Below are 72,089 nucleotides of genomic sequence, written 5' to 3' on the forward strand. Positions count from 1 at the left end.
AAGCATCATATTTTGGATCTTTAGACTGCGGGTAGACATATGGACCTGCATTATATAAAATAAGTGGAAACAGACTGTCTTTACTCCCAGGGTCCATTTCAGAGCAGGAAAATGTTTGTAACTTGTCTAATTCCTTGGTCAGGTTGGCCTCTTATGTCATCTATCAAATTTAAACAAGAATATCCAATGGTCACAGACATTTCCTACTCAATATCTCTTCTGAAGAGCTTAGTTATCTTATCTCATTTCATTTTTTTAGTTTCAATAAGTATACTGGAAAAAACGATAATGGATACACTTACAGAACCAAAGCTGGCAACTGCCAACTCTGCATGCATAGAGCTGTGGCCTTGAGCAAGATCATTCACCATTATTTCATTGTTGATATATATATATATATATATATTATAAATATATCATTTCCTCCTCTTCCCTATTCTCCTTATAAACCCTCCCATGTCCCCCTGCTTTGTTCTCTTTCAAATTCATGGTCTCCTTTTTTTTCATTAATTGCTGGTATATGTATATTCGTGTATACATATATATTCTTAAACAGAACCAGTTAAATATATGATTTCAGGGCTGACCATTTGAATAACAAATTGGTGTGCTCTTTCCTGGGGAAGGTTATTTCTCCAATTCTTAGCACTTTCCAGTTGCCTGTAATTCTTTATGTGGGGTTGAGGAGAACCTATAACCACCTATAACTTTAGTAAACTTTCACCATTCTTATGTCCTCTTCCTTAAAGTGAGTAAAAATACATTCAACATATGGATAGATAGCTATTAGTTAAAAGAGCCTTCCTTCGGGTATGTCATTACCCATGTTTTGACAGATGAAGGAGCTGGAGTTGAAGGGGGTTACAGAACTCAAGCCCCTTTACTCTCTGTTGAGAAAAAGACAGCTGAGAGAATGGATGGAGAAAATCTGGCAAGGACACAAAGTGCCAGAATGCACAACAGAATGATAACAATATTATAACAAATTTCAGACCAATTGCTTTTGCCTAGCAGCATGGGTCAAAGCAGCCTTATCAAGGATAGGTTGTGAAATTAACAACTAAAAGAGAAAATGATTGAGATAGAAAGATACCATTGTGAGAGAGAAGCAAGGACCACTTAATTGGAGAAATCAAGGGATAGCCTTTACTCCCAATTGAGAATGTAAATGATGTCATCACCATCATCATCATCATCTATTTTTTTTTTTTTGGCAATATTTCTTAGTATTCAGAGTGCAGTTGTGTGGTCTGAAAACAATTTAAACTGAACAAAAACTACTGCTTCTTTGACTGATTCTGATATTGGATTCTTCCCTTCCCCTACTTACAAGCACAGTCTCCGCTATGAGTACACAGTGAGTCAATCTGATATATCTTGATGGTTGAATAAGCTCTTTGATTTTTGAATTATTTTGAGATTAACTGAATTTGAAATGTGGGCTGCCTGCAACGTCTTGCTGAAAAAAAAAAAAAGATGAGCTTTGTTATTGACAGAGAAGACTTGCAAACGATGTTTTTTATCATTATTCTACTGAGCAAACTCTTGTTTGCTTCAGCCTGGCCCAGCTGCCTGGATGGGTGATTCGAGGCCAGGTTCAAAAGTGCAATTTATAATCTTCTCTCTCCCGACGCCTGTGAACTGCTGCACAGTACGGAGTGACTCTTCTGCCTGGGAGGACAGATTTCTTGCTGCAATCAAGGAACATTGTCCATTATATTAGGGGTTTTGTTAACTTGCAAATGCTCCAAATGAATAAAGGCTGCCATCCAAGAATCATATTATTGGTAAGTTGTAGCAGAATGTCACTGGAGCTGCTTCAAATGTTTGTGTGAGCCCAACATTCCTGTCATTGGTCTCGAAGGAAACGTAGTAATTTTATATCAGCCTCAGGGCCTCAGCCTATGGATACCAAGATAATCAAACATTCCTTATCTTTTCTTTATTCTTTGTGCATTTGATACTCTTTCTCTTCTCTTTTCTCCCCCAAACTTATTTTATTGAATCCAGATTGTGCTATATACTGAAATGACTGCTTATATATCAACAAGACCACCATCACCCTACAATCTCTTTTCCTTTGACATTCCCTCTTCTGGTCAATACCCTTGTTTTCTGATTCCTTCAGGGATAGCTTGCCCTGTAGTACTCTTCAACTTAATTTTTTCTAGCTTATCACATCCTACTTACCCCTTAAGGAAAAAAGAAAAAGACTCACTTGATTATTTCCTACATAGTGACTTCTTCATATGCATATAGCAAACTATCCATGGTGTTGACATGACAACTAATTTGTCTATTCAGTGACCTGTTTGAAGATCTGTTTTACACATTGATAAAAACTGCTTTTACATGACAGTGTAGCAATTTGCATAGGTCAATACTTCTGGAGTCCTTTCAATCTTTGCATTGCATTACACCCAACACACCCTAGGCCTTAAGCATTTATAGAATGAAGGACCTGTGGACACAGCTTTGCTAAAGAAGGGGAAATAAAGAAACCCAACACGTTACACAAAGACCTCTTGGGAAACAATATCCCAATCAGTCAACCAACCCTTTATCTTGTTCACAAGAGAGAGGGAGATTCAATAACAAGCACAACAATCCCAAGACCTACTACCTCACATATATGATCATAGAAAGTTGTGTAGTGATGCCACTGACAAATGATAAACAGCAACCATTCTGTATATTCCCATGGGACCTCTGTACCAAAACTATTGCACAGTCAATGTGTTTACCACTGTGAAATGCTTCCTCCTTATTGTTTTTCCTACTGGTCCCAGTAAGCTCCAAGCTGTGGTAAGAAATACCTCTTCTTCCTAAATTACACCCTGTTTTTAGTCCATGGAGTAGCAATAACTTGTATTCCTAGGGTCATACATAAACTCTACAGATATGACTGTTTTGCTGTTATCCCTACCATTAGTAACATTGCAAGCAGATTCAAGCAAGAGCTGTATCATTTCTATATCCCCTGGTGCCTCTAACACAATGCCTATCACACAGTTGATGCCCAATAAATATGTATTGTATTGAATTGTAGCAGCCAGCATCATTATAAGTATTAAATTATATTTGTTTCCCACTTTGTTTGCTACAGACATCTGCAGCTGCTTCCTTCCATGCAATTTTTGCTTTATTACTAAAGACAAAGAATGAAACTGTCACTTTAAATCCAATGGCCTTCCTTTTATTGAAACCTAATCATCCACAAGGTTTTCTCTCTCACTGCTAAAATACAAGGAAACAATTAGCAATATTTTTTCTGATGTCAGTAAACGACTTCAATATTAATCTTATCAGGCTTGTCTCTTTGGGGAGTTTATTCAGAAATCAATTCTGGCTTCATTATAAATCAAAAAGAAGAGAAAAGCAATTCTTAGACTTCTTTCCTATTAATGTGAACACATCACTTAGGTAATATCCTGATTAAAATCTCAGGATTCTGTCACCAATGATCTATTATTTTTTTTAGGGATATACTTAATTTGCTAATCTTTTGAAATCATGTTTTTTTTTTTTTTTTTTGCAATAATTGCTTCCAGATTTTCTGTCTGCTAACTCATTTTCCACATCTTTTGGATTATTTTAACCCCTTCATGTTGGACACATGGGCCATTATCTTCACTCTACCTATGTGCTTAACATCCAATTATGGGAATGTCCTATAAATCCAAGTCCAGTCCTCAAATTAGGCACGTCATTAAATACCTCCTTTGGGAACTCTTATTTGTTGTGTAAACCTTTCAGCATCACCAAATATTGATGTGTACAATGATGATCTACATAATTTATTTCTTACCTGGTACTTCTGTGAATCTAGTGACCCAAACTGGCTTTTGTGAATGTGCTAAGTTTAGCAGATTTTAGCCAGTTTCCTTCTAATCATCAGGGTGTTCTTGACTTCTATGATCCTTTTCACAACAATATATTCAATTTCAAGGTTAAGATGGACCCCAAGTATGCAAAGATATAGCATTGCAGTCTCAAAATTGTCTCATTAGTTGGTAATGATCGTGTTTATACAGTTCTTTCAGCCTCTTTTTCTGCCAACATCCTGTTCTCTGCAACCTCGAATCCTCCATTGAAACACATCTCACTTTCACAAATCATAGCAGAAGAGTGTGTTTTTCTAATTATTTGTGTATTCTCCCCTTTCTTTGACCAATAACATGCTGACAAAATATTTATTGTGGAGCCAGGTCCATAGCTGAAGGACTTTTGTTAATTTAGTACACAAAAGAATTGTCAAATAGTGATTGTGTCATATAAAAGCATGGCAGAGACTTCCCAGTTAATGTTGCACAAGATATTTGGGTCAAATAGCTCAGTCACTATGGTATTTTTGACCTCAAAACTACAGTGATTTTTACTTAGGCTCTACTGAAATCACATTGATTGCTATATGGGTGTAAGCCAGAGAGTCAGAAAACAGGGAGATGACTAAACAGGTCATTTGAATCATCTAGGTGAAGTTACTAGTCATAGGATCTGACAAAGGGTACCTAACTTATCTGAGCCTCACTGTCTTTTGTCTGCAAATCAAATGGAGAGAATAAATAAAATTCAGACAATAAAGTATAGTAAACACTGAAAAAAATTACACATTCATGTGTGGATCTTTTTATTATCTCTGTGTATACTCTGTTTAACAGTTAAAAGCTAATCTAGATAAAAATGGATGTTGCTAGGATCAAAAGAGTAGCAATAGAGATGCTGAAAAGTGGTAAATTTTGCATATACATTTTTTCCATTTATATTTAAATTAGAAACAAGCTTGTTGTACATGGCAAACCCAGCTTCCTCTTCCTCCCCTCTGTCTCAGCAACCCCCTATCCCATGGCCTTTCTGCTCCCCAGGCAGGATGAGGTCTTCCAAGTGGGATCTTCAAAGTCTGTCATATCATTTGGAGCAGGGCCTAGGCCCTCCCCCATGTGTCTAGGCTAAGAGAGCATCCCTCTATGTGGAATGGGCGCCAAAGACCATTTGTATATAAGGGATAAATAGTGATCCACTACCAGAGGCCCCATAGATTGTGCAGGCCTCCTAACTGACACCACAGTCAGGGAGTCTGAGTCAATCCTATGCTAGTTTCCCAGTTTTCAGTCTGGGGTTTACAAGCTCCCCCTTGTTCAGGTCAGCTGTTTCTGTAGGTTTCCCCATCATGGTCTTGACCCCTTTTCTCATCACTCTTACCTCTCTGCAACTGAATTCCACGAGTTTGGCTCAGTGTTTAGCTGTGGGTGTCTGATTCTGCTTCTATCAGCTACTGGATGAAGGCTCTAGGATGGCATACAAGGTAGTCATCAATATCATTATCAAGGAAGGGCATTTAAGTTGGCCTCTCCACTATTGCTTAGATTGTTAGTTGGGATTACTCTAGTAGATCTCTGGGCATTCCCCTAGTGTCAGATTTCCCTTTAAACCTAAAATGGCTCCATCTATAATGGTATATTTTTCTTGCTCTCCTCTATTCTTCCCCAGACTCAATCTTCCTGCTCCCTCATGCTCTCCTTTCTGCTCTTCTTCTTCCCTTCTCTTTCTCCTAGCTCCCTCTCTTTTCCCCCTGCTCCCAATCTGATCAGGACATCTTGTCCCTTTCCTCTTCTGTGAGGGACTATGTATGCCTCTCTTAGGTTCTTCTTTGTTTCCTAGCTTTTCAGGCACTGTGGATTGTAGGCTGGTATCCTTTGCTCTATGTCTAAAATCTACATATGAGTGAGTACATACCATGTTTGTCTTTTTGTGACTGGGTTACCTCACTCAGGATGATTTCTTCTAGTTCCATTCATATGTCTGCGAATTTCAAGATTCCATTGTTTTTTTTCCTTGCTGAGTAGTATTCCATAGTGTAAATATACCACATTTTCTTTATCCATTCTTCAGTTGTGGGTCATCTAGGTTGCTTCCAGGTTCTAGCCATTACAAACAATGCTACTATGAATTTAGTTGAACAGATGTCCTTGTTGTATGAATGTGCATCTTTTGGGCAAATGCCCAAGGGTGGAAATACTTGATCTTGAGGTAGACTGATTCCCATTTTCCTGAGGAACCACTATACTGACTTCCAAAGTGGCTGTACTAGCTTCCACTCCCACCCCTTTCTCCACATCCTCTTTAGCATAAATTGTCTTTTGTGTTTTTTATTTTTGACATTCTGACAGGATTAATATGGTATCTCAGAGTTGTTTTGATTTGCATTTCCCTGATGGCTAAGGATGTTGAGCACTGGACAATTAATAAATGCAACCTCCTGAAAATGAGAAGTTTCTATATGGCAAATGACACAGTCAACAAGACACAACAGCAGCCCACAGAATGGAAAAAGATATTCACCAACCACACATCTGGCAGAGAGCTGATTTCCAAAATATATAAAGAACTCAAGAAACTAGTCATCAAAACACCAAGTAATCCAATTAAAAAGTGGATTAGAGAACAAAGTAGAGAATTCTCAATAGAGGAATCTAAAATGGCTGGAAGATACTTAAGAAAGTGCACGTACATTTTAATGTAAGCACAGAAGCTCATGATTAGATAATCTGCAGTATGAGAAAAAGGAGTTAGAGATAGAGGGTAGTATGCATTTCAGATATGAACAACCAGAATTATAAACTCCTGAAATGGGGGAGAAGAAGAATTTGTTTGGAGATAGATTGATAAGATGTAGATATTAAATATATCTGAGATTCATTGTTATAAATTTAATTTAAATGAATATTAGGTCACTATGCATTCAACTCTGAGTCATAGGAAGAATCTCAGCTAAAGGAGAAAACATCATTAGAAGAAAAATGCAGGTGATAGTTAAAGACATGTTAATATATGAGATTGCCAAATGGGTCCATGTTGAACATCCTCAAACAAACACAGCAACCAACTCCCAGACCTTTCCTCATCCTGTCTTTTGTCCTCAAGCCAAAATAAATAGTTTTGATCCATCATGAGCCCCCATCACAGTTTTTGGCCTCACCCTTAATCCAATAGATCAATAGGATAAAGCCAGTCATAAAAAATTAATTAAAATTGAAAACAATTATGAGGTAAAATATAAGATACTTCAAACCCAAATAAACATTTTCCTTTATCAGTTGATCATCACAGCTACTTCTTAGTGATAGAAACAGAAAATAGGATAGAATTGGATCTTTTTGGGAGGGGGAAGTAACAAATGATATTTTTTATTTTACATATAGATCCCAGGACGCTCTCCCTCCCTCTTTCCCTCTCTCCCAACCTCCCATACCACCCAACAACCCTCCCCTCCATGGCTCCTGACTCCACATGTAGCATAATGCCCTGCAGGTGGGTCATCTAAATCTGTCAAGTCATTTGAAGTACGGACTAGGCCTTATCTCCTGTCTCTAGGTAAAGGGAGTATCCCTCCATGGGGAATGTGCTTCCAAAGTCTTTTGTGCACCAGGGATACATCCTGGTTTCACTGTCAGAGGTCCCTTAGACTCCTCAGTCCTTCTAGCTGAGACCCATGTTCAGGGGATCTGAGCCAGTCCCATGCTGGATTCCCAGCTATCAGTCTGGGGACCCATTAGCTCCTCCTTGTTCAGGTCAGCTGTCTCTGTGGGTTTCTGTAGCCTGGTCTTGTCCTCCCTCTCTTCATCTGGATTCTACTTCTGCTTAGTGTTTAACTGTGGGTGTCTGCTTCTGTTTCCATCAGCTACTAGATGAGGGCTCTATGATGGTGGATAAGTTAGTCATCAATCTCATTATCAGGGAAAGGCATTTATGGTAGACTTTCTACTGTTGCTCAAATTGTTAGTTGTGGTCAGCCTTGTAGGGCTCTGAACATTTCTCTAGATTCAGTTTTCTATTTAAACTTATAATGGCTCTCTCTCTCTCTCTCTCTCTCTCTCTCTCTCTCTCTCTCTCTCTCTCTGTCCTCCTCCTCTTCCTCCTCTATTCCTCACTTGACTCAATCTTCTTAGTCCCATATGCTTTCCTGTCTTCCCCTTCTCTTTCTCCTAGTTCTCTCTCTACTCAATGCCCCCAGCCACTCCCAATAATCTCAGGAGAACTTGTCCCTTTCCCCTTCTGTGAGGGACCTTGTATGAATCTTTTAGAATCCTCTTTGTATCCTAGTTTCTCTGGTGGTATGAATTATAGGCTGGTAATCCTATGTTCTATGTCTAAAATCCATATATGGGTTGGTACATACCATGTTCTTCTTTTTGTGACTGGGTTACCTCATTCAAGATGGTTTCTTCAAGTGCCATCCACTTGCCTGTGAATTTCAAGATTCCATTTTCCCCCCACAGAGTAGTATTCTATTGTATAAATACTTCTTTATCCATTCTTCAGTCCAGGGGCATCTAGGTTGCTTACAGGTTCTTGCTATTACAAATAATGCTGCTATGAACATAGTTGAACACACATGTCTTTGTTGCATGGATATGGATCATTTGGGTATATGCCTAAGATATGTATTGCCAGGTCCTGTGGTCACTGATTCCCATTTTCCTGAGGAACCGCTATCCTGATCTCCAAAATGGCTGTACAAGTTTGCACTCCCAGCAGCAGTGGAGGAGTGTTCCCCTTGCTCCACATCCTCTTCAGCATAAGCTGTCACTGGTGTTTCTAATTTTAGCCTTTCTGGCAGGAGTAAGATGGTATCTCAAGTTGCTTTGATTTGCATTTCCCTGGTATCTAAGGATGTTGAGCACTTTCTTAAATGTCTTTCAGCCATTTTTGATTTCCTCTATTGAGAGTTCTCTATTCAGTTCTGTACCTCATTTTTAATAGGGTTATTTGGTGTTTTGGTGACCAGTTCTCGAGTTCTTTGTATATTTTGGAAAGCAGTCCTCTGTAAGATGTATGATTGATGAAGATCTTTTCCCAGTCTGTGCGCTGCCGTTTGGTCTTGTCAACTGTGTCCTTTGCCTAGAATTGGATCTTTACAGGCAAGTGAGTAACATGCTCCATGGAAAGCAGAACAATCCTCCATAACAAGTACTGCTAAATACACAAATACAATGAAAGCTAAGAATTAACCCCTGGAGTTTGGCAATTTTTTGACTACTCTTGACTTTTATAAACAATACCAGTGGAAGAGTAAGTATAAGAGCTTGATGATATCTGGGTTCAAGAAAGAATGTATCTAAAACATCTCCCTCCTTCTGGGTAGGTTTACTGTGACATCAGTCCTTAGCTTCACCACTTATCCTTACAGCAAATATTCAAAATGGCCGATCCTTCTTCTACCACCCCCAACTTAAAGCCAGGAAACAGTGAAATATAGGTGCAACCATATGTTTCATCAATAGTTTGCACTTTTAATAAGAGAAGAAGGGAAAGAGAAATCAATATCCAGACAAGCTCTCTGAATTCTCACAAACAAGATACCAATCCTAAGTGGTTAAACCTAAGCACATGAAAAGAAGGGCAACCTCATTTGACAAAGGTAGAGTTGTGTGTGTGTGTGTGTGTGTGTGTGTGTGTGTGTGTGTGTGTGTGTATGTTTAAGAGAGGGGGCAGAGAGAAGGATGGAGGGAGGGATTGGAGAGGGAGAGTGTGTATGTTTTTGCATAAAAGAGGTAATGAATTAAGAGAGAGTTGTTACAGGGACATGTGGGAGACATGAAGAGGGAAGGATAAAAAATTACTGTAATCATATATAAAGTCATTCAATTAAAAATAAAATCTAGCCTACACACATACACACACACACACACACACACACACACACACATACACAGATGTGCACAACCTATTGTAAGATATTCCTTGAGTAAGGTGGAAACCAGAGGAGAAAGTTCACTGACTTTTGGAAGACCTATATTCAAGTAGTTGGGTTCTGCCAGCCCCCTTGAAATTATTTCCCTTCTTTCTTCTATTGGTCTCCAATGGGTAATATGCCATTTCTTGTGTGAGGCTTAGTTTTTTCCATTACTGTCGATGTACATCCATTTATCTGCTGATGAGTGTCCCTAATCTCTGGGCATGATCACAGGAACTACTGTAGTTACCCCCCCTCTCTCTCTCTCTCTCTCTCTCTATATATATATATATATATATATATATATATGCATAGATATGGATATAATATAAATGTTGGTTGGTTGGGATTTGTGTACAATCTAGGTGAGCCATAATGCCTCCCCCCATTTATTTGGTGCAGTAACAGGAAAAGAGAAATTTAAAATAGAAAAAGGAAATGGAAAATTATCTCCATTGACCCTCTTTCCATTCTTCAGGGCCTATGATTTCAATACATATGAGCCTATGTGTGATATTACAAATGCAAAATGTAACAATTAATGTACAGTCATCTCATAATACAAAAAAAATGTACCAGGACTTCAAAAGATCTCATTCTCTTAACAGTTTAATGTTGTTCAAAAGTCCCAAGTTATTAAATAAGCATCACCACTCCAAAAGAAACAAAGGGGGCATATATGAAAAATAATTCAAGCAAAGAAAACTCAGCAGGATAAACAACAAATCCTGCCAAGACTGTGTCTGGTTTCTGGGAATTTTGATGACATCATCTTGCTCCAGTTTTGGTAGACTGTACTTGTAGTTATGTTATATACAACACATGTTCTCTCTTCTCTCTTTCTCTCTCTCTCTCTCTCTCTCTCTCTCTATCTATCTATCTATCTCTATCTCTATCTCTATCTCTATCTCTATCTCCTATACATCCACCTTTCTTTTGCAGATGCCCCACAGCACTGCAATCTAGGTTTCATCTTCACAGCTCACCCAGGAGCTCCATGCTGAGAATCTGAAGATGCTAAATATTGTCTGGTCTCAGCAGTTTTCTGGAACCTTAGTTCAAACCCCCATAATTCCATAACTCTTGTACTCTGTAAGCTTGCAAAATCAGCACTACATAGACAAAAGCATTAAGTTCTGCTGCTAGCAGAAGTGTAGCCTGGACCCTTTAGACTACAGATGCAGCTGCCTCTGAATACCTGCCTGGTTAAACCTGGATGCTCTAGATGCTCTCTTTTACAAATAACTTTCTAAATGAAACTTTTACAGATAAGTTTGTAATGCTACACCCTGAAGCATGGGTGGGATCTTTCCATTAAAGGATACTCTCCTATAGATAAAATGTGAGATTTTTCTTTAATTGAATCAATATCCTTAAAAATTACAATCACTTTGCCATTATCTACCCTGTCTTTAATTTTCACTTCCCTCAAACTCCCTTCCTTGGCAAATTGCACATTTTTTTTTGTTGTTGTAGCTTTTCTTCTTCCTCCTCTTCTTCCATCTCTCCCTCTTCATAGCGAGTTTTTATTCTCATTTAGGAAAAGAAAGAAGTTTTACATTTAATTTTGGGTATAGTTATTTCTGAATTCTTTGAGAAAAGGATTCTATGTCACTATTTACCATGGACTCAAAATAAGTCAAACTTGTACTTCTCTGGTATGAATAGGACAATTGATTATTTTGTCACAGCATTAGTCAAAGGAAAAAAATATTTTTAAATTCCAGCCTGTAGGGTCTTTTGCTCCATGCACAAACCAAAAGAATAGAAACGATAAATATGCATGTTTACACATATTTGATGTGAGATGGCACAGTAGGGAAAGGCACTGGTCATGCAATCCTTGCCACCTCGGTTCAACCCCTAGAGCTCACATAAGGTAAAAGAAGAAAACTGACTCCACAAAGTTGTCCTCTAATCTCTGCACACAATATGTGGCAACACACACACACACAAATAAATAAACACTTTTAAAATTACTGTTCCCTCTTTTCATATCAGGAGGAGAACAATTCTTTAAGAAGCCAAAGCTAGCCTGGCGGTGGTGGCGCACGCCTTTGATCCCAGCACTCAGGAGGCAGAGGAAGATGGATCTTTGTGTGTTTGAGGCCAGCCTGAACTACAGAATGAGTGCCAGGATGGGCTCCAAAGCTACACAGAGAAAGAAACAAATAAACAAACAATAACCAAAGCCAAAGCTAGACCTGTATAACTCAAAAACTTAAACTTTCACCTACTCAACCATACTGTTTCCCTTTAGAATAGCTTTCATTTTGTCCATATCTAATTCTAGCGATTCAATAGGTTGGAAATATTCAATAATACATACTATACTATATGTGAATAAAATAAATGGAAAAATACATGTAAACATAATATAATGCTATTGCAATATCAACAGATATTGCCATCACTAGCATATGTACTAAGCACTTAGTAAGTCCTTGGTATACACTAGACATGGTACTGGAAAATAAGGAAAATTATGAACATGTAGGCATTGTTTTTATCTGTAAGGCTTCTACAGTTCATGGAGTGTGTGAGAAATAGAAATATAAACAAAGAGTTATATTAAGATGGATATGACAGAGAAATATTTTCACAGCTGTTATGATATTTAGATGCTTTTAAAAAGAAGTTTTAACTTACCATAGGAGTGGGAAGATCAGGTATAAACTATTTTCTTAGGAGCATAGATCTATGCTGAACCATCAACACATGCCAAATTCTATGGACCAGGAAGGCATACAGAAATAAAGGCATTCTTAGACAAAATGGATAGCATATGCAAAGTATAAAAAGCAAGAGTTGTCTAAATGGGAGAATGAAAATTTTTCAAAGACTGGAAGAGTCAGAAAGATAAGGTCATATGCCATATTAGGTAGCTATGTTTTATTTAAGTTTTGCAACTTAAACCTGAGGAGTGACAAGGTCACATGTCATTATTTAGAGACTTCACTGGTGGCAGCAAGGAGGGGAGATTGGAGGGAAAATACCAGAGGTCAATTACAAAACTATTATAATAATGGAAAAGTTATGTGGGAGACTGTTAGTAATGATAAATTTGGAAGGACAGACACAAAGAATATATCTGAGAGAAAGTCAACCTGCCTGAGAGATTTCCTAGATATGGGAGGTAAATCAAAGACAGGGATCATATATGTCTGTTTAATTGGGTAACAAAGCAGAAATCAAATGGAATGGGTTTGAGAGAGAGGAAGGTGAGTTTCATTTTAGACATACAGAGTTGAATTGCCTGTGAGACATTCAGCTGGAGATGCCTCCAGGACACTGAATATATAAGCCTGCCATTTTAGGATATGTTTGAGCTAAAAATATAGTTTTGGGAATTAGCAGCACATAGGTGATGAGAGGGTGACATTGGACAGTGAGAGTATTGACCTTGGCAAGTACAGTTTCCATCGATAATGGCATGTTTGCAGTGGCATGAAGAGGGAATACAGGTGTGAAAACAGAGACAGTGAGTACACCCTACTTGAGAAAGTTGAAATGAGAAGCGAAAGGAGTAACGTGATTGTAGGGATCAAGGAAGACATTTTGTTCTTAGACTATGAGAGATCTGTAGTAAATGTTGGCTGCAATCTCTTTCAAGGTCACCTTAAGCTAGCAGCCCTACTGGCAAAGGGAAAGTCGGATCTCTAGTCATGTATCACACAAAAGAAATTTAGCTCCTCGATGTTTTGAGAAATGCAGTAATGACACTTCGGAAAGGTGAAGTTGATAGCAAGTAAGAAGGATTATTTAAGAATAAGACAAATAAACCAGTGATCTACTTATTGGTATTTTTGGATTGTTAATAAATGTTTAACAAAAGGGGGTTCAATAATTCAACATCACATTAAGCCAAAAGAATATTTTAAAGCTGTCTGTAGCTGCCCATAAATTGAATTGTGCAGCATGTGATCGACTTCCTGCCAAGAACATTTGCTTGTTCCAACTTAGTCTGCTTTATCTAGATACAGTAATTATTTCATTTTGGCAAAAATGCTTGTTTAAAATTATCACTTACTGACCCTTACATTTTCCCCCTCCTGAGTTCTCCTCATATCCCATTGTCTGCCTAATAAGCCTGTTTATGGCAAGGTCGCCATAGCACCGACCTTCCAGAAAACATTTGTCTCCAGATAAAGGCTTGCTTAGAGGGGAATCATACCACTGGTCACAGTGGGACTGGTATGCATAGGGTATGTCAGCTGAGTATTTTATTAACTACAAGCAGTCTCTGAGAATGGATGACTGCTGCTCTGCCCAGTCCAACTCAGGCTTCTTGGGCTTCCACAAATCAGGTTGTATAGATGTGGCAAAAAAAAAAAAAAAAAAAAAAGTGTGGGATGGAGCATGCTTGATTAAGTCCTGATGCCTTCTTCCCACAAGTTCCATTTAGTCTGTCTCTGTCTTCTGACATCATGAGACAGTTCTAGAGAAATACAGCTTGTCTTGTCAGAGACATCCACTTCACTGCGTCTGTAAACCTACAGGCTATCAGATGGCAACTACATGAACCAAACTACATTCCATGCAGAAAAGGAGGATCCTTTCAGACAAATGAGAAGTACCCAACATCACCCTAGAGGGTAAGTTCTATAATATTAACAATGGTAATATTAGTGATAGATCTTCATTATAAGCATCTTATAATGTTTTCTTTGCTTTAAAATAAGCTGAAGTTTTGGGTGCAGACCAACTTGATACTTAGATTGAGAGCTGCCAGGCCTTTCTCTTATGCTTACCTGCCTTAAATGGAGAATGATCAATCAACAGAGCAGTTCCTCTTTCAGAAAATGACAGGAGTTAGTCATCATGGCATCCCAGCTGTTTTGAATACTTCATAGTCACCTCTGGGAAGCTAGTCTATCTGCAGGGAACATTGTAAACATGACTGTTGCTGAAAGCATGACCAGAAACTTGGAGAAGCTATGAAAGACTCTACTCTAGGCAAGAGGAGCATGGATGAAATCTAGGTGGCCCTGCTCTATGGTAATATAGTATTTATGGTTTATGAAAGCTTGCCTCAGGAGTCAAAAAGCAAAGTCAGCCACAATCTATAGAAGTCAGTCACACACCTTTAATCCAAGCAGCCAGAAGCTAGGAGGTGGTGGTACACACCTTTAATCCTAGTATTCAGGATTAAGAGGTAGACAGATCTCTGAGTTTACGGCCACTTATATCTATCTACATGATATGGAATCAATCTAAAGTAAGAGATCACACACTCTTAATCCCAGTACTAGGTAGAAGCAGGGTCTTCAATATACAGTAGGAGGCATCCGTTTTTCAGTCAAGCTGAGGACATGTTTCAGTTTGAGGCTTCGTGAGAGCTCATGGAGACAGGATCAGCTCATTCAGCCTGAGGTAGAAGATCTTTGCTTTTCTGATAGTCAGTCTCTGGGTCATTTATTATTCTGTGTTACACTGCTCTATCTGTAGCTATCTCGCTCAGAACAGGAAAAGGAGTACCTCTTGAGTGAGTCAGCCAAAAATCTGTAGTTGTTGCAATAAGGCTTGTGATTGGTTGAGTGAGGTAGAATCCATATGCTGTGCACATGTGAAGTTGTGGTGGTTGGTACTGCAATCTGTATAAAAGCATACCATGTAGATAGCTGTCTATATAAGCAGGATATTTTCCATTGCTTTCAGGTTACACTGGAGGAATTCCCATATGTGTGCTATCCCAAGTGTACTCCAGTAAAGACTTCTCCCCAGTAACTGCTTCCCACTTGTGGACTTTAGAATGGGGAGAGAGGCAAAATGGAAACAAATGCCCAGAATTTTGGGCCTCAGTGGTAGTAGAAGCTGTAATAAGGAGGCAAATGGTAAGTTCTAGGGAGTCACCAAGAGCTAAGAGCTGCTACTACACTAAGCTTAGAAGTCTAACATGAAAAAAAAAAAAAAAAAAAAAAAAAAAAACAGTGCGGCAATCTGGAGAGCCACCAAGAGCATAGGGTTTGAGACTCAAGGGCAGAACTGAAATAGCAAGGAGCTAAAACTACAATGGATAGTGAAAGTATTGGGAAGATACTAGATGGAGAAGCTGAGGAGGTGTCGTTATGGAAGAGGGAAGTCTATGCAAAGCTGAGAACTGGAGCCAAGACTATGAGGGTTGCAAGGCCCAGCCACTAAATAGTTAAAGAGAAACAGCAAATATGAAAGAGCTAAGGCTCTCATTCCTAACAGGCAGCAACAAGTGCACTGCAAGTGTCCAGCTATACAAATAGTTTCTACCTTGAACATCTACAGCAGTAAGCTCTGGTTTTGAATTTTGGAGGTACGATCTTGCAGTTTTAAGGGAATCAAAAAAGGAGGGGGGAGAATAAGATAAGGTACTAGGCGTAGCAATATAACAAAACACAGTGTGCACAAATAAGAAGCTCTTATTAAAAACTAATTTGTAAAAGGTAACCCTCCACACCATTACCCCTTTATAGAATTAAAATAATTAAACCTCAAATGTATTCATCATTCACAACATAGCACTGGCTCCCTTCTAAAAAGGAAGAATAACCTAACATTGGCTTTCCTGAGAAAGAGAAAGGGGATCTAACAACTTTGAATTTGGAAGAGGAGGAACCACATAGAATCTTCCCAGATCTGTCTTGTATTTGTTAAAACTATGGTTCCTGTCATAGGTAGGACTGACTACACTAGGCATAGTTATGGGAGCCCACAAAACTGATTTTCTTTGTTATTTCTTTTTCCTTTGATTAAAATAATTTTTCTCACATATCCTGATTACACTTCACCTTCCTCCACTCCTCCCAGCTTCTCCAAACCTCCCTTCCCATCCTTTCTGTCTCTCACTGGGAAAAAAAATTCAGTCTTCTAAGAAATAATAAGAAAATAAAATACAGTAACATAAAACAAAAACTAACACATCAGAATAGCAAAAAAAAAAAAAAAAAAAAAAAAAAAAAAAAAAAGGAAAAAAATCCCAAGAAAAAGCACAAGAAACAAATATAGAAAGAGACCCACTTGTTCACATACTCAGGAATTCCATAAATACAAAATAAAAACAATAAATGGGAAATCATAAGATATACACAAAGGACCTATGGGATCAAAAAAGAGAAAAATATATGTAAACAAAACAAAATTAAAAGATAAAATGAAAAATGAAAAGCCCTGACATGACATTACGAGACAAGGAACTTCTAAAACTTCATTACATTAAGTTTATGTTGGCCATCTAATGCTAGGCATTTAGCCTGCCCTTAAGAATAATCAGGCTCCTCAGTGATACATCCTTGAAGAAAATTAAATTTTCATTTGCAAGCAGTTATCAGTTGGACATGGCTTCTGAGTTAGGGATGGGATCATGTGTCCACTTCTTTAGCTTTAGGACCCCATCCAGTGTGACCTATGTAGGCCCAGTTTATGCTACTTCGGTCTCTGAGAGTTCATATGAGCATTGATCATGCTGATTTAGAGGACCTTGTTTTATTAGTGTACTGCATCCCCTCAGACTCAATCTTTTGGCCTCTTATTTTTTTTTCCTCTAGGGTTTGCTGAGCCCTGATGGCAGAGAGATGATGGAGATATCCTGTTTATAGCTGAGTTTTCCAAGAGCTCTCTTTCTCTGTGCAATGTCTGTCCTTGGACCTCTGTATTTATTTCCTTCTACTGTAAGAGGAAGCTTCTATGATGAAGGCTGAGCAAGGCACTGATCTATGAGTATAGCAGAATATTATTGGGAATCATTTTATTGCTACGTATTTTGATTTGTTTTGTTTTTAAAACGGTAGTATTTGGTTTTACTCTGCATTCCTAGGCTCTCTGGTCTCAGGTTCTTGGTAACCAAAGCAGAATTGGTTATGGGTTTCATCTCAAACAGTGGTCCCTAAGTCAAATCAGATATAGGTTGGTTACTCCCACAAGCTTTGTACCATAATTTTATTAGCATATCTTGCAGGAAGAACTCTACTGCATATCAAAGATTTTTGTGGCTGAGTGGTTTTTTATTTGTTTTAATAACAGAAAAGAAAGGAAGATAGATAATTAAGAAGAATATAATTGTATAAAATGAGGACATGTGTAGTGGCATCTTGCTGTGCCAGTGACCTTTCAGTGGTGGCCACACTCTGTGGGTATGGCTTCGTGTGCGCAGATGTGACCCATTATAAGGTAGAGGAGGAGCTGGCTCACTCTCTTGGATTACAGTTAGAGCATTAGAAGGGCAGAGACTGCATCTTCTGAAGCAGGAAGTTTATTATTTGTAAAAGTGATTTCCCACTTCAGATATGACTATTCCAAGGTATGGCTGAGGAAATTTTTATTGCAGATATGAGGAAGAGTGCAAGCATAAGCATATAGAAGAGTCCATAGCATGTAGAGAAAGTAGCAGACTGAACATGGCCAGTGGACTGAACTGGGGAAAATGGGCAGAGAGGAAAGGAAGAAAGAGCAAGGAGGAAGAGAGTGACAAGAGGACCTGAAGCATTTATCTAATTATTCTTTATCATTAAAAAATCAAGAGTCAGATATCTCGGCAAGAACCTGAAAGATCAGAGAAGTGGAGAGCAACCACCAATCACTTCCTCCAAAAGGGCTGAGATCCTCTCTCTGCCTCACCTTACTACTTCCTGTCTCCTGTCTGTCTACAGTCCTCCAAACGTCTATGGTTAATTTTGGTCAGCTAGTGGCTAGCTCTGCCCTCTGACTCCAAGCAAGCTTTATTTGTCAGAAAACAATCAAAACATCACACAACAAGGACCAAGAGAGAGTAAGTGACAGAAATTGCAAGATTATATAGGAAAGGAAACCCATGAGCTAGAGAAGGTTAGGGCAGAGTGGCAGAGTGAGAAGAGCTGAGAGGAGCAATAGATAGTGAGTGAGCTTGGAGACCAGCACATGCATTGGTACACTAATAGCCATCACAGTTAGCCTTTTGTTTCCTTTGGACCTGACAGCAATATTTTGTCATATAATAGTAATATACACATATTTATGTCAGCATGGTAGTAAACTGCTTTAAATATGTTCTTATGAGTGAAAAGGTCTATGAAGGCAAAATTTCCTAGGGCTCAAAAAAGCCACAGTATGGAACTAGTCCCTGGTTGTGTTTTTAACGAGACAAAAAAAAAATTAGGAAGGAGATTAGCATCTGAAATACATTGCAAGAAGGCTCTGCAGTCACCATGTATAAAAGAGAAAAGGAAACACAAAGAAAACAGCTATGCTGCAAGACAAACTCAAGAACAGTCTTGGCCAACTGCACAGGGAAGTCTCAATGAAAAATGGCCCTATACATTTACCTGAGATGGTTGAACTATTATGGCAACCCAGTAAATATACAGTCCTCTGGGAGCTAACCATGACATAGTGTGAGGAACCCCTCTCAAGCTGAAGTAAACCTTGAAGAGATTCATAGACAGAGGCTGTCTGGTGATCTCACTCCCATCCCATCCTTGAAGAAGATCTAGAAAGTGGACTACAGTTTTTCCTCAACCTTTTACCCTCACCCCAGAGGAGTCGTCTCTGGCAGTCAAGGATCAATAGTACATCTGCTGGCTGGAAGCAGGGTCCACTGGTATTATAGCCCCGCCTTCATCCATTCGTTTAAGAATAGCAACAGGGAAGGCGTCATAAATTAAATCGGATACATTATCTAGTGCATTTAGTTTTATCTTAGTCTACAACCCTTGTGTTATTTAAAAGAAGAAAATCCAGCTCTCTCTTGCCATCTCATCAATTTGTCAAGTTTTGACTTCTGAAATCTATATATCCATATAAAATTTACACCACTCCTAGCATATTTTTATCTTCACATAAAATTTATGTCAGCAAGGTTTTGCCAATAAGGCTACCATAAAAAATTTGTTCAGACCAAGAGAGTAAGCTCTACACATTGTGGATAATGATTTCCCTGGCACAGGAATCAACAATAGGTTACAGGACAGGGAACCTGACTAGATGTCTTTTGCACAAGTTTATTGGCATAAATATGTTCATCTTCTGATGAGATATGAAACAGAACAGGTTCTATATTCTCTATTGTACCCTTTCCACACCTGCCTTTGACAGGTGGCAAAACCCAGAGAACCAAAGAAAATCAGCATCAACCAAAATGGAAGCTTAGTCAAATATAACCCATTAGAGCAAAGAGAAAGCCCAAAGGGGAAATGTGACTGTGGAGCAGTATTTGAGCCAATGTAGAAGTTTCAGGAAATACCATTTGTGGATCCCTCACTTGCAAGTGATATAGGTAAGAGCTCTTGCCAGATTTTTTTAAAGTTATCATTATCTGGGCCATCATTTCATGGGAGAAGCAATCAAGTGAAAATGCCTGTTTTCTTCTTTAGCACAATACCTGTCATTTTTTTCTTCCTTGGTTCTTCTTCTCCCTAGATTTAATTATTTAGGGGTAAGTTATGAAAAGCAATTTCAAAATCTGTACAGTGCTCATGCTCATTTTCTCAAGTATTATTTTTCATGGGCTTTTTGCATTCTGGGTTTCCGGTTATATAATCATAGACAAACTCCATGATCCGACTCTAGCAATTGACAGACACAGATTTGATTATGTGATCCTGGGTGGCTAGGGAACGCTTTTTATTCTTCTTTCAAACCCATAATTGCCTAAGCTTTCTTTTGCAGCTGACTGCCTTTCGGCAACCCAGTTGGGTTTCAGTTTGCAGGCTGCTAACTCCTAATCACAAACTCTAGTTTGTGTGATGGATAAAACAGCCATGTAGCACTGAAACAACACACAAAGATCAGCTTCCCTTACATAAAAATGGTGCAAATACTAAATCTTATCTCAACCTAACAAAGTTCCTTATTCAGGCATTGCATGGCCCACATATTTAATTCTAAAGAATTCCATATAAGAAAATCCAATATTATTAAGTATTGGGGCTAGATGATTTGAGTGGAGATGAGTAAGAAGGTGGAAAAAGGCAAGACATTTAAATTCATATATTTGATCTAAAGAAAGAACTGTACAATTCTTCCCAACATTTACACCCAGTACATTTAAATAGACTCACCTGCTGAGCCATTGTTTTCATGTTCTTTTATTTTATTACTCTAGGGCATGGTACAGTATCCTGTATGTGAATGTATTACTTATTGAAAGAATAAATGAACATGGAGTATGTATTGGAAAATGGAGCATAAATGGACGCATTGCAAGCTATAAACAGTGACAACATATGCAAAACTACTTGATACAGAGCCCAGTACAATATATATTAAAATATATGCCACAGTTAGAGAAAAAGAAGTGTATCAGTAAGGCTTCTCTAGAGGAAAAGAAGAAATGAATTAATATACATTTCATAGAGAATATTTACCACATTAGTATATATGATTTGGTCTGAGTAGTCCAACAATGGCTGTCCAGACACTGGAGAGGCTGAGAACCCAGTAGCTTCTCAGTCAATAAGGCTGTATGCTTTAGCATTCCCAATCTGGCATTGAATGCCTGGAGGAGTCCTAGAGTCCTCCTAATCTACAGTTCATTGGAAGACCACGGAAGCTGGGTATAGAAGGCATGTTCATCAACAAAAGATGAATTCATGAAGAAAGTAGAACTACTTTTCCCTCAGATCCCTTTAGATTTTAGATGTGGGCCATTGAAGGCACTACCCACTCTGTAGAAAAGTGTTAACCCCTTTAGTTAATCTGTACTACAAATATCCTCACCGCACTACATATCATTTAATTGATTTCATATACAATCAACAGTAACTATCATATCATATCACATCACATCAAATATAATTCTTAAAATGCTGGATAAAAATTGGCTCCAAAATATCTCATAATAATCAATAAAATGAAGGTACTAACCATATAAGCATGAGTAATTTATTTTTCCATTATCAATCTTGAAGTTCAGAAAACAAAGTAACCAAATTAAGAATTATTTAGTGAGCAGATAAGATGGTTCATCCAGTAAAGGTACTTGTTGCCCATGTCTAAAGATCTGAGTTCAATCCCTGGGTCTGACATAGTAGAAAGAGCAGATTGACTCTAGCAGATTATCCTCTGATTACTACATGTGCTGTGGCAGGCATGTACCTACACATGTACATGTGCTAAACAATAAACAAATAAGAATTTTAAAATAATTTAGTGGCTGAGAATAATACTTTTATTTGGATATTAATTTAAATCACAATAAAATATTTTTCTTGGGAAAAAGTAACCTTGGAGGGGGGTTATTAGTATGGTAATTAAGAAGATAGCAATATTTAACCGGCTTGGAAATGTGGTCTAAGATTTTACATGATGATAACCAATTCTATAGCTTAAACTTCAAGGTAAAGATGTTAATATATATCTTGTTTGTCAGAATTAAGTTAAAGCCCAACATATTTTGGGAGGTATTAAGTGTATGGAGTTTAAGGAAACAAAGATGCCAGCTGTTCAAACTGTTTATAATGTCTAGTGAATTCCTCTCCAGACATTGTAGTTCAGCACAGTTTACAACTTCAATGGACACATTAGTTGACAAAGTACAGATATCTCAGTTCAAAAGTTCAGCTTTCGATGTGCCTGAAGCTGATTTAACAAAGCTATCCACATTCCATTTTAAGTGCCCAGAAATAACACTACTTGTCTTAGTTAGGATTCTATTGCTGTGAACAGACACTGTGGCCACGGCAGCTCTTATAAGGAAAACATATAATCGGGGTGGCTCACTTAGAGTTCAGAGATTCAGTCTATTATCATCATGGTGGGGAACATGGCAGCGTGCAGGCAGACATGGTGCTGGAGAAGGAGCTGAGAGTGATACATCTTTCAGGCAACAGAAAGTAAACTGTGACACTGAAAGAAGCTTAAGCAAAAGAGACTTTCAAGACTACCCCAACAGTAACACACTTCCTCCAACGAGGTCACACCTGCTTCAACAAAACCCCACCTTCCCAATGTGCCACTCCCTATGAGCTTATCGGGGCCAATTACATTCAAACTACCACACTACTCCACTCTTTTCTTTCCTGACACATGTGTGCATATATACACTCATTTTGCAATGAATAAATATAGGACAATCAACATAAATTAAAATTTTTTAAATTAAGAAAATAAGATAATGTTAATGCAAATTTTACATGTAGAGCAGTGCTTCTCAAACACCAGGTCATGACACTTTTGGGGGTGTCTAATGACACTTTCAAGGTGGCTGCATATCAGATATACATATCAGATATTTACATTATGATTTGCAAAATCGCTGTTATGAAGTAGCAATGAAATAATTTTACAGTTGGTGGGAGGGCGGTCACTACACCATGAGGGACTGTATTAAAGGTCCCAGCATTAGGAAGGGTGAGAAACACTGTCTAGACCATCAACATGAGGAACTGTATTAAAGGTCCCAGCATTAGGAAGGGTGAGAACCACTGTCTAGACCATCAACATGAGGAACTGTATTAAAGGTCCCAGCATTAGGAAGGGTGAGAACCACTGTCTAGACCATCAACATGAGGAACTGTATTAAAGGTCCCAGCATTAGGAAGGGTGAGAACCACTGTCTAGACCATCAACATGAGGAACTGTATTAAAGGTCCCAACATTAGGAAGGGTGAGAACCACTGTCTAGACCATCAACATGAGGAACTGTATTAAAGGTCCCAGCATTAGGAAGGGTGAGAACCACTGTCTAGACCATCAACATGAGGAACTGTATTAAAGGTCACAGCATTAGGAAGGGTGAAAACCACTGTCTAGACCATCAACATGAGGAACCGTATTAAAGGTCCCAGCATTAGGAAGGGTGAGAACCACTGTCTAGACCATCAACATGAGGGACTGTATTAAAGGTCACAGCATTAGGTAGGGTGAGAACCACTGTCTCGATCATTAACATGAGAAACTGTATTAAAGGTCACAGCATTAAGAAGGGTGAGAACCACCGTTCTAGTTCCCTATATTCTCTTAGGAGAACATTCTGATTATATAGTATAAGCTGTAACCCAGTACTGCCAATAAAAATCTCTGATTAAAAAAAAATACTAAGAAATGGGAACTAGAAAAAATAGAGTTAGCTCAATTTTCAACCTTTGATGTATCACTGATATTCTGTCTAACTGAGTCACTCTCTAATATTTGGGGTTTCTCGAACAACAGAAATTATATTTGTATATCTTTCCATCCAAAGCTCAGAATTTTCTGCAACGCATATTAAAATACCAAAACAGTACAATTATACTCAGACACCATGTTTATTGTTCAGAAACTAAAATAAAATACCAAACAAAAAAAAAAAACAGAAAATTTCACGCCCACTCTCTCACTCAACTAATATTTTCATGACCCTAAGACAATGTTAGCAAGCTCGCTCCCAGTTTGAACACTACAAAAAACTGATGAGATAAACTTGATTCCCAACCTTGACACTTCTAAGAGTGATATAACTTTGAAGCTTGTTAAACACTGACAGTTATTCTTTATAAATAAATTGCCCAGAATATTAAGCAAATTTTTACATAGACATTGTCAGAACAGTCCAAGAATGGAGTCATGTGCGAAGTCTGAGTATTTGTAAGGAGACTCCAAGAAAACAAGACAAAAATCGTGTGACCTCAGTGTCTTCAAATCACAGAATTGTTCTTCGAGTGTGTTTGCATGTTCCTCCTAGTTGTAGCAGATACGAGTGAGTTTACTTCAGCTGCTTTTTTTATGCACCTCTATAGAAAAACATGTTTTTGACATATGTGGCTTATCCTTGTGATTTAACACTTTACTTATGTGATTCTCCTTAACCTTCAGAGTATAAATTTTTGATGCTCTGAATAAAGTTGGCTATTGCATGAAACTTTAGTCCACCTCAGTTTTAGGCCCTGTTCTCCCAGGTTCACACTACCAGCTAGAGTGGTAAACAAGACATTCTATGATTTTATTTTTCATTATTGTAGAAAAATCCAGGAAGTATTCTGGAGAATTGAGAGCAAACATTTCAGTCTTATTCTATAGTTGTATTATAAATCCCTTAAAGTTACAACTTTTGAGAAATTGGTCCTGTTATAAAGGTCTTATAGGTTTCATTAATAAGTATGTTCTAACAGCATAAAATTCCCTGCCCTTAAACATGCTAGGTTCTCAAGAAAACATTGAAGTGTGAAATTAATATTTATTATATGTTAAAATGGAGAAAGATGTTGTGCCTTCAAATACTAAAAGCCCAATGAGGAGCTGCAACCTCACTTTCTTATTGCACGCTGCAATACAAGCTTACTATGGAAGACACGGTGCTAGGACCATGTAAGTGAATCAAGTGACTCTCAATGGCAGCACTTCAGAACTGAGTCCTCTGGGAGGGAATGGGAGAGTGTTGAATGAAGTTAAGGTTTACCTTAATGTGGCTGCTGAAGCACTGCATCAGGAGCACAAGGGAGTTATCACCAATGCAGACAGAAAGGCCACAGAGCAAAGCTAGTAAACCATAATCATTACTGCGAAGAGACCTTGAACACACCACATTTTTAGCAATCACCACAGGTAGTGACTACATAAAATCAAGTTTGGGAACTACTAAATTAATGTTTCTAAAAGTGAATTATCTATGTTTTGTTTTTTCCAAAGATTCTCTGTATTTCAAAGGAACTTTGTTCATTCATAGAGGAAACACTGAAAAGAGTACCCAAGACTATAGAAACACTTTTGAACACGTGCACAGCAGTTTGCAGGAAGAAACCTCAGCACTCCAAGTTTTCTCTTCTCCAATAACAAACTCTCTAGTTATTATATATTATGTAGTATATTTACAGAAGTATGTGCATTTTCTGACAGATGATCTCTGGGCTGTGACTTAAAGAATGAAATGACCTAAGCCTGCATATTCAATCCGTGGTCATCTTTTACAGTTTCTTACAACAAAGAATAAAAAAATAGATTATTAAAGACTTTTATAACTTCTAGTCATCAAGAGATGAAGTAGAGTTTGCATTCAAATCCCAATGTGGAAAAAACCTTCCCAATATTTCTTTTTTTTAGATCTACAAAACTCGAGACTTATAATCCCATCTGAATTCCTCTTTGATTACCCATAGTTCTGCTTGGCCACATGCTTTCCCACATGTAAAGCATAAGGCTGAATCTACAGTAATTATAGATATATTCTAGTCCTGTGAATTCAATGAAAGAGAATCCATTGGTTTTATTAATACTCAAGCATTTTGCAAAGCCTATATTCTCTACCTCACTCTATGTTATTATCATTTGCCTCTTTCTCCTCAAATTAAGTTAGGGTTAGAAGAGTAGAAAGAGAAACAAGTAGAGCTCTACTTTATTTGTGATTTCATGTACCTACTCTACTGTATTTCCCCAATGGTTCCCAAGAAAACTCCTTTCCTAGGTCATGAACTATACACTGATGCTATAAAATACATTTGAAAAATACTGGTTATGAAAAGTTAACTGGGCCAGATAGATGTGCCTACTAAATAATTTTGATTATCTCCACAGATTAATGATGCTCTCTGCTTTTGCTATAAGAAGCTTCTTTTTGCAGTAGATAACAATATTTGCAGAGACTCAGTGGTCAAAGTAAGCACAGTATGTGATAGTTTGATACCTGAACACAAACACGGCCACTATACCACATTCTGCAAAGCTCAAGAACATCCTACATGAGAAGACAGAAAGAATTTAAGAGCTAGAGGACAGGGTGGAGAATTGTGGAATCCTATCCTGCAGACACCCCTGAACTCACAGCAGCTCTGATCACCTGTTTAAGATCTTCACAAGATTGAGGTTATTGTCATCTTCTCATGAAGGAGGAAAAGGGCACTCTTGTGATATGAAAGGGCTTCACGAAGCCATACCCCTTCTTCAGTATCTACAGTAGTTAACTATTGTTGGTGGAGAAAAGATATTTTTTCTCTGGTGTAGAAACTTACAAGTGCCCAAGATCCTGTAAATAGCCTTTCATCCCTGGCCATATAAGCAGCACTAGCAAAACTCCTTTGATTATAAAAAAAAAAAAAAGATATGAAAATAGGAGGAGGAATTGTTGAGAAGGTTTTAAATGGAAATGATAAAGAGCATGAGGGTGAATTGTTGAGATGAAAACAAAATCAATTATATACATGTGTGATACTGTCAAATAATAAAATATTTGTTTAAAAAGTAGAAAGGGTAACATTTCATTGTGTAAATGTACCACATTTTCTTTATACATTCTTCAGTTGAGGGGCATCTAGGTTGTTTACAGGTTCTGGCTATTACAAATAAAGCTGCTATGAACTTAGCCAAGCAAGCGTCCTGGTGATAAGATTGCACAACCTTTGGGTGCATGCTTAAGATTGGTATAACCGGTCTTGAGGTAGACTGATTCCCAATTTTCTGGTAAACTACCATACCATAGATTTCCGAAGTAGTTTTACAAGTTTGCCTTCCCATCAGCAGCAGTAGAAGAGTGCTCCCCTTACACCACATCCTTTCCAGCATGAGCTAACATCAGCATTTTTTATTTTAACCATTCTGACAGATGTAAGAAGGAATTTTAGAGTCATTTTGATTCGAATTCCCCTGGTGGTTAAGGATGCTGAACAATTCTTTAAGAGTATCTCAGCCATTTGAGAGTCTTCTATTGAGAATTCTCTGTTTAGATTTGTATCCCATTTTTACTTGGATTTTTTTTTATATGTCTAGTTTCTTGAGTTCTCTATTCTGGAGATCAGCACCCTGTTAGATGTAGAGTTGGTGAAGGTCTTTTTTCCATTCTGTAGGCTGTTGTTTTGTCTTTTTGACAATGTTATATGCTATACAGAAACTTCTCAGTTTCAGGAGGTCCCATTTACTAATTGCTGATCTCAGTATCGTGCTACTGGTGTTATATCCAGGAAGTTGTCTCCTGTGCTAATGCATTCGAGCCTACTTCCTGCTTTCTCTTCTGTCAGCTTCAGTGTACCTAAATTTATGTTGAGGATTTTTATCCACTTGGACTTGAGTTCTATACAGGGCAAATGAATAAAACTAGAAAAAAACATCATCCTGATTGAGGTTAACCAGACCCAGAAAAACAAACACAGTATGCCCTCACTCATAAGTGGATATTATCTATAAAGTAAAGGATAACCAGGCCCAGTAAAGGATATCCACAGCCCCAGAGAAGCCAGGTAGCAAGGAAGGCCCAAGGAGTGACATATGAATTTCCCTAGGATTGGGAAATAGTAGAGATCTCCAGGGTAAACTGGGGCATGGGAGGTATGGGACCATGAGGGATCTGGATGGGCAAGTTGGCGTGGGACAGACAGGGAGAATAATGAAAGAGACATCTTGATGGGGGTTGATTGTGGGGTTAGGGAGAAACATGATGCCAGGGAAACTCCCAAGAATCCACAAGTATGACCTAAGCTAAGACTCCTAGCAATAGTAGAGAGGGAGCCTGAGCTGGACTTCTCCATAATCATATTGGTGACTATCCTAATTGTAATCAGAGAGTAACTGATAAAAGCACATGCAGAGATCCACAGCCAAGCACTAGGCCAAGCACTGAGAGTCCAGTTGAAGAGAGGGTAGAGTAATTGTATGAGCAAGGGGTGGAGGAAGATCATAATAGGGAAACCCACAGAGAGGGATGAGTTCAGCTTGTGGGAGCTTACAAACTCTCAGTGGACAGCTAGGGAACCAGCATGGGACTGACCTAGGACCTCTGCATGTGGGTGACAGCTGTATAGCTTGGTCTGTTTTGGGGCCCCTAGCAGTGGGATCAAGCCCTGTCTCTGATGCATGAGATGTCTATTTGGAACCTTTTTCCTATGAAAAAATACCTCCCCATTGCATCAAAGGGGGGAGGAGCTTGGTCCTTCCTCAACTTGATGTGCCATGCTTTGTTGACTCCCACGGGAGTCCTGCCCCTTTCTCAATGGAGACAGAGGAGAGGATTGGGGGGTAGAAGGGAGGTAGGGGAGCAAACAAAAGCAGAGGAGGGTGGGGAAACTGTGATTGGTCTGTAAAATAAATGAAAAAAATAAATAATACATAAACATGCTTCTCTATTGGAAAAAAAGAAGTAGAAAGGGACTAGTTGGAAAGAGAAAGGAAATAAGTTGGCATAGGAAGAGGACAAGAGATGGAAACTGAAGATATATATGATCAAAATACATTATATTTAAGTGTAAAGATGTAACAATGGAATATATTATTTATGATTATATTTACTAACAAAATATTTTGTTAAAAAGTTAACTGGGCAAGATATGGTGTTTCATGCCTTTAATCTCAGAATTCTAGAGTTGTATAGAAGAGAATCACCAAGGTTTGAAGACAGTCTAGGCTATATAGTAAGTTTCAAAACATTCTAGGCTATATAACAAAAACAAAGAAGCTTCATTATTGAGCATTGGTTTTAATACCTGCTCTATTGGGGTCCTGTTAAAAATGTCCTCTTCTATGCTAATGAATTCAAGTGTTTCCTTAATATTTTCCTCTATCAGATTCAGAATGTCATGTATTAAGTTGAAATTCTTGATCCATTTGGAGCTAAGTTCTACACAAATTAAGAAATAAGGGTCTAGCTTCTTTCTAAGACATGTAGGTATCCAGTTTGATGAGCGCCATTTTATGAAGATGCTGTCTTTCCTTTAGATATACTGTTTTCTTTTGTCAAAAACTCATGTGACTATAAGAGAATGAGATTGTATGTAGATCCTGAATTCTTTTCCATTGATGAATGTATCTATTTTTAGTCTAGTACCATGTTGTTATTACTATTACTGCTCTATAGTATAACTTAAAGTCAGAAATGGTGATTCCTACAACAAGTTTGGCTATCCTGCATCTTTCATATTTACATATACATTTTGGAATTATTTTGTAATGTATGTAAAAAATTCAGTTAGAATTTTGGTGGGAATTGCATTGAATTTGTAGATTGCTTTTGACAGTTTGGCCATTTCCACAGTATTAATCATGAGAACCTCTTTATTTGCTGGTATTCTCTTCAATTATTTTCCTCACTGTCTTAAAATTTTCATTATACAAGACTTTTGCTTCCTTGGTTAGAGTTATTTCAAAGTATTTAAATTTTTTAAGGCTATTGTCAATGTGATTGCTTCTCTGATTTCTTTCTAAGTGTATTTGTCGTATGTATAAAGGAAAGATATTTAATTTGTGTGCTAATTTTGTCTCCTGCTACTTTGCTAAAAGTGATTATCAGCTGTTGAAGACTTCTGATAGAGCCTTTAGGATCTTTTGTGTATAAAGTCATATTATCTGCAAATAAGAATACTCGAACTTCTTTCTTCCCTCTTTGTATATCTTTTACTCTTCTACTTGCTCATTGTTCTAGTTGAAAGCCAAACCTGGCTCTGATTATCAGGGCTAAGATCCTGTGTCATAGCTCATAAGGAGGAACCCACTACTACCACTCTGCTAAAGGGGAATAGTATTTAACCAACTCCTAATGCCTTATTGTTATACATAAGGATTAACACATAAGCACATATCTCAATCCTCACCAGAGAAGCCTCTTAAAATACATGATGATTAACACAGAGATCCACAACTTGTCAAGGAACACAGAACAAGAGATTTCAAAGTGCTCAGTTCTAAACATGTATATCATATCCCCCTAACCAAGCCTCAGAAATCATTGCAGAAGATATGGCAGAGAGATTATAAGAGCTACAAACAGTGAATGAATATGAGAAAACAGCATTTTCTGAACACAGCATGGAAGTTGAACATATGAGTTCACAGCAGTTGAAACAGCATGCACAAGACACATACAAGCTCAAGTCAGACAAAATCCCAGCATGGAGAGGTGAGTTGCGCATGAAGTCCTACCCTTAGCTAAGGAGCTATCTGCAATTGATAGCTGCTGGGAGATGAAGAGTCCATTGTTTTTTATTATGAACACAGCCCCTGTGGATTGACCATACTCTTGTGAAAGGCCACACATCCAAAAGTATTTGGGAAGCACTAACTGTACTTGATGAATTTAAAACAAAAGTGAACACAAAATCAGGTATCTAGCAAAGAAGGGTAGAACTGGGAGGGGTTTTGGGGGATGAATATAGTAAAATTGTGTTTTATGACATTCTCAGAAAACTGATGAGAAAAGAAAGAAAAAGAAAAGAAAATTCAGTGAATTCTTTCCTGAATGTCTTTTAAGAACTTTTACTGTTTTAACTTTCACTTAAAAACTCCAGGTTGAAACTGTAGCATACAGAAGCTCAATACTAATGCAATGGGACATTATTTTGCATATAAAAGTTTATGTGTGCAATTGTCCACACACACTCAAATCACACCAAATACCCCCAAAAATTTTGTCTACATGAAACAGAATCTAAAAGATTATCTTGGCCATTTTACTTAAGGCAACTTTCAATTTTACTCTATAACTCTGTGCTTCTAGTACCCTATATTTCTTCCATGGGATTTACTAAAACCTAACTAAGATATTCTTCTCCTTGTCTATTTTTGTTTATCTCCCTAACTAAGACATATATCCATAAGAGTAAGATTTATGTTTCTTTACTACTGTGACTGTCATTTCTCATGTATAGAATTGTGACTAGAATATAGCAGATATCTTTGAAGGAAAAAAAATCCTAAACACCTAATAAACACAATTTTGGTCACCTGATACTGAAAAACATTATGAGACTAAATGCCCAAATGGCTAATACTATCAAATATCATTCAAAGCAGAAAAAAAAAATCATTCAAAGGATCAAAGTAGCCTTTTCTAATTCCCTTATAAGCAGATGTGAACTATAGTGCTCTGAAATGTCAAAGCCTGAGACTTATTGTATCATGACAAGTTTCTGGAGGATGTCTATCTCTAACACTCTAATATTATATTACTTAGAAAATACAAAAATAGGATATTTCCAGATTTGGCAAACCATTAACAGGCTAAACTGCTTATGTTATTAATTTGTTGTGACTAATTTCTCCATATCAAAGCCATTCTGGTATTAGTACAAATACTTTAAACCACATCACAGATTAGAAAAAATGGGCTTTGGACCATCCTAGACTATTATAATGGGGAAGATAAAGTATGAAGAATTATATCAGTTCCTAGTAATGAAGCCAGATAAATAAGTCAGACAAATTAACTCTAAGGATATGGGGATATACTTTACACAGTTCACACGAAACATTTCTTCACAATTTAATAAAAGAAACAGTAAAAAGTATGGGGAAAAGAAGCAGTGACCAATTAATCACTTATATTCATTCCACTATTGAAAAGTTGTGACCAAGAGAAATCAGAATCAGAGTTTTTACTGATACAGCTTTCATCTTGTCTCTCACTCCTATGAATTGTTGTAGTAGAAAGAATGCAAATGAACTTTTCAAAACCTTGAAAGAAAGAAAACTCTGGAAAAAGCTCTTAAAAAGAGATGCTATCACTTACTAACCTCAATATATTTTTCCAAAGACTTAAAAAATCAATGAGAATTCATTTTGACTCTTACAAGTCAGGAAAGAAGATTGTGTGGGATGGCATAACAATCATAATCACTCACAACTAATGTTATTTTTTATCAACAACTGAAAGAAAGCAAAGTAAAATTAAATAAATAAGAATTAAATAAGAAAAAAATCACTGGAAGGAGAAAAAGACTCAGAAAGAGCCAATTAAGTCAGATGTAAGATAGGTGCCCAGGTTCATACCTTTAATTCATGCAATGTGAAAGACTGAGTCAGGAGAATTGCAAATTTGACATGAGCCTGAGCTATACAAGTTCCAAGCCAATGTAGACTACATAAGAAGACTGTGTACCAAGTGAAAAGCAAAAGAAAGAAGATGTTCTTGGCCATGCTAGGATGAATTGCATCATCAGCAATGCAGGATAGTAGCATGGAGGTGAAGATACAGAGATCCTATACAGTCTGCTCTACTGCCTAAGGTAGGGGGGATGAGGAAAAGTTGAATTTTAATGTGGTTTGTACTTTCTAGAAAGAAGCATTCTGCAGCTTTTCTTTGTGTTGGAGGAAGTTCAAGCTCCCAGCCTGAACTGTGTCTTAGACTCACCACTCACAGAGCTACTGGGATATTCTTTATCCTCAGACCAGGGCATGAGAATCAGAAATTTGGGGTATAAGGGTAAAATTTACTTTTGGTTTTAAAAAAGATTCTTTCCTCCAGTTCACTATGATGCCTAGCAAAGTTCAATAATCAGTAAAATGAATCTTGTTATAAGCATTTTAGGAAAAAATTATAAACAACAAGTAAAGGTCCATTAAATGTGACTACCCATGCAAGAAAATGTGACTGCAACCCCAATTTCTAGCCTCGCAAATTACATTCTTCATAAGTCATTAAAAAAAGAATTGGAGAACGCTTGCTGATATTCCAGTTTCTCAGAAAATTCTATAACATTAGCATGAATGCAATGAAACCATATGGAATGACAGCTCCACAAACATATTACAAGAAACAATATGGAGAAAGAGTAAAAGAGAGACAGAGAGAGAGAGAGAGAGAGAGAGAGAGAGAGAGAGAGAGAGAGAGAAAGAGAGAGAGAGAGAGAAGAGGAAAGAAGGGAGTGCAAATAATAAATTCTATTCGGAAGAAAACATTCCTTGCAAAGGAGAGAAAAAAAATCAAAAGACTATAGAGTCATTGAAACATGGTATCAAAGATTCAATGATTCAACAGTGGGATGTGGGGAATAAGATGAAAAGTGAGAAGACCAAGTAAGAAAACACACTGAGAAGCAAAATATTGCTGAACGTATTATATACCATGAAAATGATGAAAGAAGAAATCAGAGGTCATGGTATTAATATCATCAAAGATTGAATTCAAGGGGAGGTATTTTGATAAAGGATACCATCCACAATGAGGATATAGCTGCCATAAATATTCATGTACTAAATAACACAATCATAATACATACAACATAACCTACAGAAAATGCAAGCAAAAGCTCCTAAAACACAGTAGCAAGCTTTGACCTTACACTTCTTTCATCTGTAACAGATGAAATAGATTAAAAAATAAGCAAAGATATGTAGAGAAATTCTGAAAAAGAATCATAAGGAAATGAAATTAAAAGCATCATGGTCCTGCGAACTTTGAAATATTCTGATTAAAAAGAAATAGCTGGATCAAAAGAAGATAATAGACTACAGGCTCAATTACACTATTATACATATGGAAAGGAACACTTTGATGAATTTCATATTCCATATGAGCATCAAAAACATAAGAAATGTAACAATTTCACAAAAAAAGTCTGAATTCTTTCTGTATCCATTATACTAAAATAAATCACTAATAGATAGAACAAGTGTTTTAATAACAAGCAAAATGCTCAAAATTGATGGCTAAAAAACACAATAGGATTAATTTATAAACTGGAAGTAGGAAGAACTTCCTACCAAGATAAAAACCTTAGGCACTAAAGAATCCAAAATTTCTTTCATATAACTATAGATAATGTTTGTTGCAAATAACTGAGACTGTCAGAAATAAAGACTGAAGACAGGCTTACTAACAAAAATAGCATAACAGAAAAAGAACTATGCTCTTTTATTTATAGTAAATTTGTACAAATTGGTAACAAAAGAAATCACACCAAGTGTACTTGCAGTACTATGCAGCTATCAGAAAAGGCAATATGAATGGCCATTAAGTACATGAAAAGATGCTCAAGCTTATTCATGATTAATGAAATGCAAATAAAAACAGCAATGAGGATGCCTTTTTTACCCACTGGATTGTCAATAATTAAAAAGCTCACCAAGATGAGAAATAATAGGCACTCTCTGACACTGCTGGTGCAAATGCAAATTATTGCCACCTCCAAGGAGGATAACTGAGCAATAGAGGCAGCCCAAGTATCCTAGAATAATCACTATTGGGAAAGGGGCTGCTAAAAGAAACTCTACATCAAAACGGAAATTGGAATATCATAGCTGGTTTTTTTTTTTTGCCTGTTTGATTAGAAATTCATATTTAAAATAAAACCATATAAATGGAGTTTGTTACATATTATCTAAAAATAAAGTTTTAGTGCAACTACACACATTCTTTGCACAATAAATGATTAAATGATGAATGCAGATTTTCTAGCATGTCATTTTTCTGACATCAAAAAGCATGATAAGCATCCTTCTCATTATGTCACAGCAGGATTCTAAAGAGTAAGTTTTACCATTCTGGCAGGAGTGGGATGGGAATCTCAAAGTTGTTTTGATATGCATTTCCCTGATAGCTAAGGATGTTGAACACTTCCTTAAGTGTCTTTCGGCCTTTTTTATTTCCTTTATTGAGAGTTCTCTATTCAGTTCTGTACCCCATTTTTTAAATAGGATTATTTGGTGTTTTAGTGCCTAGTTTCTTGAGTTCTTTATATATTTTGGAGATCAGCCTTTTGTGAAATGTGGGAATTTGAAGATCTTTTCCCAGTCTGTTGGCTGCCGTTTGGTCTTGTCAACTGTGTCCTTTGCCTTACAGAAGCTTCTATCTTTGAGGAGGTCCCATTTATTAATTGTCGATCTCAGTGTCTGTTCTCCTGGAGTTATGTTCAGGAAGGGGTCTCCTGTACCAATTTGTTTAGGGGTACCTCCCACTTTCTCTTCTAAGAGGTTCAGTGTGGCTGGATTTATGTTGAACTCTTTGATCCATTTGGACTTGAGTTTTGTGCATGACGATAGACATGGGTCTTCTACACACCACCATCCAGGTTTGCCAGTACCATTTGTTGAAGATACTTTCTTCTTCTTCCTATTGTATACTTTTAGTTGTTTTGTCAAAAATCAGGTGTTCATAGGTGTGTGGGGTAATATCAGGATTTTCTATTCGATTCCACTGGTCTACTTGTTTATTTTTGTGCCAATACCAGGCTGTTTTCAGGACTATAGCTCCAAAGTAGAGCTTAAAGTCAGGGATGGTGATGCCTCCTAAAGTTCCTTTATTGTACATGGTTGTTTTGGCTATCTGGGTCTTTTGTATTTCCATATTAAGTTGATTATTATCCTTTCAAGGTCAGTGAAGAATTGTGCTGGGATTTAATGGGGATTGCATTGCATCTATAGATTACTTTTGGCAAGATTGCAATTTTTACTATGTTTATCCTACCTATCCAAGAGCATGGGAGATCTTTCCATTTTCTGGTATCTTCTTTAATTTCTTTCTTTAAAGACACAAAGTTCTTATTATATAGGTCTTTCAGTTGTTTCATAAGCATTACCCAAAGATACTTTATGTTGTCTGTGGCTATTGTAAAGAGTGAGGTTTCTTTGACTTCTTTCTCAGCCCCTTTGTCATCTGAATAAAGTAGGGTTACTGATTTTTTTGAGTTTATCTTGTACCTGCTAGTTTGGTGAAGGTGTTTATCAGCTATAGGATTTTCCTGGTAGAGTTTTGGGTCGCTTATGTAAACTATCATATCATCTGCAATTAGTGAAAGTTTGACTTCTTCCTTTCCAATTTGTGTCCCCCTTATCTTCTTTTCTTGTCATATTGCTTGTTGTCAAGAACAATGTTGAAGAGATATGGAGACAGAGGGGAGCCTAGACTTTTTCCTGATTGTAGAGGAATTGTCTTATGTTGTAGTGAGGTAGTCCTTCTGTAGCACTGACCACGCCCATTTGGGGGTGGAGCTATGGGCGGAGGTGACCTGAGGAAGGAGGTCGGAGGGGGCCAGGAAGGCGCTCTCTTTCTGGCATGACTCAGACAGGAGAGGATCAGGTTGAATTTCCTGGTGTTCATCTGTCTAGGTTGTAAGTTATTTCTCCCTGAATAAACATCTATTCGGCCTATTTGTTTATCCTGATCCTTATTTACCGCAATATTATGTTTCTCTCCATTCAGTTTGATGTTGGCTGTTGGTTTACTGCATATTGCTTTTATTATGTTATATCATATAAGGAATTCCACATTAACATAATTTCACTAAGTGTGGCCTTCCACATTATAATATTTAATCTAGAGATTCATGGATTATATTCCTTAAGACTATCTTAATGTCAGTAAGTAATGGAGTGATTAATTCTGTTAGGATATTTACAGTAATAGAGCACTGTATTGGCCAACATTTGAAAAAATGAAGCTCCCAGCTTATAGGAGGCTAGAGCATGAGAACTAAGAATTTGAGACCAGCCTACACTAAACAATGAGACTGTGTCTAAAGAAATGAAAATGTCCTAATATAGAATGATTGTATTTTCTATAATAAAAATTAAGATCATGCATGGTGATACACAGCTGTTACTTTAGTACTCAAGAATTATAGAAAGGATGATAACAAGTTCAAGGCCAGCCTTGTCTACACAAGTCTGTGTCCTGTCTGAGATATATGAGACCCTGCCTTAAACACAATTCTAGTCTAGCTGACAGGTACAATTATTTGGGGGAAATTAACTAGGGGCTATCATGGAGAGAATGTTTAGTTTCATTTACACATTTGTGTCTGAATTATTTTCCTATATTTGTGTGCAATTTTTAATTTTACAAAACATTTCAGGTTGCTTTTTGATATAGGGAACAAGTGATAAGTAACAGAATGACTTCAGGAAGTTCAAAACCCTTGTAGACAACTGGAGGCCATACTGCAATTGAAACAGTGTATTATATTTCTTATCCTGGTGTTTGGTGTTTGCTCCAGAGAACCCAAACCTCTTCATCTTCCCTCTTTCTTAGTCTTCATATCTACTCCAGTCACCTCATCCATTGCCCTTTCCAGTGTCAAGACCTTATTTCATCTCATTTAGATGACAGTAATACTCCTTTCTTCCCACTCTTAACTTTCCATCCCATAAGCCACTCCCTACCTCATGGCACAGTTCAGTCAATTTGGTGTTCTTTCTTTTACTGAGCCAGTCTTTCCTTTGTAGTCCTACCTGAAGTATTTTACATATAACCTTCTCTGTCATTTTTAGCCTCCCCCTTTGCATTTGCTTGATATCTACTCATACTACTTTTTCAATAATACTCACTCCTCCAGACAATTCAAGCTTACTTTATACTATTCCTATCTTCTTGAGAATACTCATCACATTTGTATATGGTTTTTCAGCACCTGTGTTTCACACACTTGATCTTAAACTACATGAAGGGAAAGACCATAACAATAATGTCTGTCCAAAAGATTGCCACATAGTAGCACCTCAATAATTCTTGCTGACAGCAAATTGACCTATATATCTCCCGTGCTCAAATCCCACCACAAATTTCTTACAATGTTAAAGAGGAAATGTGAGTTACTTGATTATAACTTCTATTTGCAACTACAGCTTCATCTCCTTTGCCTTTCATGCCTTACTAATTCTTAATCACCAGATTTTTTTAGAACAGACCTTATTTATCTATACTTTTCTGTATAGCTATTATGCCTCTTACCTTGTCTGTTAACTATATATGGGGAAACTCTACATTTATAAATTATAATCAGATATGACCTCTTTATAGGAGTCTTCCCTGAGCTCCTGTGCACATTCACCTATAATCCCACTGTGTTCAAACTTTATCTTTTAAATTTTGTCCTTGTCTCCTTCTGCCACATTTAACATTATTTTATATCATTCCCAAAACAGGCTTTTTATTTAGTATCATGTTTAACAAATGCTTAATTCATTACTAGCCACAGTAAATACTAATGCCTAAAGTGAACTGAACAAGGATTACACGTGAATATAAATTATTGATGGTATATCTACTGCAACATGCATTGTTATGTATAATTTTTTCTGGGCAATAGAAAATATTATCAAGATTTTATATGTAGTAACTCCATTAACTGCCCTGAAAGAATAGCAAATGCAATTTTTTTTACATCTAATAAACCTTCAAGCTGCTGGTTGAAAGGCTACATAAAATTTGTCTCCCTGGGCCACAGCCAAAGCTAAGGCTAACAGACTTCTTTCCTCAGATCTAAGGTTACAAATCTATGTGGCAAGGAAGGCAAAGCAAATAAATGGTCTTTATAGACGATGCAATTTAACAGCAGTGGAAAAAAAAATCAGCCATTTGGTACTCACACAAGCATTCTATGCCATTGTCTCAGGGCACTCACAAGAAGTAGGCCTAGCATATTTAACAACAGAGACTTTCAAATTCACAGACACTGACTCTAAATTAGCAAAGCATAGCTAGTCACTGTCCCATGTACCTCTGCACTTAGATTAAGAGTTATCCTCAAGGTTCATAGAAGAAAATGGTTAAACAAATAACTCTAGGCTTCTGGATCCCTAAGACCTCTCTCCATGGTATATCAAGTCATTTGTGACTATTAATCTCAGTTAACATTTCCTAACTTATGTGAAAAGTCCCTTACAGCACCCTACAGTACATTTGAAACCATTTAGAGACCTATCTTTATCCCTAGTGGCCTTGGAGTTACTCATACCATTGCCAAGACCATAATAACCTAGGTTTTGTACATAAAATTTCTGAGGTCAACAGCAAAATTTTGTCAGAACAACAACAACAAAAACCCTAACATATTTCAAGAATGTTTTAAATCTGTTTGGCTACTGGAATATTGTGTACCAATATATGATAAACTGAGTTGTTCAGAAACAAAGGGATTTATTTTCACAGTTCCAGAGGTTTGGAAGTTCAAGATCAATGCTGACATTGTCAGATGAGGTCTTACATTCTGGCTCAAAGATAAAGCCTCCTTGCTGTGTCTTGAGATGGAACAAAGGGTGGTATCTTTACTTTTTTAGCTATCTTTTATGTAGGCACAAATACCTTTTATGGAGGCTCAGACCCAATAGGCAGTCATTTCCAAAGGGCACAGCTTGACAGTTTTAGACTGTTCACATATGAATTTGTGGGATGTAGGAGTATTCAAACCATGAAGGCGGCCAAGGCAATGTTTACAAACTTCAAGAAAGCTTTCCATGTTAACCTCATTTCTACCTGACTATCATTTTCTCTGTGCTTCTGTGGTGCTAACAGTCGACACACAAAGACTGGAATTTTGATGATACGGTGCTTTGTCTTGTTATCTAATAATTCAATATAATTTATTTTTACTTACCAAACAAAAATGGTAGGAACCTCCCATAGGGCAAGCCTTCCTTTCAAGCCCAGTTCAAAAAGCATCATCTGGCATAATGATGACAGGTTCAATTGTATTCTTTATGATTGTTTTAATGCTAAACAACAGAATTCATTTAAGAAACTTAAGTATGAAAGGTGACTTAATTAAAATGATATGGCGAAGTCGCATTGAGACTTTATGAGAGAGATTTCTGTGCTTGAGGAATGGGATATTTTAATTCTTTTTTATTTAAAAATTATTTTTCATTTACATACCAACCACAATTCGCCCTCCCTCCCCTTCTCCTGCTCCCCTGCTAGGAATCCTCCCCAGCTACCAGAGAGGGTTAAGGCTTTTCTTGGGGAATTAACAAACTCTGACATACCGTGTTGCCATAGGACTAAGCCCCTCTCCCTATATAAAAGCCAAGGAAAAGAGTGGGCTCATAAAAAAGCTAGTTCATACCCTGGGATATGTCCTGGTATCACTGCCAGGAGCCTCACCCCCACCCCAACAGATCAAGTCACATAACAGTCACCCACATTCAAATCCCATGCAAGTTCCCCAGCTGTCAGTCTGTTGTCTATGAGCTCCATCTAGCTCTCTGTGGTTTTCCCCATAATGGTCTTAACCCCCTTGTTCATGTGTTTCCTCTTCCTTCTCTTCAACAGGACTCCAGGATCTCTGCCCAGTGCTCAGCTCTGGGTCACTGCAGCAAGCAGCTTTCATCACTTGCTGGATGTAGGTTCTATTCTATAATGACAATTAGGGGAGTCACTAATCCAACTAAAGGAAAAGGCCCATTCAGATACTCTCTCCACTACTGCTAGGAGTCTTAGCTGTAGTCATCCTTGAGGATTCCTGAGAATCTGTCTAGAACTAGGCTTCTCCCTAACCCCATAATGTCTCCCTCTATCAAGATATCTCTTTCATTGCTCTTTCCCTCTATCTGTCCCCCAACTCAGTCTTCTTGATCTCTCATCTTTGAATCTCTCATACCTTCCCTTCTACCCTCTGCCAGTTTACCCAGGAGATCTTAACTATTTTCCCTTCCTGGGACCTACATGCATGTCCCTCTTAGGCTCCCTCTTTTTACCTAGCTTCTCTGTGGTTTTGGACTGTAGCCTGGCTATCCTTTGCTTTTGGACTGTAGCCTGGCTATCCTTTGCTTTACATCTAATATCCACTTATGAGTGAGTACATATCATATTTTTATTTCTTGATCTGAGTTACCTCACAGAGGGCTGATCTCCAAAATATATAAAGAACTCAAGAAACTAGACATCTGTATAGCAAATAAAACAATTTTAAAATGGGGTACAGTGCTAAACAGAGAATTCACAAGAGAAGAAACACAAATGGCCAAAAGGTATTTAAGGGATTACTCAACATTGTTAATCATCATGGAAGTGCAAATGAAAACAACTCTGAGATACCATCCAAAACCTGCCAGAAAGGCTGAGATCAAAAACACTTATGCCAGCTTATGCTGGGCACAATTTGGAGTACAGAAGGACTCATCCACAGCTGGTGGGAGTGCAGACTTGTAAAGCCACATTGAAAATCAGTATATGTTAAGAGTAGTTATTTTCCCTGCCTACTGGACTGGTCCCACCGCCGCACCAACCCCAAATAACACACAGAGACGCTTTATTAGATATAATTCTGTTGGACAATTACTAGTTTCTTATAAGCTAGCTCTTTCTTAATTATTAACCTATTTCTAATAATCTAAGTATTTCCACACGGTCTCATCTTATCGGAGATAGGGGCTGGCGTTCTGCTCTCTCCAACTTCCATCTTGAGTCTCCTCCCTCCTCCTTCCTCCCTCCTCCTTGTCTCCTCGTCCCACCTATCTTGCTTTCCTATTGGCCACCAGTGCTTTATTCATTAACCAATAAGAGAAACATATTTACAGAATGGCATCTCTCCTTAAGTATAGTGACATCTCAGAAATTGTGAATCGATCGACCTCAATACCAATCAATACCACTTTTAGGCATATACCCAAAGGATACACAACCATACCACAAGGACATTTGTTCAAGTATGTTCATTGCATCATTATTTGTAATATCCAGAACCTAGAAACAACCTTGATGCCATCAACCAAAGAATGGATAAAGAAAATGTGGTACATTTACACAATGGAGTATTTACTCAGCAGTAAAAGACAATGGTATATTGAAATTTGCAGGCAAATGAATGAAGCTACATATTTTTATTCTTATATCCCACCTTCCAAGACAATGCCTCTATCTGGAATACCAACATAGTAGAAAACATATTTAATAGTGATTCCTGTATTATATACACCACTGATACAACCATTTAAAGGCTAGATTTTTTTTCTGAAAATCTCAATTCAAATTTCTAAGTTATGAACTATGAACCAGGTTAGTTGATAGGATCTTCACCGAGTATGTGAAATATGGCAGAAAAATCTAGGTAAGGAGACAAATACATAATTAATCCTTTTAATATTACATCAATATCTAAGGCAAACATCCATTCGTGCATGTAGAAGAGCACAGAATTAGAAGATTAATACTGCTGATGGAGAATATCTGAGGGTGTTAAAACAAAACATAAATCTTTTTAAAAAGAGAGGCAACTGTTGGGGTAGGCATTCCAAGCAGAAGAGGCCTAATAAATGCAGACATGAAATAATGAAACAGGATGATACATGTGAGGATCTACAAACAATACAAAAAAAATGATAGTGCATATTTAAAAAGAGGTATTAGAGGTGTGTGGGTAGAATTAAATGCACAAAATGATTTAAACATTATGTTAGGAAGATTGGTTGGATATTGAGCAATGTATTAAATAGGTTAGGTTTTAGGTCAGTTTGACAACTCTGTTAAGAAGAGACTGGAAGTGGAAGATACTCTTCATCAATCTAGCATGAAGCACATACTAAAGCATACTATCCTATGAGCTCATAGAATTAATTCAATTGACGGCATGCTATTTTGGGTCAATGGTTCCCTGGATCATCTTTTTCATCACTGCTATTTCCTGTTCTACTCCCAAGTCTCATGTGAGTTCATTTATGATCTCCAATGAAAAGGTCACTAGTTTTAGATTTCATTATGTTCTGGGGAGCTTTATACGGTGTCACAAAGTCATAATTAGAAATAAGGGACTTCAGACTTGAGGAAAAATTCTCAGCTTGGGGGCAATGTAACTCATTGGGGTCTAGTTAACTGGCAGCTTAAAATGAGTGTATCAGTTTATGTGGTAGGATTTGGTGAAGAAAGAAAAATGCAAACTCCTTTTCAACTCCCCCATCTCCCAGCATTTCAGAGACAGACATGCTTAATGATTTTACAGTCATCTTTCATACAGTACATTTACCCCACTCTAGCGGAACACAGCCCTAAATTTCCTACCTATTTCCTTCAGCAATGGTAACCTCTAACCTCTCTCTCACCTCTAACCTCTCCCTCCCTCTCTCTCTGCCTCTCTCTCTCTCTCTCTCTCTCTCTCTCTCTCTCTCTCTCTGTGTGTGTTTGTGTGCGTGTGTGTGTGTGTCTGTGTGTGTGTGTGTGTAGTGTGGTATATATACTGTGGAGAATAAAGATCAATGTGTATCCAAAAATATTTTTGCACAGACTTGGAGACAAGATGACAATATCAAATGTCTTTCTCTATTGCTTCCCACCTTTTTCTGTAAGAGCCACTAGAAGCTCAACTGTTTCTGCTAGGCCTGTGGGATCCACTGTCTTTATCCCATAATGTATATGTTGGGGATGTGAGCAAAGGCCCTCATATTTGCATAGCAAGTACTCTTACCCAGTCTCGGACCATTTAGTACATGATAAAATATGCCAGTACATTGTGTACTGATCATGTGTATAAAGCATATATTGAGTACACATCAGGGTTATATGATGATCTGAAGTCTGCCAGCCATCAGATTCAGTTACAGCTATAGGGAAATTGGTTTAACTCCACTTCCCTGTGACTATACAATTTTCAAGATCTCATTCATTCTCTTTTCTCTTTGTCCATTTGTTTCTCCCACCAGAACACTACATGAGGGGGAAAAAACTCAGATTGTTAGTGAAGTTTACAATTCAAGGGATCCACTCGAAGTTCACCAAAATTAGAGCCTGCTGTGCTATCACAGAAACTGGTTTTCATTTAGAATATATAGAATTATAATGTTGTTAACGTCTATAGCCTGTAAAATTCCCATTTCTCAGCAGCATACTGTGTGGACACATGTCAAGGTCCAATATCCAGCTTGATTAGTCTTAATATGTTTAACTCTACCTCCCATTTTTTCCCTGTAGTCTTCCCACAGATGACTGAGGGTTCTGGGGATCTCCCTGCACTGAGCCCCACAATACCACATGCCAAGTCATTTTTTCTTAGTGTTATAGATGCTCCATAAAGTAAAATGGACATTTTCAGCCAAAGATCTGAGAGTTCCATGTGTAGGAATGATGGTAGGAGATATTTTCTTTTCCATATTTAAACACTATACTTCTATAAGGACAGAACATATGTACAGTATAAAGAGCAAATTTCCTTAACCCCACAATGTACCCCTTTATCAAGATATCTCCCCATTCACTCCCTGTCTCTATCTTGCTCACAATTCCACTATCCTCACACCTCATGTTCCCATCTCCCCAACCCCTTCCATCCCCCAGTTTTCCCAGGAAATCCCATCTACTTCCTATTCCCAAGGAGATTCATGCTTCTCTCTTAGGGTCCTCTTTGTTACCTAGCTTCTCTGGAGTTGTGGGTTTTAGTCTGATTATCCTTTGCTATATATATTGTATCCACTTATAAGTGAGTACATATTGTATTTGTCTTTCTGGGCCTGAATTACCTCACTCGGGATGATTTTTTTCTAGCTCCATCCATTTGCCTGCAAGTTTCATGATGTCAGTGTTTTTAATCCCACTGAGTAATACTCCATTGTGAGAATGATCCCAGCTAAGACTCCTAGCAGTAGTGGAGAGGGTACCTGAACTGGCCTTCCTGTAATCAGATTGATTGCCCTAGTTGTCATTATAGAACTTACATATAGTAACTGATGGAAGAAGATGCAGAGATCCACAGCCAAGCACTGGGTTGGCTCATCAAATTCAGTTGTAGAGAAGGTGGAGGGATTTTAAGAGCAAGGGGTAAGGGTCAAGGTCTTAATAGGGAAACCTGCAAAGACAGCTGACCTGAGCTTGTGGGAGCTCACAGACTGAACAGACAGCCAGGGAGCGGGCAAGGGATGAGACAGTTGTATAGCTTGGCCTTTTGTGGGGCCCCTAGCAGTGGGGCCCCTAGCAGTGGGACCAGGACCTATTTCTGATGCATGAGCTGGCTCTTTAGAACTTCTTTGGTATGGTAGGATGCCTTGTTTAGCCTTAATGTAGGGAGGGGAGGATCTGGGTCCTACCTAAGCCTGATTTGCCATGCTTTGTTGATTCCCATGGGATGTCTTACCCCATTTAAGTGGAGATGGAGGAGGAGCGGATGGGGAGGTAATAGGGAGGTGGGGGAGGGAGCATGGAGAAAGGAGGGAAGAGAAAATGGTTGATATGTATAATAAATACAAATGATGAAAAAGAAGATAAAGGTCTAAGTAGGGAAGAGTCTGGGTTAGACATTCTGGGGAATTTAGGTGAGGTCTGTCTCCACAGAGAGCAAAAAGGTCACCAGGTTATTAACATTATCTATTACCAGCCTTGTGGGCAGAAAACAGGCAATGCCTCTTTTGAGAGGCCCCTATGTGTTTAACTTACCTCTTTCCCTAGTGCTCTGTGGGCACAAGGACCTTTGCGCCCCCAGCAGGCACGCATATATATAAACAGAACCACTAGACATCATGTAAAGAAGATATGTGTAATTTTGACTAAAAAATAAATTCATTGCAGAAATGATCTTTAAAAAGTGCCATTCATAATGTGCAACAGTCTCAAATCTAAATGTTCAATCATCAGCATGGTATGGTATGAGGACATGCACAGAGCAGAGTGTTTATGTAGTATGTCCAGAAACAAGATTATAGTGAAGTTGCTCAATGCAACATAGTTACATGCTGTTGCTAGAAATAACACATAGTCCATCACACATTTGATTCTGAATTATCTTTTAGTCATAGTGCTTTCAGAGACCTTCAAAGAGTATCCAATTTTCATAACCACCAATATTTGATTATGCAACCACACAGGATCATGAGCCAGTATAAGAATCTTGGCGACAGATATTTCGAAAATATGTCATCTAGGAGTCGGAATTTCTTTACAAAATATTGGTCAATAGAATCAATGGAAGGATTAAATGAGATAATACATCCAAAGATTTTAGACTGCTACATAATAAACTTAGTGTGTATCCATTTATTTATTATGTGAATGTGGAATTCATTTTATTTTGAGTCACTTTTAATTCCTGGAATAAGAATGCCAACTATTATAATTGTTTTGCAATTCACAGAAGCCATTAATTTAACCTTTCCTTGAGCTTGTTGTGGACAACAAGGTACCTACCACAACAACCCCCAAGAAACATTTATTATAATTAAGAAAAACAAATTCTACCAAAACAATATTAACTAACCACAAAGAAAAGGAATATAATGGTGATCATAATGAAACTAAGTCACAAATGATTGGTAAAGTATTAGGGCTCATTTGGTTTATTTCAACTAGTGACTTTCAAAGGTTAACTTCATGGAAGGAATCCTGAGTTTTCTGATTATGCTGATTATTGTCAAGTCCTACAAGAAGATGTACTATGCTTACATGACAACACTATAGACAAAGGAACTAAAAATTGATCAGTTGTGTGTTATCTTCTATGTGACACTAGGTGCCACCACTCTCTGCTCAGTGAGCGCTCCAATCCCCCACTTATGTTGGTGCTGTGTTAAAGCAGTGATGTTGGAATATTGCCTTTTCACTGTCTGAAAATTCAAAATGATATGACTCTAGTCAATCGTGTATTTTCATGGATTATTCAGCAGCCCTGGATAAAAGTGGCCACTTACTTCAACTTAACCAGTACTTGGCTTCCAAGACTGAAAGTCTTGCCCAATATTGACTAAACTCTGTATTTGATCCAACATTCATTTCTTCTTCCAAAACTAAATCCAATATCAAGGAAGGAAAGATTTGAAAACGGAGAAAAGTGCAAATAACCCACATTCAATTTCCACATGGGATATGAGCTAGTTGTCATGTATGACCCATCATAGGGACAGATTTTCTATCTCAGTTCTCACCATCTAAACAAAGAAGCATACAAATTATGTTCACCCATTCTCATGTAAGTTTGCTGTATTATAACACATCATGTAACTCTTTACTCTGCGGTACCTGTCTATTTTTTCATATGTAAATGTTAATGGTTATAGTCCAAATTCATGCCATTTGTAAGGTACTATTGATAAAGTCCTCAAGTTGGAGAATGGAGGCAGCTGGGACATGGACAACATGAGTTGAAGAAGAATACAAAGGCAAAAAAAATAGCCTCCAAACACCCAGAAGTACGCATTTAAATAAATGTTAGATTGATTTCTGTATAATGCTGATACCAGAGAGTACTGCTGGCAATAAACCTTACAGGGTTCTTATTCTGACAACAAGCACCATTAACAGCATGAAAAGATGCTGGATAAGTAGGAAGCAATGATGATCAAGGCAGAAGTATTCATCAATTATCACTTTACAAACTAATCTTCAATGCAACTAAGTGAAGCAAGAGCAAAGGATTTGCTGAACTACATGGCTGAAGCAGAGGATCTGGCTTAGCATGTGGTACCTGAATAGGTACTCACAGGAGAAAACTGCCATGCATTAACCGAGAAGATAATGAAGGTGTTGTTATGCTTTCCTATAGGTAAACATACCTGATCTGTGTGGAATGCATCAGAACTTGCACCAAAAGAAGTACTTCACTGGGAGGGGGGGGGAAGCACAATATACACTATAGCCATTTTCCAAAACAGTGGTAATGGGATGCTGTACAAGACACACAGACAGGTCTGATAAATAGAAAAATATATTATCAGCCAATTTGGGGGAGAGTCATAAATCATGTCTCAAGCACAAATGTCTTGGTTGTTTTTTCTTCTTAAATGTAAACTGTGCAAAAAGGGAAACGTAAAACTTCACTGAATCAAGGCTTAAATGTTACTCCTACAGGGAATTTCAACAATTTACTGGGAATATACCAAGCCGTATAGCTAACATAAAATATAGATCTAGTGACAGATATTCTCGTAAGGGAGCCAAATTTATGAGGCAAGTTGCTCTTTAAAGGTGAATGAACTTCAGCTTTGACTATAGTATCACCCTAACTAGCAAACACCCTCCACTGATGCTAATTTTGTTTGTTGTCAAAATAAGAACCCTGCCAGTATCTTAGCTAGCAATGTACTCTTGTATCAATGTCATATGGATATCACTTGACTACCACATTTAGAAACGAAATGTGGCTCATTCTTCATCTGTGCCTAATCAATACTTCCAGAATTTGTATTCTGTAAACATCCACACTTTGCGTCTAAACAAATAATTTCATCATAAGGTAGTTCTCGGTAAAAAACTACAATAAGTTTTCACAATATATTATGGGAGCTCTGGCTATTCAGTTCTAAATAATGGCTCCTTTTGCTGGACAAGTAAATTGAAATTGATTTGTTTCAGCAGCATGTGCTGGAACACACAATGCCTGCTTACAACAAGCCTATTGACTTCTGCAAACACTACTCCAGTTTGCCTCCTCAAGGACTCCTGGCAGCATTTTTAAATCATCCCACCTTCTCTCCCCTAACCCCCAGAACAAAGCATCCATTTAAATAAGGACTCTGCACAATATGTCCCAAAAAAGAGGGAATGTGAATGAGTTTTCTTGGAGATCAACTGAGCAGAGCCCAAGGTGAGGAGAGAGCCCTCAGAAGAGTCAAAAAGAAGATAAGGACTAGTCAAACCAACTGCTTCATATAAATCATAAGGAGAATGGAGGGGCAAAGGCAGAGACTAGTTTTCTTTGTCCTTCATCCTTCTCCCCTTAGAAAAATGCTATCATTGAGATAGTCAATGCTAGACAGGCAGACTCATGGGATATTTCTCTTCTCCAGAGGTACAGCTATAAGCAAAGAAGGACACAGTTGAGGCATGCAAATGATAGCTCCTAAAGATGCTACATGCAAAGTTCATGATGTTTCCCATTCACTCAGGAGGGAGGCCCAGCCACACAGAAGAGGAACCTATTTCTTTAGTAGCTGCAGAAGAATCTCAGATTGAATCACAGGCAACACAGAAGTTTCTATGTAGGGAGATACATCTGGGACCAGAGCCAGCAAAAATGACCTTTTATTATTACCTCCCAGGATACTTTTCTTATAGCATCCACAAAAGGAGCCATCCTTGTTCAGGCTAGGATATCTCTGTGGATTTTTATTCAAAAGGGTTTCCCAAAGGTTATTTCTTTTATATATTCTTTGCCACTTTATATCATACTGTTTGCAGAGCAGGATAGATATCCTCATTTCTATTTTATGATATGTTAAAATAATAAGGCCAAGAAAGGAACAAAATTTGCCAAAGAGCAAAAAGTTTGTAACTGACAGTCCAAAAATTTGAACTCAGGTCTTATAATTTTTAATAAAGTACCTTCTTTCAAAATAGTTATATTATACACTCAATCATTTATTTTTGACATTCAACAAACAAATATTGAGTGCCGACTTTGTGGTAGGCAGCAGCAGTTCTCAAGTTCAGTTCAGAATTCATCTTCAATAACAACTACTGGAGATGAGGAAGAATCTATAGTCAAAGTGATGGTCTGTATATATTAATCCTGGGTTCTTAAAATGTTTTTTACTGTTTTTCTTAAAGCCCAACAGGTTATTTTTTCATCCCAGCAGAAACAGTCGTCCTGTGAATCAATATTCTTTTCCCATAAACCTAACATCTGGCAAGATGCTTCTTGTACATCGCATGCTACCAATATCCCTTAAATAGAATACTGTCGCTCACCAGCCCTTCAAACCTAAAGGCTCTCTGACGATTTCTACTAAAGTACAGGGTTACTGCAGGCTGACTCATAAACACTCATGAAATTGGCACAAATCTCTCACATTTCCAAACCCAGAAGTGTCTCTTATAGAGAGGCGCCCATTTGAGGAAACTTCTCGCAGCACTCACTAGCTCATCATTAGGCATGTCTGTGTTTCTGCTATTACTGCCTCCCCAGTACCTAGAGGCTTTCTCTTATGCTGAGAAGTCAGTAAAAATAATCTCTTCCAGCATAACCTCCTTACCTTTTCTGAGGGCCCTGTGCCCCCGAGAATACTTCTTACAGTACATGAGTGAAGCCCCCTGGCAGACTAATGTTTGGAAAGATTACAAGTAGAAAAGGGGGCTTTTGGTGCCATGCTTAATCCATAGCCCAAGAATGGGGCATCTGTCACTCACATTTTTCAGCAGTGAAATGAACACCAGGGATGATTTTCATGCTGTAGGTATTTGAAAGGGAAAAGAAATTATGGCCTATAAGGTTTTGGCTTCAAAAGTCCTAAAAGGACAAGGCCTACAATTGCTGGCTCTTCTTAACTCTTCATTCCCACAACAAACCAGACATTGTCCTAGAATAGCTTCTAGATGAAATCTATGTTTATAGCTGAACTTTTGTCAGTGTGGTCTCCAGTGACATGTACTCTTGTAAATAAAATCCAGCCTAAATTGCTGACTTCACTTATAGTTTCTACAAGGTCTGTCTATGACCTTGTGTTTCAACAGTAGTTACTGTCTCACAAGGCTTATTGGTGTCCATTTGGCCCATCTCTTCACAGTTTTATATACCATTTAGAGTTCCCCTTTCACCCTTCTGGCAGTATTTTAAAAGGTTGGTCCACCCACAAGGTCATAGTAGCCATCTCACTTCTCACTCTGATTTTAGGATTTTAACAAGAGCTTCAAAAATACACAAGTGAGATAACCCTAAGCTGCACATCATTTTAGCCTTTGCACACGAGTTAATTGGGAAGAAAAGGCCCTTCAGCGGGTCAGACTTCTGTTTCTGTCCTACTGTGGTGACTTCTTACCAAACCCTCTATTTTCAGCCTGATCCAGGGCATCATCTCCCCACACTGGAGTTACTCAAATTCATATCTGTAACCCATAAAAGTCCTCTTGTAGTAGTACCACACACCTTTAATCCCCACACTCAGGAGACAGAGGCAGATAGATCTCGGGGTTCAAGGACAGCCCAGTCTACAGAGAGAGTTCCAGGACAGCCAGAGCTACACGGAGAAATGATGTCTCACAGACCAAACACACACACACACACACACACACACACACACAAATAAATGTAAAAAAGTCTCTACCATCTACTCCTCCCTATATATGACTGTAACATTACATAACATTAGTTCATCTGAAGGAATAGATTTCCATGTTCAATTGCTCTGCTCAAGTTCTTTCAGCAACTCTATTAATAGAATAATGTCCAACCTCCTCAGACTTGCATTCAAGATCACCCATGGAATGTGTCTATCCTACTACCCAAACCTATCTTCACCTGCTTGTTGTCCTACAGACACCAGATTTGTCTTGCTCTGGGCATATACATATACTGTTCTGTCTCTGTCTTCAGTTTGTTATATAATATGTCTTCTTCCCTTGAACCACAATATGCCCTTAACTCTATTCTCTGTGTACCAAACCTTACCATATCATTCAGTGTTCTACTCAAGAGACATTTCTTTCTTAAAGCCTACTCTCATTGTCAAACCAATGCCACAGAAGGATATCATAACCCTTTCCAATAAGGGTCTATATTTTAAATAAGATCTTCAGGTGGTTTTATTTTTACTGCAGATGAAGGGACACTATCATAAACACACTATATTCTCCTAATAAGACCTACAATTTCTGTTATGACAGCTAACCTTCCTTTGCCTTTACCCCAATCTATTATACATCCTGTCTTGTGTTACAAATTCCTTCGAGTTTGTGGAGGTAGAGAGCAATTAGTAAACTGTGTACCTCACCAACCGCATACACTCACAACCTCTCCCTCCCATCATTTGTATGTCATATATTCACTAGGTATGATTTAGCTAGGCTTTTTAACTCTGGGATCACAAGTTTTCTTCATGAATTTTGCCATCAGCTACTTCTAAGAAGAGTCACTCTAACATTGACAACCCTCCTCTGAAGAAGGCTACATTCCTTGGGCTGGGGGACAGTGAAGTAATCACCAGGCGAGGTTAATTTACAATATTTAAAAGGAAAATTACCTCTGGGTAGCATAATATAGGGATAGATGTGAAATGCTTAAGGAGTATGTGTTGCACAAGATGTTGTAAGGCTAGGCTGTATGCCAGCTATTATTATTTCCAGCTTTTTCCATATACCTCACCCTGTGTAAACACAATGAGGAAAATTTGACCAATTCTGTATAATATCATAAAACATAAGAAATGCAAAATGTCAAAGACAGGTTCAGACTCTACAAATTCCTTAAACATCCCTCTCTTTTCCTTCTTTACTTTCCACTCATTCTCTCTCCTTCCCTCTTTTTTGAGTTCTAACACTTCAAGCTTAATGAAAATAAAACATTTTTCTTGGGAGCAAACTGGTGGCAATATCAAGAAAAATACAGACTGGAAAGAAAATATCAAGAAAAATACGTGTTCAGCCATGAAAGTGTAAGCTCACAACCAAAAAATTTATGAAAAACACAATTCTTTTAGGTCCATGTTTACAATTCTATTCCATTCATTACCTCATGAAACCTAATTCAACTATAGCTCATTACTCATCTGGACAAAGTGGGGGAAGGCAATTTGAATTATGAACTCATGTCTGTGTGCCAAAAGTGGGTTTCTATTCATTTATTCAACATCATCATAAATCTGGAGACATAAATATTGTGTATAAGACCTTATACAACTTACTACAAAGAAAGGAAGAGTCCTCAAAGACATAAATACAACATTAATTTTAGTACATGGAAATAGTGGGAAACCTGAGTTTGCAAACATGATCATTACAGAGTCAGAGTAGCTTATGTAGCCAAAGCATTCTGTTTTAACTTGTTTATGGTATTCTACTATTAAAGCAACTCTGTTTACACAAACTATAACAAAACTTTTAGATTGATTTACATTTCAATGAACACAATATTGAATGCAAACCAATTATAATGACTTCGAAGTTCAGTACTTTTATGTAGCAACATTACAAAAAAAAAAAAAAATAGCTGAAACATTTGTTAAATGCCCAAATCTTCTCGTCCTTATTCTCCATGTGGGAGCATGGGATATACAGTATTTTGAGAATCACTGCCTCAAAATGGTCCTCTGCCACTGTCCTCTTGGACTGTCTGATTTTCCACAGCATCTTGTTAACCTGGCTGCTACTGCAGCTGCTGTCTAACACATGATCCCTGGAAGAGACCAAGGGCATTTACCATCTTCTTTACAAAGCTATACTAGGCATCTCTGGTGACATTAAATTTGATGCGTTTAAAAGGTTTTCCTCTGAGATTCTTTTTTTACCGTCTCTGATTATCACATCCAGCAGCACACTCTGCAGCCAGTGAAAGCCTGGTCCTCTCCCAAGTGAGAGGTCTGGCAGCAGGTTCAGACCTTCAGGTTAAACATCAGATGTGACCAGATTTGAAGTTCCCACATGCAGAGGTCCTGACTATTGATATGGCCAGGAGACTGTTCAAGGTGGTTAAGACTACAAAATGCAGATCATGTTTTCATGAGGGGAGATAATGAACACCTATATCTGTAATTCCACAACCTGTATTCCAAAATACCTCCTTTTAAATCTGTTCAGAAAAACATACTGGTGTCTATGGGGGTTGCAGATACAAATTTCGGAGGTATGTAAGCATTGTCTCTCAAGCCTTAGGTGTCCTTATTTTCTTCTGGGATTGTCACACATAATGCCCTTAACCTCTCCACAGAGGAAGCTTCTACATTTGTTGCCTTAGCCTAGACTGAATCTTAACCTTCACATCCTTCTTCGGCCTCTACTTTGCAGGTAGTTCTTAGCTGCCCTTGTGGACATGCTTTCTCTAAGCCCAGTGTGGTAAATGCTGTAACATGTAGGTAAATGTCCATTTCTATTTGTTCAGTTAACAGGAGGCCAACCTGAAATAACTGTTCCCTGTAATATGTAACAGCTACTTGACCATTGTCTCAAAGTACATCCCAAACACTAACCACACATTGATTTCCATTCCTTCCCACTGATGCAATACCTCTTTGGGGTTAAAAACTAAAAGGACAAAAAAGAAGAAGCAAGAAGAGGAAGACAGGAAACAAGAGGAGAAAGGATATAGGGAATAAGAAAAAAAGAAAAAAGAGAGGGAGGAAGGTAGTATGGGAAGAAATGGTGAGCTATAAGTTCATGAGTTCTAAGACATACAGGGCTATATATTAGGACCCTGCCTCATAAAGTGAGTTGAAAAAGAAAATGAAAACAGATAAAGAACATGAGAAAGACTCAGGAAATTCCAATGACCTACCAACTGTGGCAAGGTTCACAGGCCACATCTTATCTATTTAAATCTACATCAGTAGTTTTATCCTGCCATAAGAAGGATATAATGTTGCTAGCAGTAATTGATAACCCACCAATAAAAGGTGAGGGTGGATATTGAGATGGGCAGCAAAAGTGTCTCTGTAGATGAACAAATAAATTAAAACAAGCAGAGTCACCTTCACCTAAAGCATGAGCCTCACTGCCAACCATATCAAGATGCACTTTTCACTGTGTTTGTTGACATAACCCTGACTCTGCTCATATTGGAAAAAGAAGAACTGAACCATGGTGTCACAATAGTCACAAAAGTAAATATTTATAAGCAGAACAGACAATAAATGTCTGAGAGCAATAACCTTAGGAGCATCCACATGTGAAACATCTAACACCATTGCCATTTGTTATAGCTCCAGTTGTAAATAACAGTTCTTAAGATAAATTCCAATCTTCTAATAGTAGCATATTAGAAGAACAAAAAGAATACTTGAATGACCCCCCATGGTAGCTCATTTTCAAACAACTACATTCTGCTTACTATTAATTAAAGATTCATGAAGGGGCTGTTTTTTGTTTGTTTGTTTGTTTTGTTTTGTTTTGTTCTTTATAGCAATGTCTGAATACAGACATTTCTCAATGATCCCTCTGATGTTGATCATGCCTCCCAAGTGACTTCTCCTATCACCTTTCATGTTCTGGAAAGAAGTGCTCAAGGGATGATGTGTGCCCCTATGTTCAGCCATTGCTGACAGTATGTAAATTCACAATAAGCAGAACTCATCCTTGATAATGAGACTGCATCATGTTCAGGACTGTGATCAGCAACTGTTGCCCTTAGAAAAACCAAAGGAAGGCAAAGGCTGTCTTTACTAGGCTTCTTTCAGCCCCCATCTCATAAGGCAGAAATATGAGGACTCCCCTATTCTCATGTCTACCTGCTCCTCTACCACAGCAGAGGGGTTCTAAAGCCATCATCACAAACGTGAATAAGAAAACAGGGGGCTGTGCTCCAAACTGAACTATATCTAGCTATTCACCTTGGGGATGTCACTTTTATCTTAGTCTCAAGATGTTGATACTCGGTGTCCTAAATTTATCATTTTAATAAAATGAAAGTAAAGAAGATCAAGGGAACTAGACTTTATACAGCTTTTGGCATGTACTAGACTGTGCTCAAAGCTATTTATATCAATTATTCCTTTAATCTTTTCAAGCAGTTATTACAATGCTGACTCTAGCGATAAGAAATATTAGGTTCAGTGAGGTTATATGGCTAGCTCAAATACAAAAGGCTTGTGAGTGGTAGAAGAGGGATTTTCATCCAGGCCAGTGTATGGTGACTACATTGCTTCAAGGGGCTTGGCATAGATAATCCCCAAGGATCCTTCCAACATTAATAACTCATGAATCTGTGAAATTCTACCTTATACGCAGCTGTATACTCCACATATCTAAGGTGTCTGTTCCACAAATATTTGTGAAAAGAAGGAAGTTGGGTGATGGGAGATGTCATTCTATATATGTTTCTCATACTGGTTAATGAATAAAGCACTGTTGGCCAATAGGAAAGGAAGATAGGAGGGCCTAGGAGACAAGGGGAAAGAGAAGTAGTAAGGAGGAGTCAGGATGGAGAGCCTGGAGAGAACAGAACCGCCATTCCTCCTCTCTCGGGAAGACCACGTGGAAATACATAGAAATGGGTAAATAATTAAGACAGAGCTAGCCGATTAGAAACTAGCACCTGGCCAATAGCATTGTATCAAATACAGAGTCTCTGTGCATTATTTGGGGCTGGTGCGGCAGAGGGACAAGACCAGGCGGCAGGTGGAAAAACTGTACTCCTTACAAATGGTGCCCACGTGGCTAATAAGAACTTCCATTTAAAATTTAACAAAAGCTTAAAGAAGGGTTTTAGAAACAAAAGAACAGAGACTAGCAAGGTTTCTTGGTAATAGCATTTTTCTCGGTTGAACTCTGCTTTGCAAGAGACAAGCAGATATTCGTGCTGCTCCTTTAAGGGAAGATTCCTGACTCAGCATAAGCGGCAAAAAACCGCACAGCTTTTAAGAAGCACTGCTAACAATTTATTGGTGTGTACAAGAGCTTGCAATGGCAGTGACCACATCTCCAATCCGGCAGCATGCAGACTAAGGCAGTGAGCACAGTTCTCACTGCTGGCGGTAAAATACTCGCCACCATCTTTGGTAAACCGCAGCTGACACAGCTATGACTTTCATTTTAGTAATGTTGTTTACCAGACTTGTGGCCAGACAAAGATAAAGATTTACAGTAAAGACAGATTCATATTAAGAAAAACCTCTAAAGGTTTACAGTGTGTTTTAAAATATATGTAGACATGGAAAAAAAAATAAAATGGTTTTAAAGAGACAAAGAGGAACTGGGTGTGGTGGCACACACCTTTAATCCCAGCACCCGGGAGACAGAGGCAAGCAGATCTCTGTGATTTCAAAGTAAACCTGGTATGCAGAGTGAATTCCAGGACAGATAAGAGTTACACAGAGAAACCCTGTCTCAAAAAATAAAAAGTAAAAGAAACAGAGTAATAATAAAGCCACCTAAAGATGAAAAGCTCAGAGAGAATCTGGATACTGTACAGTATTATATTGTCTTTGTATTGTTTAATTGCTGAGGAAACAACTATTAAAACAAATGCTGCTGAATTAATTCAATTTATATATTTTAAAAATGCTTTGACTCCAAGATTTAAGTCTAAGGACAAGTTACTGGGGGAAAGGATTTCTATTTTTGTTTCTATAGAAAATAAAAAGCTGTGGATTCCTTCCAGACTAATGTGGTTTGAGCAAGCCAGGCCCCCTGAAACAGAGTCTCTGGTGATCCTACATTCAAAACAGCTAAACAAAGCAGCCTTGCAGACTACAGCCAAGATTTCTGCTTCTTCTCAGGATCCCCCCCATGACAGCACCCCCTGCCAGCAGGAAGTAGTTTGGAAAGAACGATACCCAAATTCCCAAATATTGTTTATAAAGGTTTGTTTTCATTTAAATGGACTTGGTTATAAATGGTTAATGATCACAACCAATTCTTTTGAAAGGTAAAAAGGGATTATGGTATAGATATGAATACTTTGTTTTGGAATGGATTTTCATTTATTGATACAATTTAATGTCAATTTTGTGAGATGTATATTTCTCCTCTTGTTTAGGTATTGTGTTTATATAGCTCATTTAGAAATGTAATGTATAATGTAGTCCAGATTATAGATAATTACCTATGATAGTCAAAGTTTAGAGTTAAGTTAGTTAGGTTTTTCAAGATACACAGAGATGTATTTGAGATAGATAGAAATTCTTCAAACCTTTCAAAGACCTACAGAATATGGCATTTAAAATGATTTAGGGTTTTCGTGACAGTGAGACATAATTGCTCTTGGCAATACCACCTGCACCAGAAAGGAAGATGGAAGATGGACATCGAAGAAATGCATTATGAAGTTTGTTTTCAATATGGCAAGACTAGCCATGTGGACAAGATACTACTCTTGTCTGGACTGTTTGACTTTGTGATGTATAAACTGGACATGCAGGATCCACAGAAAAGTGACTGCTGATTCAAGATAGACATTGCTACAGAGTTCCTGCTTCATGGAAAAGTCTGCCAGACAGTCTGTAGGACACAGAGAAAAGTGACCGACAAACTGCCAATACAAGAAGACAGTTTCCTGCTTTGCTGAAGAGTCTGCCAGACACACTATGGCCTATGGGCTGAAGATGGAAGATTACAAAAGAACTTTGGGTGACCAGGCAGTGAGTTGTCTCTGTCATTTCTAGAGCTTATATATTATCCTTCTGTGGTCTTTGAAGGAGTTGAAGACAGATAGTTATGGTTATAGTTTTCATTAGTTAGGATTAAAGATAAGTTACTTAGACTTTAGACACACAAAGATAGAATAGATGATAGAATATTTTCTTCAAATCTTGCTAAATGTTAATGGACTAAATATTGTTAACTGTGATTCTTATTTGATAACTGTTGTGTTACATATTTTGCTATTTTAAGGTTAAAACCCTTCTTTTTATTTAGACAGAAAAGAGCAGATGAAGGGAGATGTCATTCTGTATATGTTTCTCATACTGGTTAATGAATAAAGCACTGTTGGCCAAAAGGAAAGGAAGATAGGAAGGACTAGGAGACAAGGAGGAAGAGGAAGTAGTAAGGAGGAGTCAGGATGGAGAGCCTGGAGAGAACAGAACTGCCATTCCTCCGCTCTCGGTAAGATCACGTGGAAATACATAGAAATGGGTAAATAATTAAGACAGAGCTAGCCGATTAGAAACTAGCACCTGGCCAATAGCATTGTATCAAATACAGAGTCTCTGTGCATTATTTGGGGCTGGCGGCGTGGTGGCAGGACAAGACCAGGCGGCAGGCAGAAAAACCGTACTCCTTATATATCATAAAGGAGAGATATTGGGCAATGTATATTTGGTGTCTGAGTTTAACCAAATGGAAATGAAAGGAAAGAAATCTAATCGTTCTTTAGAATCTCATGAAAGTAAAACATAAGAGCTAGGGAAGATGGCTCAGCGGGGTAAAGTACTTGCTATATATGCAAAAAAAAAAAAAAAAAAAAAAAACTTAACAGGGGTCTCTAGCACCCATATAAAAGCTAGGCATTGCCATTATATGCACCAGGATCTCCAGTGCTGCTGATAGAACAGAAAGGGATATACATGACAGGAGGTTACTGGCTTAGTGAAGAGGCCTCACCTCAAGAAATAAGGTAGAGTGGAGAGAGAAATATCAACTTCTACATATACACAGAAAAAAGAGAGAGAGGGAAGCAGACAGGAACACACAGAGACAGACAGACAGACAGACAGACTGACTGACTGACTGACTGACTGACTCAAGAGAGAGATTATTGCAGAAAACTATTTAAGTTAAATTTAAAACTAAGTAGACAAATCCCCCCCATTCTTACGAAAGTAAGGGTGAAATCATGTAGACCCTCAGATACTGTCACCACTCCCTTCCTCATTCAATAGAAGAAGAAAGAGGTCTATCTTCAAGCAGCTAAAAGAACCAAAACTGGGAGCTATCTTTTCCCATCATCAGAATCAACATGTTATATTTCTCTAATTTTGTTTACTTTCCTACAATATAAAGATATATTCCCTTCTTGTTCATATACTCATATATTCCCTTCTTGTTCATATACTCTATGCCTTTGAAGCCATACTGTGGAATTGAGATTAGACTAATATAACAGGGTAGCATCAGGAGGCTGAAATTAAATGGAGATAGCCAGGATGAAGATGTTGGTAATGTAATCAACACAATTCGATACCAAAAGTTACAAAGGGGAATGTTTCTGGTTTTTTCAATGAAAAATGACAAAATTGGTCCCCGCAATAAGGAATATAGGATACAAAGCCAAAGATGAAGGAAAATTTGTAGATCATCAGAGAAAATTTATCTTAAACTCCACCCCAATCTTAAGCGTATCTATCAAAATGACTTAACAAGGCATCACTCACCTAGTATTTAAATCTACAACTCATGGCTATATAATTACTTCTCAGAACTATATAATAACCCATTTTGTCTTCCTGGTCCCTAATCTATCCTCTAACCTGCTGTCAGAGTAGCCCAATCCAAATGCAAATCTCTCGAAAAAATTTCCTTTCTTAAAATCCTTCAGAAACATGTTGGAGAGATGGCTCACAGGTTAAGAGCAGGCTGCTCTTCCAGAGCTCCTATGTACAACTCCCAGCAACCACATCGTGGCTCAGAACCATCTATAATGAGGTCTCGTGCCCTCTTCTGGAATGCAAACAGAACATTTTATGAAATAAAAATAAATTAATTAATAAACAACAACAAAAAGAACAGGACCATTCTCTTTTTAAAAAATCCTTTAGTAACTTCTCACTGTCATAAGCATATGTCACCCTCACATAATATCCAAGCACTTTATGAGCACTTCATCTCTTTGCACATCAAACTTCTTAGAAGTCATAGGTCACATTTGGCTATGGACATAGCTTTGTTCATGCAGCTTCTTCTACCCAAAATGTTCTTTTGTGAACTGCCATCTTACCAATGAACCCCAATACCCACAATCAGATAATGTTTGCCTTTTCTTTGTAACCTGCCCTGACATCATTATCATGATCAAACTTACATCCCCACAGTGACAACATAGTTGACCACAATAACTACAGTACTTTCTTGTAAACACAATTGTTGGCCCCAATAGATATGATACATCCTAAAAATAGTGACTATCCATGACACTGAGATAACTCATTCTTAAAGATGCAATGAAGAGATGAGTAGGTGAGTGATTATATGAATAATTAATGGATTAAAGAATGAATGAACAAAAACAGAATAGATGTAATCTTAACAAAACCAAGACAAAAGACTTTACATATTCACAGGACACCATGCTGAATCAGAATTTTCAAACTACTTTAAAACTTTCTATCTAATTTGTCCCTATAAAATTGTGAGAAGCAAATGGATTTTGGATGACAATACCCCATTAGGACTAGAATTCAGATTGCCAGAATTATTCCCAAATTGTGTCTTCAATGGTAACCTAATGCTACAAGGAAGAAAACTGTTTGTTAGTTGGTGAATTTTTAACTTTCGTAATCTTTCCTCCCTAAATCCACTTTCTCCATGCATTTTGTTAGAAGCCACTTCCACAATGTCATTTTACATTTTAACTCTTTAACATTCAACACCAAGTCAGGTCAGTGCTCTCTGGCCTTGTCAGCACTTGCAGAGTACAGCATCCTAGGGCACAAAAGAAACCTATAATGTTAAAAGGCCTATTGCAAGTCTCATCACAAAATCAAATACATAACTCTAAAAATATCCCCGTGATCTATGCATGTATCCATGGTGTCTGACAAATTCAATTAAATCTGTCATACATCATTCTCTACAGTGTTATTGAGAGAGACATAGTAGTATCGAATTTTAATTATTCAGCTTGTATTGATCCCACCATAATCTGGTAAGAATTGTTTGCAAACTGACAGTCCCTTCAGGAGACAGCAACTGTTATCTAATTATAAATCTCATAGTGTCATTTGATGAAAGGTAAAATTTTGTCTTCCCCTCAAAAGAGAAAAAAAAAGTCCCAAGTTTTGCTTACAAATTCTCATAAACAAGCCAAAACACTATACAGACATTTCTTAAACTCATCTGTGAATGAAGACTGCTTTGAGGTACCAGTGTTTTTCTCCAATCTACACAATTCTGGTCCCTCAACATCCACAAACTGGGTATACAGACACTTTTGGCACAACCTCCTATAGCTTACATAGAAGAACCTCGATCAACCCTCCACAGTCCCCTACCATCATGATCAACCTTCTCAACGTTCATCCCCAAAGACTGCTATGGTCTAAGCTATGTTCTCTTTGCTGGTACAATCAATACCACAGTAATAGTTGTATTCTTTCAGGTGTCCCCAAAGCATTCATACAGAGGAGTGGGAAATGGGAGAATTTTAAGTCCCTGGAAAAATAACTGGAAAGACAAGGAGTAGCACTGAGGTTCAAAATGGTAAATAGTCATGGCAGTTTCCTTACTTGCTAAATCCTGTCGGACATGTTTGTCCTTAAAAGCCAAGATGTATGCGCACATCTCTAAAAGTATAAAATACATATCTATGCTTAAAACCAAGAAGAGGCATCCTGAGGAAACTGGATTCTGAAGGAATTCCTGAAAAGCTGAAAATTGACAAATCAAACTAAAGTAGCCATGGAAGCCTAGGACATGTACAGATTGCGTACCATAAGCTGTCTTCCCATAAGGTAACAACAACGAAAATGAAACTCCACTTCTGAAAGCCGGCAAACCTGAGGAGGAATTTGACCCAGGGGAGAACAACACGGTTACTTAAAAGGTCAGCGAAGTGATTACAGCAGTTAAGCTCTGTGTATCCCCTTGTCCTTTCCTTACTGTGAGCCAAGCAACAGCAGTGGGTATGTCTCGCTTCAGACAAATGCATAATAGTATCCTTGCAGGCTGCTAACTTCCAAAAGGAAAGAAGGGTGGCTCTGTCTGATTTCAGACTGTAGAAATAGTCTTCCAAACAACACATTAAAGGAATCGCTACACATTTTCTCTTTGCATAGAAAACAATACAGGTATTTCATGAATAATAGCATAAATAGAGGCATCAACAGATAAGGCAAGAGATTTTGTCCATAGAGATAAATCCAAATTCAAGAATCACAAATAGTTGAGGATCAACAGTTACAATGAAGGAAAAGGATTTCCACCAGTAATGACAAGGAAAAAAAATACAGTGGAGGCAGAAGGTAATACATCAACAAAAGCACAGGGGAAAGAATTAATAGCATACACCAAGCTTAGGATGCAAGAGGGAGATAAGTCTGGAGGGGTACAGTGAAGCCATATTGTGGAGGATTTCAGATATCAAGTAGAGCCATTTGGATTTTATTCTGTCAGCAAGGAGAATAGAGACAGTGGCAGTTTATGAGGAGGAGGGTGACATGATGACAGCTGTGCTTTAGAAGATAACTCTGATGGGAACACAGAGTACAGGTAGAAGGAGAAAGAGTAGAATCATTTAAGTAGCTGAAATAGACCAAGGCATACACAACTGAAGTCTAAGTGTAGTGACACTAGAAGGGAAAAGAAAGAACAGATGAGAGATGCCAAAGCATCTGTAATTGATTAGGTTTAAAGCTTCAAAAAAATCCCTGTTACTGTTACATGTCCTGCACTATTCACCAAGTTAGGAAACAAGAGATTTACTCTGGGGTTTTGCTTATTTTTTGTCATTGTTGTTATTGTTTGATAGAAGGAAATTATTTTCTAAGACACTTTGAGTTTGAGATGCCTGCAGGGTATCTAAGTTAAAATATCCTATAAGCAGTTGGAAATTCAAATCTCAATTTTAGGAGAGAAGTCAAACCTAAAATATATACACTGGAAAATGTTTGTTTCACAGTAGGCTAGATCACCCCCCCACACACACGAGTAAATACCTAAGGAATATGATGAGGTGACTAAGACAAAGGTTCCAAATGAGGAATAGTTATCTTAGGAACTGACTCACATTTTCATTAGAAGCAGGAAATTGATTTTATTTTGGGTTTTGCTTCTACTAATCCAAAGCAAATAAGTTGAGCAAATGATCATAGGAAAATCTCACTAGACACAAATTGTTGTGCTAAAGGGTATGCTCTCTCAATGCATATGGATGTTTTGATTGACCTATATTGACAAAAAAGTGTATATTACAGTTGGAGACACTAAAGTACAGAGAAGTGACATTGTATCCTCAAAACTCACAGAGCCTGAGTGATGGAAAGGCTAGTATCCGGGTCTTACATATGATCCTTTCAGGGATTCTTTTCACCCAATACTGTTCTCTTAATCCACAATGCTTTCTCCTGCCTCAACTAACAGAATAGCCCACTACTGCAAGAATTACAACTATAATTGTAGGTGCTTGGTATGGTTAAGATTGGTGTAGCATTCTCAAAGCTTGTATATTTTATCTGTACATTTGCTAGCAAGGGAACCATGACAAGGACATTTCAAAACAATGGATACATTTTAAAGTCACTTGCTTTTCCTCTTGTAAGTGAATCTTAGACAGACAGAAGTCATGTTTTTATCTCATATGTGAAAGCTGACTTTAAAAAGAAATGAAAATACAAGGTGTGGTGGATAGTAGTGGGTAAAAGAAGGAGACCACGGAAAGCACAATGCAAATATAAGCAAAATTCAATGATATATATGAGAAACATATTTATTTTTTATTATTTTATTTTATATAACAAAGTCTAATTAAATGAAAACAAACATTTATACACAATATTTGGGAATTTGGGCGTCGTTCTTTCCAAACTACTTCCTGCTGGTAAGGGGCGCTGTCATGGGGGATTTGAAGAAGATTCAGAAATCCTGGCTGTAGTCTGTAGGGCTGCTTTGTCCAGCTGTTTTGAATGTAGGATCACCTTGTACTCTGGAGAAACATATTTATTAATAAATTTACAAATTCAGATCATTTATAGGAACTCACATACTCCTACAAAAGTTCTTTAAAAAGCAGATGTTTCTACAGTTGATCTTTTTCCTCCTTTACTTATTGTACAATTTCTAAGGTATACTCTGTTAGAGTTTCTGTTGATGTGATGAAACACCGTGACCAAAGCAAGTTGGGGAGGAAAAGATGTATTTGGCTTATACTCAGTATTACAGTTCACCATCAAAGGAAGTCAGGGCAGGAACTCAGATAGGGCAGGAACGTGAAGCATATGCAGAGGCTATGGATGGTTGCTATTTACTAGCTTGCTACACATGGCTTGCTCAGCCTGATTTCTAATAGAACGCAGGACCACCAGCCCAATGTTTCTCCATTCACAATGGGCTGAGCTCACCCCCAACAGCCACTAATTAATAAAATGCCCTACAGGTTTGCATACCTACAGCTCCACCTTACACATGCAGCATAATCTTATGGAGACATTTTCTCAATTGAAGTTCCACCCTCTCAGATGACTTTAGCTTGTGTCCTATCAAGCTGACATAAAATAAAACTAGCCAGGATATATTCCCAATACAAACAAACAAACAAACAAACAAACGATGTCTTCAAGACAGTTCAACACTTCCAAGTCATCCAGAAATCTTAACACATAACACATGCCAGAAAAAATATTCTTTGACATCAAAAGAATAAATTCTACAACTATAGGATGTCATACAGAGTTTCCCACACCCAAGATTCAGCCTTACATTCTAGATATTTTTCTTAGTAAAACATATATATCAACTTTAGTCTCATAATTACACTAAAATTTTCCCTAAATATATAATATGCACTTAGGCTTCTCTACATGTCTTTGCTCACACAGGGCCTTGTGTTTGAAATGGCCATCTCCATTATCACCTGTCCAAAACTCTATTTTCCTAAGATCTAGGTCAAATTTTACTATGATGTATACCCATGCATATTCCATGGGGAAATATTTTCCCTTCCCGTGTACATCCCCTGGGAAGAGAAAATAATTTAATAGATGCTATTATGGGACAAATATAAAGTACTACATTCTCTTATATGCTATTCAATTTTAGCAATTTAATCTATATGTCACTAAAATATGTTATGCTCATCACTAAGAACATAATGAGGAACTAGAAAAGGTTCTGCTTTCAAAGAGTTCATGGTCAAATTAGAGAAGAAAATCCTTAGAAGGTAATCATAAGTAAGTTATAAATATAACAAAGGCAAGTTGAAAAGTACTATGGACCACAGTAGATAGTCATTAAAGCCATTTTTAGAAAGAAGATTAACTTCATGGAATAAATGACACCTGTTTAGATAAAAGTTATCTAAACAAAGTCATGAATATAGGGGGAATGGCAAAGACAACTAGAAAGACAAGTCATGCCAAAATCATGCATGGCATTAAGGACTCTGACATAGAGTATTGATTGTATTTCAAATGTAAAGAGGCAGATGAGGGCCCTAAAGCAGGCAATGCTGTGATTTGATTTACATTTTTCAAAGATAATTTTGGCTGCTGAATTGAGAATGGATTGGGAAAGATGATACAAGATTGTCATCAGGGGCATCCCTAGGAAACCTCTAATAAAAGTGCTATGATTTGGACAATTCAAGCATCCCTGGAGGTTTCATGTGTTGAATTTGATTCACATTGTGAGATGTTAAAAGGGTGGAAACTAAATCTGACTTTGATGTTCAGAGGTGGAACCTTTGAGAAAAAGTAATTAGATTATTTTCCAGGGTGGTGACACATAAGTGACCAGTGGTAGTTTTATAAGGAGACTTACCAGAGCAGATGTGAGTTTCCTGAGTCTTGGCGGGCAATGATTTGTACCTCTTTGTAATGCTGTGAGACTCTGATAACAATAAAATCAGCATAAGATAAAGCATCTAGGCTTGAACTTTCAGAACTACGTGACAAAATAAACCTCATTTTCTTCAAAGTATGCCCTGTGTATATCATTATAATGAGTAGTATTAAAATTAAAATAAGTAGTTGAGGAAAGAGTGGTAGTTTGGGCAATTTGTGCTAAACTAAGGAGATATCTCTAGATATAATTAATAGAGACTGTACAGTATTAAGAAATTTGACAGACATAAAACTTACAAGATTAAAGAACTGATTTATGGTAATGGTTCTACTACCGGTGTCAGTGAAAAACATTTTTTGGGACTCTTATCAATGGCAAACAGGTAAAACTTCTTTACATATAAGTTTTACCTGTTGCCAGTTAAGCCCATATTCATATTCCATAGTTCTTATACTATTTTATTGATATCACTTCCTACCATCACAAATAGTTCTAGTTACATATAATAAGGTGGGGGAAAAGTGAATATTTAACCCTAGTTTCTAGTTGCAAACAGTGGATGGTATTAATTTTGAGAAAAGAAATAATAAGATAAAGAAAATAAGGCCAAGGTGTGAAGCTGAGGGAAGATGGGCTTTGTTCCTGTATCACTTGCCCCTACATCTGATATTCGGGAAAGTCATAGTTAATATTTTTTAATATTGTACAAAATCTTTAGAGATTTTTTTAGGGCCATTGCAATTTCTCAGCAAGTAAAGCATTTGTATTCAAGCCTGATGAATTCTTTATCCTTTGAAAACCATGTAAACAAGAAAGAGAACTGCATCTACAAAGTTGTCCTCTGACCTGTACTGATGCAATATGCTTTGTGTGTGACCCCTACCACATACTCAATATTAATAAACATTTTAAAGAATAAACAAGAAGATGACATCATGAAAAATTCAAAACAGCGAGGTTAATTTTGAAAGAAAACCTAGAATTCACTGTGTTACCTTATTACTGATCACTGCTTTTTGATTTACAGTGAAAACCAGAATATGTGCCCCAAAAATGTGAAAACTGGTATGCGTTTGTCCAGATTACCTGTCTATTGAACAATGTGGAGAATCCTGAGTTGGTTAATTAGTGTCTTTAATTCTAGCAAGTATGATTTTAATTAGTTCCCTTATGTATTTATTCTCTTATTGGTTGATGACTAAAACACTGTTTGGCCAATAGAGGCAAGAAGATAGGTGGGGATAGGAGATAAAGAGAATTGTGTGAAAGGAGGCAGAGAGAAGCTACCAGGGAGACACCATGTAGCTGCCAAAGAAGTAACAGGTCTACACATTCTCTTGTAAGCCAAGAGAGCATGGAAATACATAGATTTATAAAAAGGGGTTAATAATTAAGACAGAGCTAGCCAATAAGAAGCCCTTGTCATCAGCCAACAGTTTTATAATTAATATAAGTCTTTGTGTGCTTATTTAGGGCTAAAGCAGTGATGGGACCTGGATAGACAAGAAACTCCAGTTATATTTGATGAAACTGGGTACACCAGACTTTGATGTATATATGTTTAGGACTGTAATGTCTTCTTACTTAAATATTCCTTGGTTAGAATGAAGCATCTTTTATTTTTGCTGGTTGGTTTTGTTTGAAGCCTATTTTCTCATATACAATTGATACAACTACAATACAACCCCTATTCCTAAGGCTCAAGGAACACTAAGGAAGCAGGCACAGAAAGACTTTAAGAGAGCGAGAGGACACCTGCTACTAGGTTGTGCAAAAAAGTAACAAAAACTATACAAGCATATATGTGTGTGACTACTTAAAAATTCAACTTTGATTCCACTTACGCAAGTGAAAACTGCACGTGATAGCAGGAAGTGTCTATAGTTGAAGGTGAATATCTATGAATAAATGTAATTCTCATGTTTTGTTGTCAAGCAATAAAAATGTGAAAATTGTATAGTTTGACCATGAAAAAAAGTCTGGCTATATTTAAAGTTATGGAAAAGCTGCTATGGACAGAGCAGAGGTAACAGTAAAAGAGATGAGTACATTTAAACAGAAAACCATCACTTTGCCCTGGAACAAAAGGAATGATGACTTGAGCGCTAAATTCTACCCATCAAGGGTTACAATGTATAAAAATGTAAATGTATTTGAAATGATCAGTCTAAAAAGAGAATGCCCGATAACATAGAGCCTCCAGGGCATCCTGCTGGAGCAGGGAAGCCCATAGAAGCGGTGTAAGGATTCAGGCATTATGCCGGCCTGCCCCTGTCACCTGGAAGAATACACTCAGGCAATACCATGGTCAGCCAAAGGTTCTATACCTACTAGTCTGCAGGCAGCTGCAAAGGATCCCTTTAAACGAAAGATCCCTGCCCACTTACACTCCCTTTCTGGCTCCTCTATTTCTTACTGTTTCCCTGGGGCAGACATGACTTTTCCTATCTCCCTCTTTTCTCTCGGCCTGTGTCTCTGTGTTTCTTTACCTCTTTTCTCTACTCCCTCCCCTTTCTAATAAAACTCCTCACTTAAGGTCTATCTGCCTGGCATGTTTGTCCCTCTGCCCCGGTCATTCTCACCTGCCATGGAATCTGCCACGGTTTCCCACACAAGATTCACCATGAGCATTATCATAACAAGTGGTTTTTAAATTTCTTTTTAGTACAGTTTTATGGAAAGCACAATGATCCTCTCTAGCCCTGGTCCAAGACTAGCCTATATCTCAATCTGGCAGCAAGAGTTTGTACTTCTTTTGCAGGCACTAAAAATGGAAGAACTACACAGACACGGTGGCTTGACACCAGTTCTGACTCAACTTCATTTTCTGCCTGCCAGTGGGACGTAACAACCTCCAAATGTTGCTGCTACCTCAACCATGAGGCACTGTCAATGTCTTCCCCCAAATCTTCCACCTTCCACCTTCCATCATTATTTGCTTCTTTCAAATGTTTTATCACAGCAACAAAACCCATAAAATACTAGAAATTGGTACTGAGAAATATGGCCATCACTCTGATAAACCTGGCCAAGTGGTTCATGGGTTTGTTTGTTTATTTATTTGTTTTTTTCAACTTCTTTGCAAGAATTTAGGAGAGTTTGTAGCTATGGACTAGAGGGACATTCAAGGATGTCATAAGCAGAGATTAATGGGCCACTCTGACAGTGAAGATGGTTTATGAGGTTTCAGATGGGAAGAAGAAACCAATCAGGAACCAAGTTATAGGCCATTTGTGTTCAATTGTAGCAAAGAACATGGTTATGCTTTAGTCATGTCCTGAGAATTTGAGACAAGCTGAATTAAAAAGGAATGGACTAATTTGTTTGAAGGTTTCATGACAGCGTAGCATTTCAAGATAATACTAATATAACAAATAGGAGAGATTTAATGCATTAGATGCATCTGTCTGAAAAGATAATAAATCTAGCTATGGAAATATAAGAGCAAATATCACTCAAAATACTAAGCAAAAAAAGAAAATAAAAATTGTTGTGGGAAACTGTGATACAGAAAATAGAAAACACTAAAGAATATCAGTGAAATCAAGAACAGGATATTAAGAGACTATTATGAATATCTTTGGCTAATAAATGTGACAACCAAAGAAAATTGAAAAATACTTTGCAAACAACCAAAGTAGTTCAAATAGAAACTATTAATGCTTAGAAATAAATAACCTAAATAGCCTGTTGGGCAAAGAATTGCCCCCACCTTGACCACTGATTTGGACATGCAGTCCTATGTGCTTGCAGGAGACAAATATAGAAGAATGCTTGACCTTGCCAAGTCAGGGTAAGACAGCCATTCTACCTCCCTGCTGTTGTTGTGGTCTGTAAAGTTCTCTTGGCCTTAGCCAAATCTGGGTGTACCAATGTGGCTGTGAGACCTAGGGTGACTGTTCAGGTGGCTTGCTGTTTCTGTCCTTGCTGCACCTTTTGGAAGTTGTCCATCTGCATTTCCTCTCTACTATAGTATTGTTAATTTCCTTCTCAGGTCTGGATGAGGTTGAAGATTAAACTATCACAACTATTATTCTCTCTTCCTAGTTAGATATATTAGGTACTAGACTTACATTTTCCAGCTTAGGACAACTCTATTGTAAATTCCATTATGCCCTCACCCTAGGACTAGATATGTAGGTCATTTTGTTCTCGATTTTCCTTTTCTTAGAGCACACTTGTTATTCACTGTTTTGTTTATAGTTTTGTATTAAGCCTAAATCTTTTCTTTAGACTAAAAGGGGAATTGTAGTGAGATAGTTCTGTGGCACTGACCACGTCCATTGGGGGGTGGAGCCATGGGCGGAGTGACCTGTGGAAGGAAGTCGGAGGGGGCCAGGAAAGGCGCTCTCTTTCTGGCATGACTCGGACAGGAGAGGATTGGGTTGAATTTCCTGGTGTTCATCTGTCTAGGTTGTAAGTTATTTCTCCCTGAATAAACATCTATTCGGCCTATTTGTTTATCCTGATCCTTATTTACCGCGATACTATGTCAATTAAATAAATTGGAATTTTATATTTAAAAGCCTTTCCAGACAGAAAACTCTAGTTCCAACTGGTGTCACTGGGAAATTCCACCAAATAGTTCAAAACAATATGATTCAATCAATATAAACTCTTTCAGAATGCTGAAAAAGGAATATGCCCAACTCATTCTGTAAAGCCAGAAATGCCATTATGAAAACACAATGAATTATACAAAAACTTCAGATCAATATTTCCCATAAATAGACACATTCTTACTTAAGACAATCCAACAATAAATAAAAGGAAAAGTACATCATGAACAAGGGTTATTTATTTCACTATTCCAGGGTTGAGCTAATATTTTACAATCAATCAAAATAATGCATCATGCTAGGAGATTCAAAAGATAAAATACAAATGGTTATTTTAAAAGATATAGAAAACACATCTGAAAAATATAACATCTATTCATGAATTTCAAAAGTCATAGAGGGAAACTTCTTCAACATGATGAAAGGCATCAATGAAAACCCTGCAGCTGTCAATCAGCTGACACATAGGAGAACATGTATGAATTGCATAAGCTCCATGCTTAAAAGTTGGATATATAAAAGTACATATGAACTCATACAACTTATAGTATTACATGTAATACTATATATACATGCATATATAATACAAATTATCAAGAAAATGAGAATCAAAACCTTGAGGCAATAGCTTATCACAGCTATTACATAGTATCAAGCAGATAAGGTATAAGTAGGTTGACAATTGAGGACACTGTAAAGAAAAGTGTTCCCTGTATAGTGTTAGTAGAAACAAATTAGTATAGTTACTTGAAAAAGAATGTAGGGGTGGCATCAGAAAATTAAAAATAGATTATCAGGATTCAGTAATCCCAGTACTATGTAAATTCAAATTATACCTTGAGGTATCTATATTTTCATGTTCACTGAAACATTACCTCCAGCAGCTAAGATGCAGAAACTGTCATGAAAAAGAATAAAGAAAAAAATGTAGGTGGGTTTGTAAAACTTGGCATTTTTCTTGCAACATTTTAGATGAACCTGGGAGACATTCTCTGTGAAATAGGCCAAATATAGAAACACAAATATATCATGGTAACACTTACAAATGCAATGTTAAAAAGTTGAACCAACACATGGTTAGAGTGAAAGCTTGATGGTTATGAACAATTGTTGTGCAATTATGAGGATCAGAGTTTGAGTCTCATCATCCACATAGCAAGCCAAGAATCTAGTGTGTGACTCAAACCCCAGCTTTTGAGGCAAGGAGTCATGGAGATCTTTTGGATCTGGGGTTCACTGGCTTTCAGCCTAGCAGAAAACAACAACAAAATAAAACAAAACACAAGCTCCAGGTTTAGGAAGAGAATCTGCCTGAAAAGAATAGGTGGAGAGTAAAAGAGGACACACTATGACTTCTTCTGGCTTCTGAAGATGTACACAAGCATACACAAAAGCACAGATACTCACACGACAGACAGACACACATATGTATGATACATTTACACAATTAAATGGATCATTTCGTGAAAAAAATGAACTCAGA

This window comes from Phodopus roborovskii, unplaced genomic scaffold (assembly GCF_943737965.1).
Source record: "Phodopus roborovskii unplaced genomic scaffold, PHOROB, whole genome shotgun sequence".
Classification (NCBI taxonomy): Eukaryota; Metazoa; Chordata; class Mammalia; order Rodentia; family Cricetidae; genus Phodopus; species Phodopus roborovskii.